Genomic DNA, 66,076 nt, shown 5'->3' with positions numbered 1-66,076 from the left:
ATGGAGGTAGTGACAGATTTTATTTTCCTGGCTGCAGTCCCCGTCTGTGGTGATCTTGGAGCCCAGGAAAATAAAATCTGTCACTACCTCCATTTCTTCCCCATCTATTTGCCGGGAAGTGAGAGGACCGGATGCCATGATCTTAGTTTTCTTAATGTTGAGTTTCAAGCCAACTTTTGCACTCTCCTCCTTCACCCGCATCAAGAGGCTCTTTAGTTCCTCTTCACTTTCTTCTATTAGAGAAAGTGGCCTGCTAGTGAGCACCAAAGGAGGCACCTAAGGGCTGAGGGAGATGCTTTATCCCAAAAGACCAATGGTCCCACTGGTGCAGTACTCTCAGTACTGACTGACAGCAGTTCTCCAAGGTTTCGGGACAGAGCTCAGCCTATCCCAGCCTTGCTTTGAGATGCTGGAACCATCAACATGCCATGTCTCTGCTCTCCTGCTGGGCTGGCTGCAGCCGGGCAGAAAAGGCCGGCTTCCTTGCACCTTTGGCTTGACCCAGCAAGCCCATTCTCAGCTCCTCCTTGGTGTCAAGCTCCAGCAGGGACTCTGCTGCTCCCAGCCCTACCCATCCCCGAAGCAGGTGCCTGGCCAGCTGTCATGCTGCGGATGAGAAGCCCCAGGCACACTGCAGGGAGCACAGTGTCTGCTGCAGTGACACCCCCCCCCCCCCGCTCCATGCTTGGCTCAAGCTGCAGCTGTCCATTCCTATCTTTAGCAGGCCTGGTGTCCCCTTACAACCCCACACATCTGTGCTTCCCCCAAATGCTGGCAGCCTGCCTGCTGGGCAGCTCTGGCCTCCCTCTCCTCAATCCCAAACCTTCCTGGGAAACCACAGGAGCCACGTCGCATGCCCCTGGCCTCGGAGCACCTAGGCACGCCCCTCACCAAGGGCAGGGGGCTTCTTGCGCTTGGCTACTCTGATTGAGAAGAGTAACTCAAGAGAGCTGAGTGGAAGGAAAAGGGGTCTTACAGTCTGGTTGTTGACCTGCAAAAACTGGGTGTCCTTGGTGTGAGAGATCTCTGCAACCTTCTCTGGCTGCCCAAAGAAAAGGCAGGTTCTGAACCCAAGATGGACTGCATTGGCAGAGGGGCGGGGAGAAAACACAAGTGCATGTGGAAGACCCATTGCAAAATCAAATGCAACACTGAGCCACTTCCTCTTCCCAAATGCACTATGCCCAAGCCTTCCCAGCCCCCAGGGGGGAGCGAAATCCCAGGAGTCATACATATGCACATGGAAGTAAGGAATGTGGGCTGCCCACTCCTTTATTAAGCAGATTACTGGGTAGGAGTCCAAAATAATGGGCTGATGTTTTATCAATGGGTGTTAATGATTGATTAGGAGATGGCCTTCTGATAGTGTGTGTAGGAGGGGACCCTCTTTGTACCCTTGATGAGATACCCATCAAGGTATACCCAACTAAGAGGGGAGGGGAACAGGTTGTGAATGGGTGAGAAACAATTAGCAGGTTGGGGGGAAGAGGAGGAAGAGGAGGAGGAGGAGAAAGGGGGAGCTGTTTCTATGACATGGCAGCTCACAGTGGATCATTTAACCCATGAGGAAACTGTGGGGTGTGCAGAGCAGGTGTAGCCACTGTTTTGAAAATCCAGCCCTGCTCAGAGGTTGTCATGTCATGCAAACCAAGTGAGCTTGGGTTATGTGAGGGTTAAATAGCCCACAAGGAGCCATGACATTTTATTTATTTATTATTTATTAAAACATTTCTATGCCGAAGCCTCGGGGCGGCTCACAACATAAAGTGTAAAGTCTATGTCCTTTTTTTGAGTCTCTTTAGCACAGTCTCAAGAAGAAAATGTTTGGGTTGCTGAAATCAATCCAACCAATGCAAAAATGCACACAAAATAAATCCTTTGTTGACATGTCACCCAAACCTGGTCAGTGATTTGCAGCTGAAGTTAGCTGAAACTGGGGATTGCCCAAGTTGCTCTCTGACAAATCTACACCTCCACTGTGTTCTCATTCAGAAGACACGGAAACCCGGTGCTGCTGCTTCTCACTGCTCAGAGGAAGTGTAGTGTGGTTGCTTACTGCTTGTCAAAGGGGCAGCGAGAGGGTGAGGGAGAAAATGCCTCACCAAAAAAGAGGGCAAAAGCTGGCACTAATTTGCAGAACGTCTGCACAAATGAATACGCATGGAAACTGAGAAATAATAACTAGAATTTAAATGGAATTGCAGTACATTTCTTATAAGCACTCCTTCACACCACATATACTGTAGTTAAACTATGGAATTTGCTCCCAAGTGAAGCTGTGACGGCCACCAATCTAGGTGGCTTTAAAAAGGGATTGCAAAGATTAATGGAAGAAGAGACTATCAGTTGCTGGCCAGCTGCTTCCTCCTTCACCAGAGGTGACACACCTGCACACAACAGTTGCTGTGGAGCCTGGGCAGGAGGAGGTCTTGCACCCATCCTGCTCGAGGGATCCTGTGGACAGCTGGTTTGCCACTGTCTGTTTGGAGTGCTGGACTGGATGGACCTTTGGCCTGATCCAGTGGCGCTGTTCTTATGTTCTTGCATCAGGGAATACTGGTACTGGTGAACTTGTGGGCCTGCTCAGCCTGCAACCCAGGGACTAACTGTTGATAAGCAGCTTCCCAATCTCCCACAGCTCTGCTCTGCCTTCTTCAGGTTAAACCAGAATTGGATAGGGCAGCCCCTCAAAGAATGGGCCTCTTCAAATAAATGACTGCCCCCCCACCCATAATTCTTGTAATGGAGGACTGCCCTTCACAAAATACAACACCTGGCCAAAATAATCTAGACCACACTTACACTTTCAGGGATCATCCTCGGAAGCATGCAAATGTACAAAGAACTCATCCACCCCATCACATGCACGCATGCCCAGGGGCTTTCCTGAGCCCTTTGCCAGTTGAAAATCCAGCAGTGCCACATGTCAGGTAAGAGGACCTCTGAGATCTCCCCTAGAGATAGGAGGCATCGCACTCTGGGCTGACCCGGACAGAGGGGCTCGCTCTTCCCCGCCTTCCTTTCCCTTCAAATGTCGCCCGGCCTCCATGCCAGCTGCAGCTTTGGGCTGGACTCTACTCCAGAAATGTCTGCTTGGCATTTCAATGGCATCTTCCTTCCAGCTATTTGATCCAATAAGAGATGGACGGGGAGGCGGGAGGGGGGAGAAATCTGTTAGAATGGAAGGCCGGGGCCGGTAAGGCCGATGACTGGGAATGCACTGGGTGAGCAGGGCTGGGGGGAGTGACGGGGGCCGTGGCTCCACCGCTGCCTCCCCCTCCCCGCAGCCGCTCTGGTTCCATTTTTATCCTCAGGGCCTGGCCCAGTGAGCCTCACCTACCACCTTGTTCTCTGCATGCTCAGCTATAATCCAGCACCCCCACCTTCTTCAGATGCTGCTGACATCGCAAGCGCCTCAGCTGGGACTCTCATGCTGGCCTCTAGTCCGCGGGGGTCTTCTGGGGAACAGAGCGGGGAGGGGTGCAGGAGGGGATGTGCCTTTCCTTCTCGTTGGGTTGTCACCTGCTGCTGCGCAGAGAAACAGAATTGCCCAACCAAGGAAGGGAGCTGGTTGCCTGCAGGGAGAAGTGTGAAGGAAAGCTTTGCCCTGAGCTCCTAGGACGGATTTTGCGAGCAACCAAACCCTGCAACTCCCCCCAGTAAATTAGTCCACCTTCCCAGGAATAGGCATGTTCACCTGTTGCTAACAGGTAGGGGTGTGGACTGGGGGCCCTTTCACTTGGCTGTTGCTGAGCTGTGCCATCACCTCATTAAATAAAACCATTTCATTAAACTTGAAAGCGTTTGCACTGGAGTAAAGTCAATAGTTGGGAAGCAAATAGTGTAGTACTCTGTGGTTGCTTGCTGGATGACCTGGGCACATGTCCCAGAGTGCCACAAACAGGCTCCTGCGTCTGCCTGAGGGTGCTTCTGGGCCAGGCCTTTTGCCTGCAACTTTACAGGGTATTCTAGCTAACTCTGTATCAAGGTCAAGCAATCAGAGCCCTTCATTATCCACAGTACTTTTCGCTTCTGTGTCACTTGTTATTATCAAAAAACAAAACAAAACAGATGTAAGATCCGATAATGTCATCGCTGATGATCCCCATGCTGATGATCCCCAGCTCTACCTCTCGTTTTCCACCAATCCAGGTGAGGCAGTGGCTATGCTGAACCGGTGCCTGGCCAAGGTAATGGGCAGGATGAGGGCCAATAAACTGAAGCTCAATCCAGACAAGACAGAGGTCCTGTTGGTTGGCGGATCAGGCTTCGGTGAGGGTGAAGTGAACCTGGTCCTGAATGGGGTTGCACTTCCTCTTAGGGACAAGGTCCACAGCTTGGGAGTGCTCCTCGACCCAGAGCTTTCACTGGAAGCTCAGGTGACAGCGGTGGCGAGCAGCACTTTCTTTCAGCTTTGGCTGATCCATCAGCTGCGTCCCTACCTGGAGTACGACTGCCTCGCAACAGTGACTCATGCACTGGTGACTTCCTGCCTTGACTTCTGCAATGCGCTCTACGTGGGGCTGCCCTTGAAGACAGTCCGGATACTTCAATTGGTTCAAAATAGAGCTGCCAGGCTGCTGACGGGGACTGGGCGTTATGTTCACATGACTCCGGTCCTCCGTCAGCTTCACTGGCTTTCCATTGAAGTCTGGGCCCAATTCAAGGTGTTGGTGATGACCTATAAAGCCCTAAACGGCTTGGGTTCTGGTTACCTGAAGGAGCGCTTACGTCCATATATGCCCGCCCGCCCCCTGAGATCAGTGGGAGAGGCCCTTCTCCGGGAACCCTCCGTGAAGGAAATTAGGAGGGTGAGTACTTGGAGGAGGGCTTTCTCTGCGGTGGCACCCAATCGATGGAATGCGCTCCCCAGAGAGGTCCGCCTGGCGCCGTCGTTATTTGTTTTTCGGCACCAGGTGAAGACCTTTTTATTCAAACATCATTTTAACTGTTGATAGTGTTTATTTATTTTATTCTTTGGCCAGGGCGACTTATTTTATATTGTTAACTTGTTTTATATTGTTAATCTATAGTATTTTAATTGATTTACTTGTGAGCCGCCCCGAGGCTTCGGCGAATGGGGCGGCATAGAAATTTTCTAAAGAAAGAAAGAAAGAAAGAAAGAAAGAAAGAAAGAAAGAAAGAAAGAAAGAAAGAAAGATATTGGATTCAAGACAGATAAATTCGTAAGTCACATACATATCATACATCATAGTATCATAGAATAGTAGAATTGGAAGGGGCCATGAAGGCCATCGGGTCCAACCCCCTGCTGTTGCAGGACACCAGTTTGCACCTTCCCACTCAGATGACTGTCCAGTTTCACCTTGAATGCCTCTGTTGTGGGAGAGCCCACCACCTCTCTTGGCAACTGGTTCCACTGTTGTATTGCTCTGACAGTGAGGAAGCTTTTCCTGATATCTTGAAAATGGGCTGTCGCAAATTTAATTGATTATTCCATGACCTACACTCTGGTATCAGTGAGAAGAGATCTTGACCTTCCTCTTTGTGACAGCATTAGAGGCACTTATAGGGTGTTATCATGTCCCCTCTCAGTCTTCTCTTCCCAAACCTGAACATGCTCAATTCTTTCAGTCTCTCCTCATGGGCAGTGTTTCCAAACCCTGGATCATTTCTGTTGCCCTCCTCTGGACCCTTTCTAATTTTTCTGCATCGTTCTTAAATCTTGGTGCCTCGAACTGCACACAGTATTCCAGATGAGGTCTGACTAGTGAGGAGTATAGGGCAACTCCTACTTCCCATTTTGGAAGTAATATTTCTATTAATGCATTTATTAATAGCATTTGCCTTTTTTGCAGCTGCGTCACATTGTTGGCTCATATTTAGCTTGTAACTTACCACAACCCCAAGATCCTTCTCATTTGCAGTATTGCTGAGCCGAGAGTTTCCCATGCTGTAGCAGTACATTTGGTTTCTTGTTCCTAAGCAGAGAACTTGGCATTTGTCCCTACTGAATCTCAATCTGTGGCTTTCAGCCCAGCACTCATGTTTATCAAAATCACCTTGGATCTTCAATCTTTTTTCTATGGCGTTCACTATTCAACCCAGTTTTGTATCATCTGCAAAACTGACTATCTTTCCTTGTACTTCCTCATATAGCTCATTGATGAAGATGTTCAAGAGCACTGGGCCTAGCACTGAACTCCACCTCCGGTTTGAGAAGGTGCCACTGATGAGCACTCTTTGTGTCCCATTTAACAACCAATTTTGGATGCTAATAGTTTTTCTATCTAGTCCACTTTTTGCTAATTTGCTTATCAGAATGTCATGGGGCACTATACTAAAAGCTTTGCTTTCATAATCACACCTTTTATTCCAGATTAATCTTCATGGAAGAATTATCATCCATTAAGGCCATACTAGGACCACTCTAATTCAAATCAGAGTTTTATCCAGAGTCATGAAATGGAAAACTATTGGAATGGACAATTACCCTTTTTAATCAGATCGATTGTGAGTGCAGAACATACAAAAGTGTAGCTAAGTAGTGTTAAGGGGTGACATTTAGGGAGCTGCTGTATCTCCCCCACCATCTTGTAGCTTTCTCCACACACACAATAGGAATTGGGATAGGGAGGAGGATTAGAAAACAACATTGGTCAAAGTTCACATCCTGCTGATGTCAATGGCAAAATCCCTATTGATTTTATTGGCTTTCTGTTGCCTCTTTTACTTGTTTGCCTGGTTGGTCATGGAAGAACTTTCCTGATATCCTTTTGACCTCGCCCAACATAAAGATTCAGTAGTAAACATCACTTCTCACTTAACCAGTGCTGTGATAAACAAGGCGCTTCAAAGTACATTTCTCACTCTGTTCACATAAATGTCAGCATACACGCGTTTGCCTGCACATCTGCCTACGAATTGTATGTATGTTGTGCATTTGTGTGTGTGTGTGTGTGTGTGTGTGTGTGTGTGTGTGTGTGTGTGTGAGAGAGAGAGAGAGAGAGAGAGAGAGAGAGAGAGAGAGAGAGAGAGAGAGAGAGAGAGAGAGAGCGCATACAGAGAGGCAGCAGGAGATGTTCACAGCATTTGGGGACTAGCAACTCCCTGCAGAGCAGCCATTTTATGGTCATGGCCACAATTCTTTAAAAAAAAATCTCAATTTACCCACTGGCCTAAAAAGGTCAGGGACGTAGCCACTGTATGTGCAGAAGGTGGCTACCCAGCAGCCTTATCTGCATGTAAATGGGACAGCAGGGAGAGAATTATAAGAATGTAACCCAGCATTGGCATTCGGGCATGAAGTACACTTTGATCATTAAAAGCTGAAACAGAAATGCCATGAGAACTTGTTGCTTCTCACTCATTTTGAAGACACTCAAGCAAGAATGGGCCACTTGTGGCCTGCAGAGCTTCTGACAGGCTCTCTCTCTCCAGCGGAGCAGGAAAAGAAGAGCCCTTGGCATGTGATTGTTCTGTAGGCAGAAACCCAATCATAGGAGGAGGGATTGTTAAACAACCCTCAAATAGGATGTGTAAGGTTAACCCTGAAACAACCCCTGCCACCTACGCTTGCACAGCATGGGCTGAGTATTCAAAATGGCCAGCCACACTCGCCACGGTCCGCAATGGCTTAAATAAACTATGCTGGGCTGCAGTGATCATGTGAACCAGGCTAGAGAGAAATGACCACGAGAACATCTTTCCACAGTGTCTCTCAAGACTGTCATCTCCCCATATTATTTCTTTCTTAAGATTTTTTCATCCGTTTTCATCACACAGCATGATGCAGCTAGAAAATGTTTCTGATCAAGTACAGAATGGTTTTCTGTTACCACTGAACATGGACTACCCACCTACTTCTGGGAACAGGGAGCAGGGTTTGGGGTTACTCTCTGGTTTTCATTAGGCTTTCCCCCCTAAACATAAGCCTCTTTTCTGAACTTTTTAAGGAAGAAAGAGCAAACATTATTCCCCCCATTTTATAGGCAGGAACCAAAGATGGCCATGACTTTTCTGGCACGTCCGTGTAGGTCTGTTCTAAGCCGATGGGATGCTCCTGGCAAGGCTAGGATAACCAGAGTGCCTCGGGAGAGTGCCAAGCGAGGACTTCTGAGCTCCAGCCCAAGGGACTTATTACGTGCTGTACCTAGTGGTGGCCTAGCCAGGAAAATACCGTCCCTGATTTAGAGAAGAAGGAATCTGTCTGTGGAACGCCTTCCTGGCACACATGTGTCACCCCCTGCTTGTCCTCTGGGCTCTAGGATCATCAGACCGTTGCTTGCCAGCCAGCATTTTGCTCAGGTATCTCATGATTCAAGAGAAGACTTCATTTCCACTGCAGTCGTTGCAGTTGCTCCCGAGTTGCTGGCAGAAAGATGCAGGCTGGCGGAGAAGTGCCTTCCTCTGGTGCAAGGATGGAGGCCCTGCATTCCCCAACAAATGCCATTGTTTATCTCAGACCCAGATAAGGGCCAGGCAGCCTTGTAGTTTTGCCTGTTGTTGTGCTGGGTGAGTGACTCACTCAGTGTTAAGTAAGCCCGTGCCAGGCTAGAGCCCCTTGTCTATAAATACTTGACCTTTCCTCCTCTCCAGCCCCAGCTGGGACAAAATCCAGGAAGGAGTGTGCTTCACAGAAAAGAGTGTGCTGTTGTCTGTACCCTCATTAGCACTGAGTTTAATTTGAGCAGGGATTTGCTAGGGCTTGGCCCCGGTACTTGGTTGCAATGCCAAGGCTCGGTTATTGCAAGCTATAAAGCATTTCTGGCAATGGTTGAGCCCACAGCATGAAACGGGGCCAATGTGGTGCACATGGCAAGCCACACCGCATGCCTTGGTGGTACAGCTTTGCCTGTGAATCAGGAGGAGTGTGGTGTGGGGGACACACAAGCAGGAATGCTAGCCGGACCTTGCCATAGCCAGGTCCATGGGGCCCTTCACCCCCCCCGGGAGTGCCACCAGCCCCTGGTGCCTGTGCCAGCCGGGACACCCATGCTGCAGCTTGGGCAAGCATGATGCACAGTGAGCATGTGCATTTCTGCATATACCCCTCACTATGTGCAGCTTGCCTTTTCTCACAACTAGTCCTCCTCTGGCTTGGCAATTCCAGAGGCCATGGGAATGGAAGAGGCAGTTATTCTTGGCATGCTATGCAGGGCCTCTGGAAGTGTCAGGGTGGCACTGACATTTCAGATAAGGTTGGCAAGGCCTGGGAAATGAGGTCCACAAACAGGGCGGTGGTGGAGGAGGAAGAGTTTATCTTAAGGCCTTTATCTCCAGGTGTTCAGGCAGACTCTGAACCGACAGTTTGGAAATGCCAGGAAGGGACATGGAAGAAGCTTGGCCCAATCCTTGACCCCATCATGCAGCATCAGGAGAGAAAGACATACATACCTGCCCGCCCCCTAAGATCTGGGGCAGAGGTCCTTCTTCAGGAGCCCTCTTTGAGGGAGATCAGAAGAGTGGCCACCTGGCTATGGAACATGCTCCCCAGAGAGGTGTGTCTGGGACTAAGACTTTTTTCATTTCAGTGCCAGGCCAAAACTTTTTTATTTTCCTGATATTTTAAATGTTAATGTCGTTTTCAAGATGGGGTTTTATTTGCTGTAATTTGGCTGATGCTGTACTTTTATTTTATTGCATTACTGTCTGAAAGGCGGTATATAAAAACTTTAAATAAATACACATGGGCCAACTAGATGGTCTGCGTAGACCTAGGAGCCTTGCCCAACTCCACAGAGGGATCAGGCCCAGGTTACTGAAAAGGAGGATTCTTGGAAATAGTCTCTAGTTTAGGTTCAACAAACCATTCTGTGTATGCTCAGAGACTCGTCCTTTGCTAGGCTAATAGCTTGTTGGATGTACACTGGAAATAAAGAGGTTTTGCCAAAGAGCTCTCTGTTGTCTGAAAAAGAGCAGGCGGGAACCCAGCTCTCAACAGCAACTGGGTGCCACCACCCAGCAGACTCTCATCTTTCCTATTCACGCAGGAGGGGCAGCAAGAGAATCAACTGAGCGGTGCTGCTCCCTTCCCAGCACTGACTGGCTGCACCCACTCCTGCCAAAGATGTTTAGGACAGGAGGTGAATGGTGCAGAGGTGCCTCTGAAGGTGGCACAAAATGGCGGCTGCCAGTCACACTTTCTGGCTAGCAGCTGGGCAAAAGTGGCTATAGAACTCTCTCTCCAAGCAGCCTTATGGTGCTGGCCTTGGTACCATGGTGAGTTATATTCCTGGGTTCAGATGACACAACAGGCCATCATGGCACCAAGAAACCTTAAAGCAGGCTGTTCTCTTTGTTTTTTCCCAAAAGCTGAACATATCATGATGAAACACCATGATGAGGTTTGGACAACGTGACAGACCAACAAAGGTAAAAAAACATCACAGCTTGCTGTGTTGTGCAAACCTATCCAATGACAAGCATGCAGGGGGTTGTTGCATTGTTTGAACCCAGCCATACAATATCTGTATCAACCTGCTGAAAAAAGATTCTCAGCATAGGGGAAAGTGTGGCAGGAATTTGCAGAAGCAAGAGGGTGCAATCAAAGCTTTCACCACAGCCTAGCAGCTCACTATGTGCCTGCCTAATATTTTCAATTTAAGGTAGAGCTATCTATTGTTATTTGTAAAATATAAAGCCATTTGTTGATAGTGGCTAAAGCAGCTTTCCCCAGGCTTGTGCCTTCCAGTCACATTTGGACTGTAACACCCAAAATCCCAGTCAATGGCCCTGCTGGATAGGAATTCTGGGAGTTGCAGTCCAAATGCCTCTAAAGGCCACCAGGTTGGGGAAGGCTGGGCTAAAGCATTGTACAAGGACATGCTTTAGAAAAACATGGGGGGACATCTAGATATTGAAAGTTATACAAGGGGAGCCAGATACATTATATATTGACCTCATATGCATGTAGGGAACTTCTGCTATTGGGCTGTGTAGACATGAAATGAAATTATAATTATAAAAATATTAGATGAAATAGATTGTAATAATAGACAAAAATACTAACATCATTAACAACAACAACAAAAGAGTAAGTGGATAAACAACCGATATTAGAAGCACGGTTCATAATGATTCTCACTACCCTGAAAAAAAATATCTGGCAACATAACATGTGATCAAGTGCTGGAATTTCATTTTTTCAAGCTAATGGCATATCACATGTGTAAAGAACTGATTACAGTCCTCAGTTTTATGGGTGTGAATTCTAAACATTTGTCAGTGTCCATGGTTTGACATGGCACATCAGGTCTGAATTATCCTTAGTTAAATGATCTTGTAGAAAATTGGTTCAGGGTACTAAAAATATTCGAGAGCTGGTATACATCTGGCAGTGCTAAACTCTGGGCCATTGCCTTTCCAACATAAAAAGTTTTCAGATGAAATATTGTTCCACAGAATCTGAGGATAAGGTTCCAAACTTATCAGATAAGACAGAAAGACAAAGAGATGTGGATACATATAAAAGAAAGAAGGGGGAAATAAGGAAATTACCATACCAGAGATTCACAGAAAGTGCAGTCATCAAAAGCCAGCAACTGGGGGAGATTGTTGGTGGCTCAGCAGCAGAGCATGCGCTTGCGGAGTTCATTCTCTGCCATCCCACATTTTCCTGCCGGAAATCCTGGAGCTTCTCTCAGCCAGGTGCCAGTTCAGACCCCAGCAGAGCAGGCCATGGCAAATATGAGGGCTGTCTACCCCACCAGGTTCACATAGCATGACAAGCCATTATAACGTGAAATGGCCTCCCCACAGGGAGCAAGGGAAGGGTTAACTCCATAGCAAATTAAATGTTTTAAGTCCAGGTGCCAGCACAGCAGGAATGTGGCACCCAAGGTCTTGGGAGGCATCCTCCTCCTTCTGTGATGTATTCTGGGAGTTAGAAATTATGGTTTCAAGGACTCCGAAGAGAGCAGCAATGACTGGTTAAGGACTGACACCTGGGGAAAGGGTTGGCCCCAAGGATTGGGAGATGGGCCACTGCCCCTTGGTCAGCTGAGCGGCATTGTCCGGGGTGTGCGGGGAGGCCAGCTTGCTCCTCTCTGGGGAGGTTCCACTCTGCTGCCTATTCCCGGTGACAAAGAATAATGCGAAGCCCTGTGCATCTTGACCCTGCCGAAAGTAGACCTTTGGTATTTAGCTAAGGTTCGGGCTAGCTTTGTTGTTTTCTAGTCCAAGTGGGCCAACAAGGCCCTGGGAGTTGGTGTTTCTTGGCTGGCTGTAAACTGTGTTGTTGCTGCTGTCCAACTTCCCTTTCCCCTGTTTTCCCCTGCTTTTGTCCTTTTGATCTATATGTTTTAATACCTTCCACCCCTATAGTTTATCCTTTTAAATAAACTTGTTTGCTCACCAAGCCTGGGCTGGCATGTGCTGAAACCAGTGACTGGTCTGGAGATTGAGGACCAAGGAAATATTGGATGGAATTTTGTCCAGTTGGCTGGGGAATAGGAATCCCCGACGGCTTTCTGTTACCACCAGGGCAACCCCTGGCTGTGGGTTGCTTGTTCATAATGGCAGGTAACTGTTACTCAACCAGGAACAGTCGTGGTACCCAGATCTCACTGTAGACAATACAAAGGCCTGACTCAGTATAAGGAGCATCCAATGTTTCTGATGAAGGCAAAAGTGACTAGCAAAGTTGTACCACATTCAGGTGAAAGGATGAAGATAATAAAGATTGGGTTTTGTTTTGTTTTTGCAATGCGATAGGAGATAGAGTCAACATGCTTCATAAAGGGCAAGACCATAATTGCCAAGGGTGTGGGGCTATCAGAGGACAATTAAGCAATCTGCCAGCCAGACGTGTTCCACTGTCAGCAGAGGGAGAGACTGAGACAGGGATACATGGAGCTGCAAACATGAATATAAAATGTTCTATGTGGATATATAGATTCAACTAGTTTTCACAATGAGATGCAATAGTTAAGCAATTTGTTTGCATGGGATCTGTTGGAAAACAAGGCTACCCATTGCAGCTGATGCAGCGGTTAGCAAGACAACTGAGAGTAGGCAGAAGGCAAGGGGCCACAGAAGGTAGAGCCCTGAGGTATCGCTTTCTTCCCATCCTCTTCCCTTTTCCTTTCACACAAAGGCAAACAGTCAAGTCACTGGACATGGATCATAAGTGCAAAGCAGAATTTGAGCCTGATTCTACAGAACTGCTTTCAGCTCACATTTATTTCCTCCACAACAGAAACCCATTACACAGAAGGGCAAACTGGGGCAACTTGATTTAAAGATAATAGTTTTAAAAATGCTCTTCCCCCACTGGCAATGCAGCTACCACCAGCTGCTGTTTCCCTTCAACGTGGACTTGATGAGCTCAGCTGGCTAATCGGCAGGCCTGTCTGACACGTAGGGTGCCATCCTATCGGCCCTGCCCTTGACTCACACAGGTCTCTGAACCTGGAGGCTGACGTGCAACTTACACCTGGACAAGGTATGGCAGCAACCTCTTCTGCCACTGTGCTTTCCATCCTGATTTTTATCTAAATTACCATTTTCAGGGGAGGGAATGAAGGTGTGGGAGCCAATAGGAATCAGCTCCAGCCTCCTTCCCATCCCCAGCATCTTTCTTCTCCTCCCTTTGGGGTGCATTTGCAGCCTCAGGGAATTAACAGTTTTTCTCCTGTTCTCTTTGCTTAATAGACTTTTGGCAAACCTAAACTCTGCCCACCCAAGATATAAAGGATTTTGGAAACATGTTTGCACTTTCACTGCGAATGTCCAAATCTGCTCACTTTATTGAAAACTGGTGCTCCAGCCATACCTCTTCTCCTTGAAGCTCTCAGCCATGTCCGTCTTTGCCAAAATATATATTGAACAAAATCTCAAACTAAAGTCTGTTTTAATGGTACAGATTAGTTAAATGTACATAATATTAGGATAAATTATTCTTTCTGCAGAACAAACTTGAAATACTGTGTTCAGTTCTCGTAAGCTTAGCAGAAAAAAGACCTGATTGAGTTGGAAAAAGTACACAGAAGGGCAACAAAAATTATCAGGGGTCTAGAGCAGCTCCCCTGTGAGGAGTAGCTACAACAACTGGAACTTTCCAGCTTAGGAAAAAGGCGAATAAGGAGAGAGATGGTGGAGTTGTTTAAAGTAATACATGTTTGGAAAGGAAGAAATTTTTATCCCTCTCCCATAAGACTTGAACCCAGTTCAGCCATGAAGCTGATAACTGGGAGGTTTTAGACAGATAAAAGAAAAGACTTGCTTGGGAAGTAGTGATGGCCATCAATCTGGATTGGACAGATTCACAAGAGAGGAGGCTATCAGTGGCTACTATCCTTGCTGGCTATGTGCTTCCTCCTTTACCAGAGGTGGCAAACCTGCACAAAACAGCTGGAGCTGGGCAGAAGAAGTTCTTGTACCCATCCTGCTTGAGGGATCTGCCTGTTTGGTGTCTGGTTGACATCTGGTTGGGAGCCTGGTTTGGCCTAAGCTGTTTTGATCATTAGGTGTGTTGAGCAGTTTACTGGACAAACTTATGGGTTTGGAAAGGGAAGTGGAGCTGAGGAGTGCAGCCACTGAAGTTGTGTTGGGTAGGGGGAGATATGGCAGTGGAGAATTAATTTTCCTGTGTAGTTGCTGCAACCCAATGATGTGGAAGGGGCAGACCATCCTAATAGGTCCCCCACCCTTGTGAAAGGGGAAAGGGGCCAATAGTCTAAACCTTACCAGGAAATGGTCCCTCTATGACCATGGGATTAATGTTATTCTCTCCATATCTGAACCACCATCCCCCTGTCCCATCAAAAAGACCAGGTAAAAGTCCTTGGTTTGGTTTGCCCTTCCACCTGCCTGCTTGATTCTTGCCCATCATGGCTGATGGAAAATTGAGGGAACAGGTTCATGCCTGGGTCCAGGAGGCTGTCAACGCCTCTTTAAGTGGGGGAGTAGACCCAGCTTCTCTAAAGGAGGCTGAGATAGGGCCAAACCTGGACCCAGGGATAGTAACCACAGCCCCTTCTTGAGCAAAGTGTTGGAGCAGGTGGTAGCTAGGCAAAGGCACTCTTGTATTCATTTCAGTTAGACTTCAGGCTGGGGTTCAGGACAGAGAGTGCCTTGATCACCCTGTATGATGATCTTTGCCAGAAGAGAGACAGGGGAATTGTGACCCTGTTGGTTCTCCTGGGCCTCTCAGTGGCTTTCGACACCATCAGCCATGATGCCCTTCTGGGCAGGTTGGCTAGCTTAGGAGCTGGGGACACTGCTCTGCAGTGGTTCCACTGTTATCTGGCCAACTGTGTCCAGAAGGTGGTGCTGGGGGATAGTTGCTCTGCCCCAGGGCGTTTACACTATGGGGTCCCACAGAGCTCCATACTGTTCAACATGCTGTTCAACATTTACATGAAACCACTGAGAAAGGTCATCTGGAGGTTTGGGCTTGAGGTATCAGCAATATGCTGATGACACCCAGTTCCACCTTACATCTGATCCAGGTGAAGTGGTCTTTGTCCTGAACCAGTGTCTGGGCTTGATAATGGACAGGATGGGGGTCAATAAACTGAAACTCAGTCCAGACAAGATGGAAGTGCTGTTGGTAGGTGGCCTGCCAACCAGGTTGGGTGGCCATTACCCTTTCCTGGATGGGGTCACACTCCCCCTAAGGGTTTGCAGGTTGCAGGTTCTCCTGGATCCAGCATTATCCCTAGAGGCTCAAGTGGACTTGGTGGCCAGGAGTGCCTTCCTTCAGCTACAGTGAATATACCATCCCTACCTGGATAGACAGAGCCTGGCCTCAGTTACTCATGCACTGGTGACACCCAGGTTAGATTGCTCTAACATGCCCTATGTGGGGCTGCCTTTGAGGACAGTTCAGAAACTTCAACTGGTTCAAAAAAGGGAAGCATTATTAGTATCTGGTGCCAGCTTGTGGGCCCATATAACACTGATCTTGTATAAACTACACTGACTACCAGTTGAATCCTGGACTTAATTTAAAATGCTCGTTTTAACATATAAAGCCCTTAATAGCTGAGAACCTGGTTACCTGAAGGACCACCTTCTGCTACATACACCTGTCCACCCATTAAGATCTGGGCAACAGACTTTTCTGAAAGAGCCATTTCCCAAGCAGGTAAGAGGGATGGTGAATGAAAGAAGGGCCTGCTTAGTGCCTGCCCCCACTTATGGGTCAGGCTCCAAGGCAGACTCGCCCGGCCCCAGCTCTGCTCTCAATTCAGGTGACTTCACCTCTCAATTCACCTCTCTCCAGGTGAAAACATTTATCTTCTCCACTCATTTTAACAATTAATTTTAAGATTATTTTATCAATTTTAAGGAGTTTAGTAGATCATTAATGGTTGTCCATCTCACTTAGACATGGTTTTGGATTATCATTGTTAAATTATTACGATTGTTATTCATATTTTTATTGATGATTTTTAGTGCTTGTATTGATGTTAATATACTGAAATTATTAATTTTTTTGTATCCTGGCTTTATCGATTGATGAGTGCCACCTAAAGAGCTCTCTGGACTGCTTGGCAGCAAATAAATATAGCTATAAATAAATAAATAAATTCTGTGGGCAGCTGGTTTGCCACTGTGTGTACAGAGCGCTGGACCTTTGGTCTGATCCATGTGGATTCAGCACATTTTTCAGCACAACAAAGAACATTTTTAGAACAGAATGCAGAATCCTGCCTGTGGCAAAATCCCCGCCCTCAGGGCCTCATCCAACCCCCAAAATAAAGAGCAGGTGTCACTATGGAAAGAACCCTGCACGGGGCTAATGCTGGAGGTTCCCCAAGCACGAGACTGGCCTGGCTTGTTAGCCATGCAGAGGCTGGGATGTCTCCGGACAGATTCTTTCCAGTCCAAAGCACAGAAAGCAGCTGTCAGCACAGCAGCGTCTGCTCAGACAGCCATGTAAACATTGGCAGACTCATCTTTTCCATCAAGCGCTGGGCTACCTGCGCACAACTGCACAGAGGCTATTTTTAGCCTGCTCTTTCCAGCACCAGTACCATCCACCCCACTTTAGCATCATCCCACTGCTAAACGGCAGCCATCAACCTGCATAACACTTGTGGGGCTGGAGGCTTCAGGAGGCTTAGAAGCTGGTCTTCCTGTTGCCATCCCTTCCATGCTGGGGCAGGTGTGGTGTTGTAGGTGGGCCAGCTTTGTTCCTGGAGATGGAAGGTAACCATTGAAAGGTCTGCGCTGCCTCTTCTTGGGAGGCTGAACTGTCCCTTCCGCTGCTTCTCCCCATTGCCATTGCCGAAACCAAATTTGTCCCATTTATTCTTTGGTGTAGATCAAACATAAGGAGGAAGCCAGTCTCTGCAAAATCTGACATCAGGGATGGCAATTTTTAGAAACCAGTGTGTGTGGAGGGCAAGGGTATGGGAGCCTGCCAGGCCTCCATGACCTTAAGATGATCTTTCTCAAACAAAAGAATTTCAGAGAAAGTCATCAACATGATATTGTAGAGATAGGATTCACAGGGAGCCAAAGCTTTTTCCTGTGGTTTGAATGAAAACAAAGGTGTTAAGAAATCACACTGCAAAGGCTAATCAGCTCAATATTCTGAGGATATCTGTGTCATCACTCAACTAAGCTTTGTGAATGGCAACTGTTAAAGTAATCATCCTTATCTGCACTTTTTGAATTTTAGTGCCAACAACACAGCTTACACCCAGGTCCTATCATGGGAGTGGGGGGATAGGAGGGTCATTTGGCCCAGACCTCACATTCATGGAGGGCCTCAAGTTTCAATGTGCTGAAGCAGATCAAGAATAACTACCACTCAAGAATGGGACAAACGAGATGATTGGAATGGGCTTGGTATGCTTAACATAAACTGTGACATTGTACAAAAACTAATGTTTTCCCAGAATAATTGGTGCATTTGCACAGAGAAATAATAGAAAAGCCCTTGTTATATTAAAAAGGAACATTTATAACAAATTATAGCATTGAATCTTTATGTCCAATTATATTCAATAGGGCTTACTTCTAGATATGTGCACACAGGAATTTTACCTAACTATATCTATTTTCTGCTGCTATCCTAAACTCATTGACTAAGTCCCACAGAACTTACAGAAACTTTGAGTCAGCATGCATGGTTTTGCACTGTGCTTCACTTTCATGAATTTGTTGACTAATCAAACCTGGATAATCAAACCTTTTCATTTTCAGATGAAAAAAGATGTTATAAAGAAAAGGCACTCTTTTGCTGATTTAAACTGATGTACACAGCAGCACCATCTTGGAAAAGGCAGTTGACCTGCTCTCTGACATTGGAGGAAATTCACCTAGTAAAATAACATAGCATAAAAGTCACGCTTTATCTGACTATTTAGTCCCACATTCTGTTCACACAGTGACCAACCAGCTACCCACAGGAAACTCACAAATATGAGTGCAACGCTCCCACCCATATTTCCTGACAACTTCTACTGGTAGCAGCATATAGTCATCCTAGGATAGCAGCCATTGAGGAGTAGCCTTCATGATTTTGTCCAATCACCTTTTAAAACCATCCAGATGGCCTGCTCTCTCTCTTATCTTGTGGAAGTGAATTCCATAGTTTGACTATGTGCTGTATGAAGAAGTACTTCCTTTCATCTGGCCTGAAACTCCCACCAGCTTCATGGGATCACCATAGATTCCAGCATCACGAGCAAGAGAGAAAAATACCTCCCTATCCACTCTCTGGGCACTATGTAGAAGTGTGTACACCTCTGTCATGTCTCCCCCTACTCCCCTTTTTCCTTAGCTAGACATTCCCAGCAGTTGTAACCTTCCTTAGAGGAGATTGGCTGCAACCTCATTTTAGTTGCACATGTCCAAACTCCACAATATTGTGTTTTAAGCATGGTGACCAGAACTGTACACGGTAGTCCTAGTGTGGATGCACCACAGGTTTGTATAAGGGAAATATCATCTTGGCAGTCAATTGTGTTCATAATTATGCCTAACATGGTGTTTGCCATTTTCATGGCAGTGGCCCACCGGGTTGGCATTTCATCAAGCTATCCATTACAACCCTGGGGCTTTTTCCCTTTGCCACTGCTAGAACAGATCCCATCAGCCTATATGTGAAGATGGGATTTTTTTTGCCCCAGCATGTGTCATGTTACATTTGCTTACAGTGAAATGATCTTGCCATTTTGGTGCCACTGTCCCAGTTTGGAGCTCCTCACAGACACTTTTTGTTTTAAACACTCTAAATAATGTGGTGTCACCAGCAAACTTGGCCACTTTATTGCTCACTCTTAATTCCAGATAACGTAAGAAAAAGCTGAAAAGCATTGTTCCTAATACAGTGCAAAACCCCACTATTCACATCCCTCCATTGTGAGAATTTACCATCTATTCCTACTCTCTGCTTTCTGTTTTTCAACCAGGTACTGATCCATAAGAAGACCTCACCTCTTATTCCATGACTGCTAAGTTTGCTCAGGAGTCTTTGGTGAGGGACTTTGTCAAAAGTCATTTGGAAGCCCTAGTAAACAATGTCTGCCAGATCACTCTGATTCACATGTTTTCTGACATTCCTAAAGAACTCAAAAAGGCTAGTAAAACATTACTTACCTTCACAGAAGCCATGTTGATTATTTTTCAGGGCTGTCTTTATATGTGCTTATTTTACCTCTATCTTTAATAATGCTTTCAACCAATTTTCCTGGAGGGGACATTAAGCTAACAAATTTCCAGGATTTCATGAGCAGAGCCAACTGGAGCCAGGGGTCCCTTCTGACTTACTCTGTTTCTACATTTCTATGCTTCTATACCTTTCACCCCCAGCATAAACCATCGGGTATACTATCAGTGATCTACAACTCACCCTGGATGGTGACACTGTCCTCTCACAGGACGCAGAAGGTAGACCCGCCCTTGCTTCTACCTGCTACCCATCCTAAGAAGGATAATTACCAGCAACAGCAGGCTTCCCAGTGGAGGTACAGGGACAGGTACACAGATCCAAATGTCAACTGTCCTTATATGTATTCTGGTGATGGCACTGTTAATAGACCATCCACGGCATCCTGGCTCAGCTTTCAATAGGATGCACTCCATCATTTGCCACCGATGCCCAATGCAGTCTACACAGGAAAACAGGCTTGTCTTAGCACAAAAGACGGAAGGGCACAAATCTGACATATGGAACAGCGATGACCAGAAATGGGGAAGCAGGACGAGGGGGCATTGCATGCTCCAAGGATACTCTGTCCATAAGGGGGCCATTCTTGAGCAAAGCCATTTCAAAGACAGACACCAACCAGAGATTCAACTCTAATTTCTCCATGGTTGGAATAAAGAGCAAAAGTGAGTTGTTTTTGATTATACTGCATATATTAATCAGATCACTTCTGTAAAGATATCTGTTGTCACCCAAATTTTTTTTTTTTTGTAAATGGCAACTGTTAAGGTAAGGATCCCTGCCTGTACTTTTTGTATTTCACCTCCCCCTGACAAGGCAGTCTGCATCAAGCTCAACCCAGCTTCAGCCTGCATATGTGGCTGTGTGTGCATGTGCACACACATGTTTGCGTGTGCCAATTTGATGTGAACTCTTCGTGCATCTGCTGAAGTTGACAGTATCTGTGAAAGCTTCTTCTGGAATAAATTTGTTTGCCTTTAAGATGCCAGAAGACTCTTTGTTGTCCTTGTTGTAATGGACTAAAATGGCTACCCCCTATGGTAATCTTACATACTTTCAGCTCTAGCATATTACATGCAACAAGTTATAGGGAAGAGTGCCATATTCCTATATCTAGAAATATTGCTTGCATGCAATTCTAAAGCACTGTTCCAAATGTCCAGATAAAATCTTAATGGCTTATCTTCATATATTGCCTTTGTTCCATTATGAAACTCATGCAAAGGAATCCAACAGAGTTCCCATATCCACACCTACTTAGCAGTGGCAAGAATGGTACATCACGCACCACCAGCCAGAGTCCCCAGACTCATGGAAATGTCTCCATTAAAACAGCCATTCTACATGGAAGGCTTTCTTGTTTCAGCCAGGGGTAAAATTGGGAAAGCTCACTGTCACATGCATTAACCCAAATGCCTCAACTGCAACGGTGGTGTTAGGGGAAGTCCTACTAGAACCTGAACCCTGAAATCTTCCTTTGGAGTCCTAAATCGCTGGGAGGTTATCTGCCCCACGGCCCTGCTGCCCTTGGCTATTTGCTGAAGAAAAGGAACAGGGGCTGTGATGATGGGCATTGCATCTGATCCCTCTATATTCACTGGCTTTTTGGTAACACGTGGATGGACCCACCCCCTCCTTGAATCTTCCTGCCTGAGGTTTCTTTTCTGTAATTTAATGCCCCCCTCTTCTCTTTCTTTACATCCCTTTTTACAAATAGGGATCTCTTTAGAAGACAAAGGCCTTTACAGACTTTAGGACATATGTAAATCAACATATGCAAATTTGAGATCCCCTGCCCCCCCCCCCGGGGGGGTAGGGAGAGGTATCTTTTCAGTACCTAGTACTGCCACCACTGGACAACACAGCAATGGCTAGTTGTGTTGTCCAAGCCCAGCCTGTAACACAGCTGGAACTGTAGAGCTGGTTCATGTTCTCCAGAAACTGCTATTGAGATGATATATAGTTATCAGTATATATCATCATCATATCATCAAAATGCAGTTTAAGGGATTGTAAACATATTTTTCCCATGAAGGCTGGCTGGCTGGCTGCAGTCTGCAGAAGGAAATGTTTTAGGGCTACTCAAGTGGCCTTTGGACGTGAGCTGCTTATAAGGCATTTTACTGAGCCACAGCCAGGCTACAGAGTAGAGAAAGAGAAGCAAAATGTAGAGAATGGAATGACTCAGAGTCATTTGAATGGGTGGCGCGTGGCATGTCAGCTTTCTGAGATTAAAGCCAGGGCTAGTTTTCTTATAACAGGCAGCTCTGGTAAGCTCTCTTCTCTTCCTGAGAAACATTCTTTTCACCACCACATGCTTCTTTGCAGCAGCTTGTCTAAGAGGCACTTCAGGTGAGTGTCACTGTGTTTCTGGCTCCCCAGTCCAGCCTGAGGTCAGCTAGTTAAAATTTAAAGACTCTCACTCCTCCCCACATGCAGAGTGAATTTTGCCCCAGAAGAAGTGTGGCTACAAGAGGACATCCCTTTCGCCTTCTTGCTCGGAGATATGATGCTCATGAAGCTGCAATTTCTACTGGTACACATAGAGGCCAGAACCTCAATTCCAATACACGGCTCCAGTTCATACAACACAATGGCTTATTGTGGGTTATTTAATTCCAGTGAGACATGGCACATGCCAATCATGATTCTGAATATGCAATCCCTAATCAGGACTTGCTCTGTTATCTGAATCTCACCACAGGAGGCATAGAATTCACACAATTCATCAATGCATCGATAGGGGGCTGCATATGCAGTTGCATCTGACATGTAGCTTAAATAACTTATGTAATAACTTAGTATTGCTGTGTTTTCTTTAGGTACAGTGAATTAACTGGGCACATCCAGCAAAAAACCACACACTGTGGAAAGTATGCACGGTCGCTTGTTATGATGGGTAAGCCCAGCCATTCTCTTTTCATGTAGCCTAGGTGGAGAAATGCTACCATATCCCTGTGTTAGGAGGCATGCCAAGCCTAGGAAGAAATTTGCTGCTATCACATGAACCCACTTGACCATTTTCAGCTGCCGTCTCTTGCATTCCCCCAACCCACTAGGTTAAATTACCAAGGATGGTGGAGCTGCAAATTCATCCGCACTGTGGGAGCACAGTTTGACTGCCAACTTGGTTGTCTTCTGTGTGAGGTACAGAGGGTGGAGTGGCACTTTGCTCTTCATCTCAAGGAGTAAAGGGTCATGCTAGCCCCCTGCAAGGTTACACTGCCCAATGAAATAAAGTGAAAGAGCGTTGTAAATGCGACAAGCACTTCCTAAGACATGCAGGGCAAAAACCTGTGCATGCTTAGAAGAAAAAAGTCCCACAACTCCTGGGTTCTCCCCAGTCAAGGATGCCATGGTATATTTTGAAGTGCAAGCACTCATTCTGAGGATGCTGTAGCCATACTCACAGGAGAAAGCAACAATACGGGCAGCTGTGTTGATCCATACTCACTAACCATTTCTATCAGGAGTAGACTTTTTGTAAAGGGAATGAACTGGCCACCACAGAAGGCCTTGCATTATAACAGGGATACCTGTTGATAGGTGATGCGAGCCCTGCAGGTAGTCTATAATATATAGTTCAAGAATATATATTTGACATGCACATGGTGGGCATGTCGTGAGCGGAGCCGGCTGGAGCCGGGGGTCAGACTAGATGGCCCGGGAGACCCCTTCTGACTTGCTCTGTTTCTATGTTTCTAATATAGTGAGAATAGGACTACCACCTCACTAGTGAGAACAAGACTGGAACCAATCCATTTCTTTGAAACACAGAGAAACAAGTTCCCTTGTCTTCATTCAAATCTTGCCCGGTGACTTGTGCAGGCCCATGCTAAATAGTCAACAAGCCCTGACCTAAAAGGAAAGAGCCCAGTTCTATTTCTGGCTTTGCTACTGATATGCTGGGAGATCTTGGAAAGGTCACCTTAAAATTGATCAGAGGAAAAGTTCTGTGTCTTTCTTGGCATGAGTACTTTGTGATTAGAGATTGAGCATATATAAAAGTGTGTGTGCATTTATTTCTAGATGATACAGTCACACCCTGCCTATTTTGTATTAGAGTGGTAGGTGCAGGGTGAATTAACACACAACTAAACCAGAGGCCGTTTTGTTTACCTGGTGTCTCTTCATTGGTGTTACCGGGAACTCTCCCTTTCACTCCATTAGGCTAACCCAGGGAAGACCACTTGGCTAGAGAGCAGCAGCCATGTTGTATTTCCTGTCCAGGAGGGAGGAGGGGCGAACAGAGAGTAGTGAACCCTGCGTGAACTCCTGGGACAGGCCAACTGGATGTCAAAGGGGGCCAGTGGGGGGAACCTTTGGCCTGGGACCCTTGGAATCTCAATAAAAGTAGCAAAATACATTATAAATTGCAAGTAGGTGAGAGACATAAAGTGGGTGTGAATAGTTTGGAGATAATTAGCAGACACTGTTTGTGAAGGGGAGTCCTTGGAAGAATAAAGAGTTTTTCTGTAAACTAACAAACAGAACAAAGAATAAAAGGTCAATGTATTAACTTTGTGACCTTGGGTATATAATGTATGCTCTCTGTACCTCTTGCAAGATGCTGATTTGGGAAGCATCTCCCCTCTGTCTCCGTTTATCCTAAAAGTGCACTAGAATAAAACTGCTTTCAGCTCAAAGTCTTGTCTCAGGCTCTGTTTGGCTTGGGGTCTGGGGTCCACCCAGGTTGTGCCAGTTGGTGACCGGCTGAGTTTGGTAACACTGAATAAGGCAGGGAACCCAAGAAATGAGGATTGCATCCCCGAAATGCAAAGTTATGTATATATATTGAAGGAAGGAACTCAGTGATTGAGAAACAGTGAGACAAACAACCAAGCCATGAAGCCTGTCTGAAGGAATGTGGAGGGGAGAAAAAGATAATTGGCTTGAAAGAAAGTATGCTACTTCCTATCTCATCCTCCCAGTAGTTTTATGAGACGGGGTCGTAGGGCAAGGTGAAGTGAGAGAGGGGGGACTAGTGAACTTGTAATTATAAGCACTCAGGTGTAACAGGTTGATGAATATTAACTCACACACCTTGAATAGACAATAGGCTAATTATAATGCACATGTGATGTATGTAGATGTATGTAGTGGGATGAGGTGGGAGATAGGAAGTAGGTGGACAGAAAGACTGTAATCTCCTAGTACCTTATCCAAGGAGGGAAAAGGGGAGGATTGTGGCAGATGGACTGAGGAGTAAAAGGAGCTGCTTTGTGAGTTTGTACTTTGGAGAGATTCTGATAGAGCAGGTTCTCCCAGTCTATTGCAATAAATGAAGGAATCGCCTCACTCTGTTGGTAGTCTTGGTTATTTCACTTCAGGAGAAGTATTTTTGCAGCTTTTTGCATAACACACACACACACACACACACACACACACACACACACACACACACCATTTTAGCTTCCAACCTTGCAACTTGGCTCTGTTGCTCACTTTCAAATGTGATCCCATCCCATGCCTTATTTATCATTGATCCATCACTGCATTGACATGACTGCCACTGCCATTTTGTCATCATAGGTTTTATTTCCTGCTTGTTTTGCATATGACCTTTGTGGTACTTTTGTTACTGTCTGCATTTATGATAAATTTGTTGGTTTCAAAAAGTATATGTGAAACATAGAAACAGAGCGAGTCAGAAGGGTCCTCCCGGGCCATCTAGTCTGACCTCCGGCACCAGCCGGCTCCGCTCACGACATGCGAAAAATTACCCCAAACAATTACAAAAAAAAAATAAAAATAAAATATAAGAGAGGGCAACTACATTGGCTTTTCAAGCATCTGTAGAAAGGACAAAGGAGAACTTCCATGTCACTAAATTTATGTATGTTAATATAAAAATACACAAATAGGTAGGCGAAATGCTAAATGTTGACGGGCAAATTCAAGGCCCTTGTTCTTCCTTCCTATGGTTCCTTATTATTCATCCAGACTTGGGTCAGACAGCTCTTCAAATAAAGGAGGATATCTTCAAATAGAGGGGTGCCCTCTGTAACTAAATGACCACCCTGAGCAGGACAGGGGTGGAGCAAAAGAGAAAGAAATGCAGTGGAGAGAGACAGTGGCTGGTCCTTTGTATGCCTAAAAGTACCATACCCTTGCTTTAATTAAGTTGGAACTTGGAAGAGCCATAATTGTGGTTCCATACCCATAAATGCCAGCATGGATTAGAACTACATTCGACTCACGGGTATATGCATGCTTTTTGTCTTTCTCCTGGTTAATATGAAAAGTTAATTATAGTGGCTTGGATCCCAAGAGCCAAGGGCAAAAGGAGAAAAGAATTAGCTTCCTGTTTCATGGATTCTTGCGCAATTGCCAGTGGAAGATTTCTTGCATACAACTCCACAGTGATTTACAGTATGAGAAACATAGCGAATCCAGAAAATACAGGCTCTACATTCTACTGCAGCCTTCCTCATCCTGGTCTCTTCCAAATGTGTTAGATTAGAACTCCCAGCATTGTTGACTGGGGATGCTGGGCACCCCGGTTGGGGCAGACTGTTCCACTGTGTCCAAAAGGGTCTGGAAAAGAACTTGTACACATTCTTGTATCGGAAGTTGCATAAATGGGAGAAAATCTCTGGATATGGCCTGATTTTCCTCACATGGTGCTTTTCCAATAAACCAGAAATGGTCTTTCTATGAGCAGCAGAGGGACTTTCATATCCAAGCCACTGTAATAGTACTTAATCTGTATAAAATTATCTTGAGTATGCACAAGGCTTAATTTGAGCCATTGCTCATCCCCGGAAACCAGTTTCATTGCCATGGTTAAATCCAGGAGTATAAGGTATTGAGAAAAGAATGCCTCTGAACATAGCGCATTAAGTGCACACACAAAGGATTGGAGACAAGGGTTCTAGGTAGGGACAAACCCATGACAACCAACATCTGTCTTTAAAAAAAACAACAACAGTGTGAGTTACAATATTTTGCCCAGTTGTTCCGGTGCCCATTTCACCCAAGTGTGTGTGTGTGTGTGTGTGTGTGTATTATTCACTCAAAAGATTTCTCACCCAACTTTCAAAGCCCATCCAAGATGGTTTATATCTTTTAAAATCACAGGATCCCATAAAATGAAAGCAACAATAATCTAAAACCATTCTTCTCTCAGGCCCCTAGTACAAAACAGCCGGAGCAGGAGGGGCAATCTTTATCTGCACGTCCTCTTGCTCTGCTTTTTCACTAGCAGGCTTCCTCTCCAGTCTAGCTGGAGTATGTCAGAGGTGGAGGAAAGGAAGCTGGAGAGGTGTCTGCATACCTCATGCCCTGGTCTCCTCCCTTCCCTTCCCCTCCCCTCCTCACTCCCTTGCACCCTCCTCTGAGACCGCTTTCCCACCCTAAGAGGGTAGCCATAGTCAGCACTGATGTTTCTGCACTGGCTGCAAGGGAGGATGAAGCGCCAGTGCCCAGCTCCCAGGCTGGAACGCAGTCTCTGACCTTGGAGCTGGGAGTCTGAAAAATCCCGGAGCTCCTCAGATGCTGTCTAGTGCCATAACATCACTCTGTCTGAAGGCTTTAAAATAGGGTTCAATAAATTAATAGAGGAGAAGGCTGTCATTCACTTCTGGTCCCAATGTTTCTGTGTTTGCTCCCTTTAGGATCAGAAGCTCTATGCCTCTGAACATCCGTCACTGGACCTGGTTGACCACTGCAGGAAACAGGGTTCAAGGCTTTTCCGATGGAGAGGTACCGCCTTTAAAAGTGGTCTAATAATAATTCAAAATAAATCAATGAATCATGTTATTTATTATTTATTTGTTTACTGGATGTTAGAGGTGGTATTCAGGAAAACAGCAGCAATAAAGAGAATAAAATGAATACATTATTGTTTTCTTTTATTTAAAATATTTCTTGAGTACCTCTACAAGGCAGTGTACAATAGTAAAACACATAATAAAAATCAGCACAGTAACAGAAGCATTAAAAACACAATAAAATAATGGAAAAGCAACAGCAGCAAACAGTTTAAAAACAAGATACACCAGCATAAAATAAAACTTGAAACAGATAAGTGCAGTTACAACTCACAGTTCAATAAAAGATATTTGGGAATGATCAAAGTAACAAAAACAAAACACACCTCAAGCCAGAATATTAATTCAAATCAAAGTGCAGCATTAAAAACTATTAAAACCTCAGGGGAATGATATAGTATTCAGGGTAGTTCCATTAAAAGAAGGTAAATGTTTTTAAAAACTTAAATGCTCTGTTTCTTAATTGCATGTATTACCTGATTTGACATGAGGACTTCCACCTTACTGCAAATATCTTTAAAAATGTAACTTCCGAATAAGGGTGGGTTTGACTTTCAAGGTCATGCTTTCAATAATTTGGGGCTATTCGTTGATGTATACTAACGCTTCACCTTTTCCATTTAGCTTAGATATTCTACCTGGGTCACGTCTGGAATTCTCCTGCCTGAAGTATCCCTGCAGGTGGATGCAGGCAACAGGATACCAGCATACTAACATGGACTGGGACCTTTTCACAATTACTGCACTTAGAGATGTCTGAAATATCACATCATGTTAGTTATAATTCAATCCATTTTTCCATGCTAAATTGATTCTGCTGAGAAATCCAGATAAATGAATTGGTGAGAAAATATTTTGTGGCAGACTTGACGGAACAATTCGATTTCACCTTGGATTAGTTAGTAGATGCATGTTACCACCGAATGGCAAGACTGGCATTTGCAGTCTAGGTCTGGTCCTGCCACTGTTGAAGTGTCTGAGTCTCCTCCACTATTGGTGGTACTAAGAGAGGCTGATCAAATATATCACATGACCCACAATCCATGTTTATAAATAATTGTTATCCGTGACTAGATATGATTTACTGTCCTATTTTGCCTAAGCAATGGATTGCCATGAATAGATGCATATATGAATATTTTCTTGCTTTTGCTGAATTTAATATAGAACTTTTTAGAAAGTTGTATTTTCATATATACGTGTGTGTGTGTGTGTGTGTGTGTGTGTTGGAATGTGTATTTGTTTCTCTGTACATACATACATACACGAAAAGCCATTCATCAAACTAGCCAATCTAGATTAATGAGGGGTGTATCAACAGGGCTGGTAATCATGATCATAAATTACAGGCCAGTTGATATGGGAAGGAAGGAATCCTTCAGAGATGCAGCTCCTTGAATTGGGCTTGGAAATAAATCGGGAGCAAATTACGCTGAACTGGTGTGAAATGTTCTGTAAAATCAGTCTGTTGACCTCTGTGCTTTAGAAATTTAGGTGTAATTTGAACACTTTTCAAGCAGAGTCTGCTACAGTAATCCAAGTGAGATGTTATTGAGGCATGGACCACTGTGGCCAGATCTTCTTTCCCCAGGATGGCTTTTTCAGCCCCCACCCCAAGGCTGGAGTTGTCCCACCCATTCTGTGCAACTTTCATAAGGGAACATTATTTATTTTTCAATTTATATCCTGCCTTTTTCCTACAAAGGGCTCAAGGCAGCTTACATCATTCTCCTCCTCCATCTTATCCCCACAACAACAACGCTGTGAGGTAGGTTGGGCTGAGAGTCTGTGACTGGCCCAAAGTCACCCAGTTGGCTCTATGGCTGAGCAGGGACTAGAACCCAGGTTGTCTGAGTCCCAGTCCCGTGCTCTTAACCACTACACCACACTGGCTCTCTACTTGTACCCTTCTGGATACCTGAGCTACAACCAGGCACTCCAAGCCCATAAACAAACTTTCTGGAGCCACAATTGGCTCAATTTCCTTCGTCAAAGAGTAAGCACACCAGGAGGGATACATCCCTTTGGAATTCAACTCAGTAACACAGTTTCCCCAGAAATATTTAGCAACTGTTGACTCTGTGGAGTCATTGAACCCACATCATCAAGGTGATGTCACAATAAACTCTCACTGGGTCCCTTTGAAAAGAACAGAGATCAACACATCACAAGTAAAGAGAGTTCAAGAGTGTTTTTATATCGATCGTATTTATACCCTGCCTTGCCACTAAGGACTCAAAGCAGCATAAACAACCCTCCCTCCCACAACCATTTTAACTTCACAACCCTGTGAGGTTGTACTCAGTTGTGAAATTGCAACCGTCCCAAGACCACCCAGGGAGCTTCATGGCTGGATCCCACCGACTGGGGCTGCACCCTGATTTTCCCACCCAAGTCCATCACTCCAGTCACACTAGGGTTCTGCAACCTGGTTTCTGCCAGAGGGTTTCAACCTCAACTCTTATCAGCCCCAGCCAGTACAGCCAATGCACAGGGATGAATTATAGGAATTGTAGTCCAAAGCATCTGAAAGACATAAGATTGCTTACCCCTACAGTGCAGGACACCATCCTGGGCAGCTGGCAAAATGCCACTTTGGATGCTTCAAGCAAGACATGATAGAGATGGCTGATACTTGAGTCTGGCTCCTAGGACAACTGCTCTTGAATATGGATGTTCCATTGTTAGCTGCTTCACAGTGGTGCTGCTTGGGCTGAGCTTTGGGACCTCAGTCCAGGAGTTCCTACACAGCCACCCAGTGAGAGTTGATGCAGAAGTAAACTATTTTAATCCAGTGGTTAGTTGAACCTAAGTGCATTTAAAATGCCAAAGTGCATGTGCTCAGAGCATGTGTTTTCATTTGGGGCAGCAAACAGTGTTGATGTTCCAATGTACCAGGAATCAGAAGCAGTTCTGAAGCATGAGATGGCAGTTCAAGAGAGAAAGCGAAATGTCGCAACTGTTTTTCACCACTGAAAAAATACACAGGGCCATCTAAAGGGGAAAGCCATTAAGTCCCAGGTCCTGGGTGTGCTGTTCCGGCCATCAGGGGCACGGTCGGTCCTGCGCTTGTTTAGGAAGAAGAAAGCCCTGCAACTCCATGGGGCACACTGCGAGTTGCAGGACTTTTTTCTGTTTAAATGTATATAGAATTGCATCCTAAGTGGTCATTCCTCCAAGTCCTAATCATCTTTAAAATCATCATACATTAGAGCCTTCTTTCTTGAAACTCTTCCTAAGCTGTGCCTTCCAGATGTTTTGAAAGCTATTCTCACATTCCGGGCCACTGGGCAATGGGAACTGGGAGTAATGGGAACTGGAGTCCAACACCTGAGCACACCAGGCTGGGAATGGTTGCTCCAAAGCATCCACCTGGGGGTAGTTTCAGTCATGGTTTAATGCCACTAAGGAGAAAGCAAGCAGTCAGAGAAAATAATGCAGAGGATACTCACTGCAGGTTGTGGGCCCAGGAGCAACCAAGTCCTGCTTAAGAACCTAGTATGCTGCTATAAATAAAAAGAAGAGGCTGTTTGCCCTAAGCCACCACCTTAGCTACTCTGAGCTGTTGCCATGGGATGAGTAGAAGCTCCGGCTAGGGCCAAGTAAACAGAATCTTAGGCTAGTGTAACATCAGCAGCTGATGCATAATGCTAATTATTAACCAAATTGTATTCACCATCTATTTTTGAGGGCTTGGGGTTGGAGTGCCCTTTTACTTTCTGCATTTAATTATAAATATGTATAACACAGAACAGCCTTTGTGTGTCTGCATGTGTATCATTTGAAGTCCATCCATTTCAGAGGCTCATGTCTAGTAAAATTAATTAGCTAAGTGCTATAAAAATCAATCTGTTAAAACTAAGGGAAACAATATACAACCGAACAATTTAGTTCTATACACCAAAGTCAGTTCTTGTGGCAAAGATTTGCAGTGGCTCCACCAGGTTGCCAGGCAGGGCTGTTCACACATAATGACAACCCATCAGTTTTCTGGCCCAAGCCAGAAGACTGTGCTTGAAAACAAGCCATGGATTAACCATGGGTCTGGGTTCTCATGTTACGCTGCACAGTCTACAAATGGTGGGTTGTGTGAAGTGAAAGAGGCAATAGGGCTGCAGGCAGCATGGCCACTTGTGCATTATAATCCAACTTGTGTTTTTCAAATGATAGTTATTCTATGTGGATAAGATCATAACCTTTGATGAGCAACAAGAGAATGGAGTTCCATCACAGCAGAGCAGCCACTGTGAATTCTGATTTCTTGTGCAAACTGTTGCATGTCTCTTTTTCCTACTTCACAGGGCCAATATGAGGGCAAGCAGCCAAAAGAAATGCTTTGTATTTGGAAAAAACCTGCTACTAAAGCAAATTTCCTAAGGATGATGGCACCTGGAAGTAATTTTAGGTGTTAGAATTCAGCACTGTCACTTGATAAATAGTAATAAAGAAGGACATGGTTTTTAAGTTGCATTTAAATAATTGCTCTTTTTGTTTTTTGGTAAGTCATCTTAGGAGGGGTTTTGCTTTGAAAGAAGGGGTACAAATCTGATGGTACTTGGATTGTATCATCATCTGGATGGCCACATATTCTCCATCCCCATCCTAAGCATCTGCCTTTAGGGCAAAACTGTGTGCCAGTACCTCTTTTCTTAAAAAATTAAGCTCTCTCAAATTATTTAACATACAAAGTTATCCAGCTGTCCTAACCTGAAGGCTGTTTGCAAGACAACAAAAGAGAATTTGACTGTCTTGAGGTATTTGCATGAATGTTCTTAATGTATCATAAATAAGAAATATTAGCAACATCATTATATGTAGGATATTTTCTATCAGTTTGTTATAATACCAGCATTGAGAAGAATGCTTCTGTTCTTTCAAACATTAATAATCACAGCTGTAACTGAGGGAACATCCTATGCAAGTTTAGGGGAAAAAGGCCTACAACTCCCAGCATGTGCCAGTATTTCTTTTCTTTCTAAACGAGCACAGGAAATGAGCCTTAAGAAGTTCTCATACTGTTGGCAATGGAGATGATTAGCAAAACAATGTCCCATGTCAACCTAAGGCACATTTTGCATTTATATTTGGCAGAAGTCAACTGAAAGTGAAGCTGATTTGAACTGAGCTGACTGCATATGAAAACACACTTTGCAGACATGCTCTAATATAAGCTGTTTACCTTTTGAGTGGTTGTTTAGGAGGGCCCAAAAATGGATTGCACCCAAACGGAAAGTAGATTGCTCCAGTGACATCCATGTCAGCTTGGTTTGGTTTGGTTTGGGTCCTTTCTTCAAAAATGAATCAGAAAGAAATGAGTAGATTTGTTGTGAAGGATGCTGGTGCTCCTTTGCCATTAATATTTATGGCACGTGCCAGCTACAGCATGTTAAACAAGTTGAGATAAGCTTCACTGATTCTGTATCTGTTCTAGCCCTCCCTTCTCTTCCATCTGATCACTCTTAGAAAAAGAAGGAAGACTGTCACATATATGGAATTGCAAAATTAAAAGTCATTCTGATGTTGCAAACTAGATGGAGCCTGAATTAGTTCTAACTAATTTCCAGCAGGGTAGCCATATCAGTCTTGGGACAGCTTATGAACAAACAAATTTGTTTATTTCATTAATACTGCCCAATAGCCAAAGCTCTGTGTTTATGTTAGTTATGGCTTTTGTGGGCTGGAGTGCACTTTGCCAGAAGCATCTGATGAAATGGACTCTAGACTATGGATGTTTACATTGCCATAATGTGTGTGTTAGGCTTTAAGGTGCCACGAGAACCATTGCTATTTTTGTTCTAACTAACAAAAGCCTTATAGGACAAACCAAAGTAAAGCAAAATGTGATTTCAGAGTCACGTGTGAAAACACCCTTAGTAGATGACTGACAAAGCAGCAGTTCATCCAAAAGTAAACATATAAATAATATATAAGTGTATGTATATAGTTTACCTAGTTTCTCACTGTCTAGTTTCTCACAGTTATCCAATGGCAAAATGGGCCATTGTATTTGCCCAGAATGGAAAAATGTCTGAATCACAGCTAGATTTTATATTTCCAAAATGGAGATCCAACATTTTTGCCCTTCTGGTTCCTAACCGTCCTAAGGGTAGTTGCAGGCCCAAACATCACATATTTGTATTTTTATCCTGCCTTTTTTCCTTCCAAGAAACTCAAGGCAGCTTACATAGTTCCCCTTCCCTCAATCTTATCTGTATTTTATTTGTGTAAGCCATCCTGAGGCTCTTGCAAAGGACGGCATACAAATATCCTAAATAAATAAATAAATATTTTAATTTTGGTCATACACCCTCACAACAACCCTGTGAGGTAGGCTGGGCTGAGAGTCTGTGACGGGTCACCAAGTGACTTCCATGGCTGAGTGGGGACTGCAGCTCAGATCACCTAAGCCTCAGACCTGCACTCTGAGCCTCTACATCACACTGGCTTGCCACAGGATCTGCAGAGCCTAATTTGAATGCCTATTGAGTCCTCTCCCCCCATAGGAGACTAACTCCAATTGTTTGCCCTCACTTATTCCCCCACCCGTATCAAACTGCTTTCTCTCAACAACTCACCCAATGAATAGATCTGAAGATTGCAGAAAATACACAATTTTGTGGCCTTTTGGTGAACGTAATAAAGGAATGGCACTAATACAGCTTTCACAAGTATATGGTTTCCCTTTGCCTGTAACATACACAAGAGAACACAGATCTGTACAGTATTTATATCTGCTAAACTAAATCCCAGATTCATATCAACATATATGGGATCCCAGCATATGGACTGAAGGTATAGGAGGCAGTCACCATGCTGACGCTAAGTAGGTCTGGACTTGGCCAGTACTTGCAAGGGAGCCCACATGGAAACAGGAAGTCACCTCAAGTTCTGTAATGGAAAAAGGTGGGATGTAAATGAAATAAAGAAATAAAGTGGAATAGACTGCTTCCACAAGCAGCACAGAGTAAGCGTTAAAGTGTCGGACAGGGTCTTGGGAGATCAGGGTTCTAAGTCCCCATTCAGCCATGAAGCTCACCAGGTGACTTTGGACTAGTCACTAACTCGCAGCCTAAGCTACCATACAGAGTTGTTGTGAAGAGAAAACAGAGAGGATTATGAACCACCTTACAGGAAATGAGGGGGAGAATATAAATATAAACAAACAAATGTAGTAGGACACAACAGGGACCAGGGTATTGTGAGACTTTAGGTAGCTGGATGGGGATACTGGTATTTGTAGTCCAACAAACCGAAGGGCACAAGGTTAAAGAGGACTGACTGACCTACACGCCTTCATCAAGGTGTCATTCAAAGACATCGCTAATCCTCGGTGAGATTATGACACGCTGCCTTTCATAAGCAAGACACCCTTACAATGCAAGTTACATCAGCGTAAAGAGGGCTTGCTCTCAGGCTGCTCCCAGTGCTTTGAAAGGCTAGCACTGGCCGCTGCTCCTTTTTGGAGAAATCCGTTTCCACTAGCACAGAGGTCACTCACTGATTTGAACTTCGGGCGCAGCCGTCTCATGTTGCAAAGAGGAGAGCGACCTACAGGGGGAAACACGCCAAAGAGGGCGGAGCGCGGGGAACCGGGGAGGGGAGCGGGGGACGGAGCAGCAAAGGGCGCAGCCCAGCCTGGAGCAGCGCCGGGCGTGGCCCGTCATAGTGGGCGTGGCCGTGTCACTTTCCCGACCCCGTGAGGCTTGCCTGGGATTCAGGTTGCTGCTCCGGGGTCGCGGGAGTTCTGTTTCTGCTGCTTTGATTCTGCTTCGGAACTTTCCTTGCTGGGCGATTACGAATTGGGGCCGAAGCGGCCGCGATGTCCTCCGTGCAGGTGCTTTATCCTCCGAAGATCCACCACAGCATGCTTAGCCCGGGGTTCCCCAAGGATGAGCCGACTCAGGGTAAGTGTCTAGGAGGCACCGGAGGAAAGACGGAGACTCAGCTGGGGCTGAGAGTTGGGTTCAAAGGTTCCTAACTCTGGGGAGAGATCTGGGGATCAGAGGTGGAGGAAGGAAATGGATGCATCAGCGGGCTGCAAGGAGATGGTTTATGCTTTGCAGAAAGTGCAGTGTGGGAGGCCGCTGGAAAAGGAAGAATTGTGTTTTAGGGTTGGGGTCAGATATTGACCCCCCCCTTCATAGTGCTGCAGGCTGGGCATTCACTTGTCTTTTCAGAACTATTGCCCACGACCCTGGAGCCCCTCAGCTGTCCTTTGGGTCATGGGCTTCCTGTCTGATGTCCAAAGCTTCTGAGAAGCCGTAGAGGACACATCTCGTCAAGACTACCACTTTATATTGGCTTTCTATCAGTTCAGCTGGCATGACTTTCCTCACGGAATCTTGGGAGTTGTAGTTTGCTGGAGGATGATAAGATTTATTTTTATTATATTATTTTACACAGGTTTCCCTAGCACTCTCTCACCCACTTTTGGACTACAGTTCCCAAGGTTCCATGGGGGGCGGGGGAGAGATGCAATGAATATTAAACCTGTGCATATTTGCTTATGGGAGCTAACTGCCCTTTACTGAGGCACGATGACACTGCTGAAGCTGTAGCAGGAGGCAGATAAATGTCAGAGCGGATGCGGGAAGACTGGGCTGCTTCTATCATTCTGTTTTTCTCCCCAAATGGCTTAGATCCGAGCGGGAGCCCGTGGAAGCCCACTGCCTTTGATGTTTTTGCTAAGGGAAAGAGAGAACATTGCAGAGAAAACATTGCAAACCATGCCTTTGCCCGTGTGTCGTACATTTCTAGAGGCTTGAGCGGTTCTTTTCTTGACTGGGGGAGGGGACACTGCTCTCGTCTTGACAAAGTTTGAGAAACCCAGCTCTGGGATATTTCCATCACATTGCTGGTTGCCAAGTGTAAGGAGGGCGGCAGAGTTCCAGCAATAAGACTTGATAGGTGTAACTGAAACTTGGTGGGATGACTCCCATGACTGGAATTCAGCAATGGAAGGATATAACTTGTTCAAGAATAACAGAAGGAACAGAAAGGAAGGCGGAGTCTATATGTTAAACATACATATCTCTGCACAGAAAAAAGCAGGATGAGCTAACACTAGCCAATCGAGAGCGGCAGGCTTAAAATAAATAGAGCAAGGAATAAAAATGGAACATGGAGGTTATTACTGACCATCCAGTCAAAGAGAAGATGAGGATGCAACTTTTCAAAAGCAAATTGCCAATGATGATGCATGATGTAGTAGTAATGGGGGATTTACATTTTCCTGATATCAGTTGGAAGGCAATTCTGCCAAAAAACTGCTGACTTGTCTGGCTGATAACTCCTCCAGAAAGTGGAGGAAAGAACTGGGGGAGCTAAGAAACAGGGATTACCTAGCGGTTAAGTGGTGGTTACAGGAACTCTGGGGGAAAGTGCCCTGTCATATTTGAATTCTTGATTCTAAAGGAAGCAAAAGTTGACTGCAGCCAAACACATACCCTAGATTTTTGGAAAGCCAATTTTAATAAAACAGAACAATGATAAGTATGGTCCCATGGTAAATAACTAATGAGAAAAAAGGTTCAGAATGGGTGGACATTTTTTAAAAAAATTAAATTGTATTCGTAAAGGTACAATTGGAAAACAATTCCACCAAGAAAAAGAGGTAGAGGACAACAAAAGAAGTCAATGGATGCACAGAAAGCTTAAAAGAGTATCTGAAAACAAAAAAGACACAGATAGGGAAGGAAGGCCAGGCTACAAAGGAAGTGTACAGGCAGATAGGATGGAAATGCAGGGCTGAGATCAGGAAGGCTAAAGCTGAGAAGGAGCTGAGGCTAGCAAGTGATGCTAAAGGTAGCAAAACAACATCTCTAGATATGCGCATTGTAAGAGAGGAAAGAAATGATGGTTCAACTACTCAATAAGGATAGCAAAATTATAACAAAGAAAAGGAAGAAGTGCTCAATTTCTAGTTTAGCTAAATCTCCTTCCAGAAAAGAATCTATGGCAAAGGTGGAACGCAAGCAGAAGGGGCAGGGTTGCAGCTTGAGACTGATGGGCAAAGGAACACCTTGCTTTGAATAGATTCAAACCACTAGTACCCAGTCGACAGCATCTTGTCATAATAAAGGGAAGTGGCAGAAGAACTTCCAGAACCACTGTCTATTATCTTTGAGAAATCATGGAGGACAGGTGAAGAGCCAGATGGCTGCAGGAGGGTTAATGTTTCCCTATTTTAATATTGTTCCTATCCCTGCTTTACCTTGGAGTTCTGCATTGATCAGGGGTTATTGGCTCCTTCCAATTCTACTTACTATATCATGACCAGCTGCTGTTGACTTTGCAAAAGTGTCTTGCACCTGTGTTTAAACTAGCTGTTGCTAGTTTTCTTCGTCAGCCTGCTTCCCCTTCTTCAGATTAGGGTTGGAATTGCTTTTAAGTGGGTGTCAATACTGGGTGTTAGGTGACTGGGCTGGGCAGTAAGGAAGAGACCGTGTATTCTCCTAGCACTTGGCCTTAAAGCCCTTCCTGCTTCCACAGTCAGTGTGGAGTCATTTGTGGCCAACAGCTGTGAAAAGGATGAGCAGTCTCCTGAGAGGACTAGGCAGAATTTTTTGTACTTGCCAATCATTAGGAACTGATGTTCCTAAACTGTGCCACATTTCTTTTAAAAAAAAAAATCCTTCTTACCCCTATTTGTCTCTCACACCTTATTTCTGCCTTCTCAGTAATCCTCAGAACAAACCTATAAAGCAGAGCAGTATCACTGTCCTTATACTCAAAGGAGCTGTAGGGATGAGTGCTTTGCCAAAATCTCTCCAGTAAGTTTATAGTAGAACGTAAGGGAGGAAATATTATATTTTGGATTTCAGTTTCCAGTGATTCCAACCACTAGCTAGACTGGCAGGGGCTTCTGGGAGTTGAAGTCCAAAAGTTTGGAGATCAGTCCTCTACCTACTCTTGCTTCAGCCCATGTGACACCCCCAGCACAGATGTGTTTTGTCTTTTGGTTACAGCAAATGGAGTTTTCTGTGTGAGGAATTCCTTTTTTATGGACGTTATGAAGTTGCAATCCTATGCCTACTTGATCCTAGAAGTAAGACTCATTCAACAGGAGGGAGTGTCTCTCTGGGTAGATGACATGCATTGAGTCGCACTGTAAAACTGCAATCACTGTACCTACTTTCGGGAAGTAACTCCCATTGAACACAGGAGGACTTACCGCTGAGTAGACACGTGTAAGATTTCACAGTAAAGTTAGTCAAGAATGTTGGCTACATTTAAGGTGCAATCCTGTACCTGCTTAAATAGTAGTCCTACAACTCTCAGCACGTCCCAGGCAGCTCTTTGCAAACACACACACGGGAGGAAATGGTGCTGGATCCAATAGTAGGACTACTTGGAGTAGACCCACTGAAATGCCCAGGACTAGTGGCTACGGCCAATTACTATTCTCCCCCGCTAAATAATTGTACCTGAGGAAGGAAACAAGTTTCTCCGCCCAATTCATGCCACCCTCTAGCCCTTGCGACTGCTTCGCCGCCCCCCCCCCCCCCCGTTGACATGCTTCTGAAATGGCCCGCATCCCTGCCACGGTGCAGAGCTGGCCAGAACTTTGGCCCCGCGGTGCGCTCTCACGTGACGGGGCTTCTTTACCCCCCTCCGCGCCCCTTCCTGGCACCCACAAAGTACACAACAAACAAAGGCGTCTGTTCTCCTGCCCGGCGGCGGGGGAAAAGACTACCTGATGTGGCAGACCGCTGTCCTGCCCACGCCGGCCTCCCCCACCGAGCGCAAGAAGTTCTCTCCTGGGCTGAGCAAACAAGCCCGCCGCATCTTCGCTGCCGTATTATCAAAGCGTTTATGGCCGGAGCTCCCCGACTCAGGGGCATTTCTCGCATTCCAAGGGAGCTTAAGGCAGAGATACGCAAGCAGTTTACGGCTCTCTCGGCTTATCGTTTCCTAAAGCTTGCATTGCGGGAAAGTGAAATTTAAGTTAGCGGGCTCGGCCGAGAGAGATGGAAAAGATGACGTAGTCATCTGGCGTCTAGATGGAGGCTGATCTGGAGACGTCTGGTTTGCCTGCAAAGGGCTTTGAAATCCAGAGTCTCACTTCATTTAATCAACGCAGTTGTTATTAGTCATTTCCCCGGCTGGTTTGTTCAGATCCCCCGCATTAAAGATAAGGGACTGAGGCTGAGCTTGTGTGGCCTCCCGAGCTATTTTATGCACTAGGGCAGACCTCTAATAAGGTCTAAGTCTGGCCTTTAGACTGAGCTCTGGCTAAGGCTGAATTTTAAATGATGAGCATAGGAGTGACGGGAAACGTTGGAGAGGTGGTAAACTTCTCTTTGGTGGTGTGCAATATCTGCGTAAAATCCTACTATTCTACTTCGAGTGGACCCATCGAAAGAACTGAATTTAAGTTATTAAAATGAATGAAATTTAATTCAGACATAACTAAGTCCACCCTAAGTAGAACTTAAGTTGCAGCCGACTCAAGGTATTATGTAGGCACACCTATAGTGCCCCCACCCCTAAGTATGGCTGCTGGTGGAATTTAGTTTTCTTTGACTTTGTGCCGTTAGGAAATCAGAATGATCAAACCTAGGAGAATAGCGTTTGCTGCTGTTAGCCAAACCGAAGTGTTTAGCGCACCCAGTTTGCAAAGTAATACTCTGTCCCATCGGATGATTGAGCCATTGTCTTTCAATGAATACCTTCTTTCGGGTTGGCTATGTTGACAGTCTTCCTAGACAAAGATTAAACAGAACAGAATAGGCTATCTAGTAACAGCAGCGGGTCCCAACACCGCGATGGGGGAGCCGGTCCTTCTCGAGATTCAACGGAGCGATAAGATAACCTGGCGATGGTGCACACTCCTTCAGACGATGCCTATCTGTAGTCTGCATTTGCAATAACGATAATAATAACGTTGGGAGTTGTTGCGTAGCTCAAGTGACTTGTTAGATAATCTGCCTCTCCTAAGCACGCCCGCCTGAGGGTCTGGAAGGAATACCCTCTGTAAACCAAAGCCGGTTGGCTGCTGCTTTTAAACCGTCAATTATTGCAACTCAGCCCCTTTCTGGAAAAGATCGAGAGCTTTAATGTCGGGTACAAAAGCGCTCCAATAGAAGATAAGCTCATAGGCACAAATCGTGCGGTTTGAGAACAGATTCCCTGTAAAGTGCAAACCCGCCTTGCCGGTGCATCACACGTGGGTAAACAAGCTTCGGGAGTGGGGAGGGCAAAGTTATCGCGCGCCTTTCCTCGATTGGCTGCTGCCGCGCGCCGCTGCCCTTGTCATTCGTTGCAGATTCTAGTATCGCCGCCCCCATTGATGCGATTTCTTCCCCGCCCGCTGAGGCTCGCTGACTGTTTCATCCCCAGGCGGTTTAGCCCCGCCCTGCTGGCGGGCGAGCGAACTCCTGCCTTCTCTCGGATTGGCCGAGCCTTTCCCCCGCTTCTTGTGGCTCGCCTTCCCATTAGCCAGGGGCGGCGTGGGGTTGGAATCCTGGTAACAGAGAAGGAATTTCCAGGCGCACGCGGCCGCCACAATATTGGCGAGGCCAGGCGAGGGCAGGGCAGGGCGGGGCTCTGGAGGAGGAGGGTTTTAAACCGGCTGCTCGGCGTGGCCGCTCGCTGTCCGGCTGGCCATGCTGTTGGCTAAGGGTCCCGCTCACCACTCAGCTCCTGCAGGGCCGCTGGCGCCCGATGCCGCTCAAGAGGAGCCTTGCTACGTGGGTAAGCGGCGCGCCCGCGCAGCACGTGGGGCGGTGTGTGGGTGTCTTTGTGAATGGGAGCCCAGGTAGCGGGCAGGGGCGGGGAAGAGGGATTTGCAGGCGCCTTTGCGCAGACTGGCTCCGACACAGCACGCCGACCCTCTGCTTTATCCCTCTCTCTCGTAGGAAAGACCACCTTGGAGACGCGCTACCGTCTGGGAGCGTTGATCGGGAGCGGCGGCTTCGGCACGGTCTACGCAGGGACGCGGCTCAGTGATTCCCAACCTGTGAGTGAACGAGCGGCGACTTTTAACATTATTCCTAGAAGCTTGGGATGGGGGGAAGAAACGGAATTTCAGCTTTCCCTGCCCTAGTGCCCTCCAGTTGGACTGCAGCTTCCATCATTCTGCCTAACAGGTAGGAGATTTGCAGTCCAAGACAAGCGGAGGGTGCCAAGATAGGGAAGGCTCGTGTATAGCATGAGAGAGCAGTGGTGGCTTCTAGCACAATGGTGCAGGGTGGGCGTTTCTGTGCCTTATGCTTACCTCGCCCTGCTTGCAAGCTCTTATGCATCCTCAAAGAGAAACGAACGAACTTGGCTTGTGGGGGAGTGGCTGCAGGGAGACACGTGTCACTCTTTTGGTAAAAAGTCCATAGGATTTGCTTAGGATGCATCCAGATAAAGATTTCTGGTCCAGACTTAAGCTTTAAGGCCTCCTGTGTTTTCCCAGTGCTTTCATTCCTTTTTTAAATCCAAAAAGAAATTAGTTACTGAGGATAAGACACACTGTCTTTCAATCTTAGTTGTAGCTGTGGTTGTCTTCCCTTGGCCCTCATGTTTCTCCCCGTTTATTAAAGAGTCTTGTTTAGGATGGCCGGTGTCGCAGGGGTGCATTCCTCTTAGCTGGAGGACTGGATTCCATTGCACAGACCTTCCTGAGGCTGGATTCCAGTGGTGGGTGGGGCTGAAGGCAAAGGGGGCGGGACCAACATTCCAGCTCTTTTTTGCTCAAAGCATTTACTGTCATGCAAAAGCGGGGGGGGGGGCAGGGGCTATCAAGGGCACAGGGTTTGACTGGAGGGAGGGGCTACAGGGGCCCCCAGAGGACAGGTTAAGAATCTCAGGAGGGTTGAATCCAGTCCTTGAGATGTGCTGCATCCTTCACAAATTATGCCTTAGACTCCTTCCTGTGCTGGGCAGCTTGTGAAGTTTTTGCCTTCTTCACTTGGAATGGCTCATCGACGGAGTTTCCTGGGATCTGACTAGTTAATCATAGAACAGTAGAGTAGGTGGAACAGGCTATAAAGCCATCAAGACCAATTCCCTGACCAACCCACTTTTCATTCACTCCAAGTGAAAAGCATCCCTGATAAGATGACTATCCAACTGCCTCAGTTACTCCATGTCCTTGGCTTTGGAATGATAGAGCAGAGATCTTGGTTCTCTTCTGTGTAACAGCCTTTCAAGTATTTAAAAAGTTTTTCAAGCCTGAACATGCCCAGTTCTTTCCATCTCTTCCCATTAGACATTGTTTCCAGACCCCTGATCATCTGCATTGCTTTTTTTCTCTGAACCTTTTCCAGTTTGTCTGCATCATTCTTAAAGTATGGTGTCCAGAATTGGATACACAAGATGTGGCCTACCTAGTGCCGAATAGGGGGAACCAGTACCATGCGTGATCTGGAAGCTATATTTCTATTAATGTAGCCCAATATGGCATTTGCTTTATTTGCAGCTACTCGTGCATCACACTATTGACTCATTCTTAATACTGACTTATTTTCTATTCCTTTTAAAATGATTTTAAATAACAATAAAGCATCTATGAAAATTATAGCTCACTAATGGCATTTTTACAAGCTCTGTTTAGTAAATTGTATATAATTAGCTTTCAATTTATCATTAAACTCTTCAGTCGGTCTGCTGTTTATGTAAATAGTTTTGCCATTACTGCATATTCAGCTAGTTTATTTTTCCAATCTTCTTTACTTGGGTGTCTTCTGCTTTCCATTTTGATGCTATTATAACTCTAGCTGCTGTTATCATATTTAAATTATTCTACCATATTCCTTGGCACAGTGTCTGGTATAATACCCAGTAGCATATTCTTAATGTTTATATGAAAGTTAGTTTTCAAATTTTTATGTATTGCTGCTTGTATTTCTTTCAAAAATTTAAACTTTCTTACATGTCCACCAAATAGGGTAAAAGTCCATGCATTTCCTTACATTTCTGGCACTTTCCATCATAATTCTTATCCATTTTCTCAATGACTTTTGGTGTAATATACCAATGAAAAAACATCTTGTGCCAATGTTATCTTAGTGAATGACTAGCTGTGAATATTAAATCATCCACAAAGTCTCCCATTGGCCAAAATATGTTTCTCAAAATTTGCCTCCAACTTATATATTTTAATTTGTTCCGTTTCAGTGCTATATTGCTTATAAATTGCTTATAAATTCATCCCAATAGGTGATCTTTTTGCTGTGTAATCAAATTTTTAAATTATGCCAGGTCTCGTATGCTACCTTTTCCTTTATGAATTTCCCTTTTCAATCTTGAATTCAATTCATAGTAAAGAAGCCATTCTATCTTTTCCTTCAGCTTTTAGTTTTTGCCAAGGCTTGATTTCTCCTGGTTGATTGATCATATTTCCATATATTATAAAGCGTCATTGGCTTTCCTTACATGCTTCTCATAATATGCATCTATTAGAGACATCAGAGGAGAAATTGGAGGTTTAATTCTCCTTCTTATAGAATACTAAGTTCTTATTAAACCATCTCTAAGTGCATGGCAAATGTTTTATGTTAAAGCTTTTTTGATTGGTTCCTTACTCCACAGATAATTATGTACTCCTTCCAAATCTGTTTTCAATTTCACTAATCTTTAATTAGGATTTATAATCTAATTTTAATATTTTTGTTTTCTTCTTACTGATTTTATAGCCAGAGAAATATCCAAATTTTTCAATCTATTATATACTGTATGGATTTAAGATCATCAACACTATATCATTGACATAATTTTTCATTTTATATTCTCCATTTACATTCAGGCCTTTTATTTTTGGGTCTTTTTTACCTAAAACTTCCAAAATAAAGATAAATAAAAGTGGTGATAATGAGCATCCTTGATGTGGTTTTTTTCCATCGGAAAACTATTGGTTAGTACTCCATTTATTTAAGTCTTTTTGTGTTGCTTTGTATGAATTGTTTGTATCCAGTTCATAAATCTTTGTTTACAGAAAGGACCAAGACACATTATCAAATGCCTTTTCTCTTACTGGCAGTATTGAGCCAGGTATCTCCCACATTCTAATTATGCCTTTGGTTTCCTCTTCCTAGGTGCAGAACTTTTCATACTGAATTTCATTCAATTGCTTTCAGTCCAGTGCTCCAGCCTATCAAGATCACTTTGAATGTTGTTTCTGTCTTCCAGGGTATTACCTATTCCACCCAGTTTTGTGTCTTCTGCAAATCTGATAAGCATTCCTTCTACTACTTTGTCCAAGTCCTTAATAAAAATGTTGAGGAGCACTGTTCCCTCTTCTCAATCTGTAGCCAATTGAAGAGCTACCTAATAGTTGTTCCATCTGGAGCACTTTTAGCCAATTTTCTGATCAGAATGTCACAGGATACTTTGTCAAAAGCTTTGCTGAAATCAAGATGTATTAAGTGTACAGCATTCCCACAGTCCACAAAGAAGCCTACCTTATTAAAAAAGAGAGAGAGATCAGATTAGTCAGGCAAGACCTGTTCTTGAGAAATACGTGCTGGCTTCTCTTAGTTAGAAAAATACACCTAGCAGAATTCACTCTTTGATGAGGATCAAACTTTTTTAATAGTGTATATAGTGTCTACATTGGGCATGTTAAGTTGCTGTATAATATATTTATAGGATGCGGTTGCTCTCCACCCTTTTTTATGCTGTGGCTTGTCTTTCATGTTCCATTTTTGTATTTGAGTAGAAATAGTTGGTTACAAAATGATGCATGTTCATTTGTTGCTAATGGCTGGCAGATGCTTAAATTACTACGCCCATTGTGGACAAAACTTTAAATTGCGAAAGCAGAGGATGAGGAGGTGTAGCAGCCCATCTCGCCCACAGATTTGTCCTGTGCGGACACTGCAGAGTTGAGCATCCATGTTGGCTGTCGTTGTGGAGGATAGAACACTGCTTTGATAGCACATCCTTTGAATATGTCAGAAATTTTAAGGTGAGCTCTGTAACAGGTTCTGATGGCTTTCTTTTCAAAAGAGTCAAATTCCGTTTGTACGGTCTTTAAACTGACTCCTTTTTCAAAGGGCAGAACATGCCCCGTTAAGAGTTCTAGATTAGGGACTGTCAGTTGTCTTTAAAAAAAATATATTTATCAACCAACTTCATGCACATTGAATCATTTTTGGTGCATTTTTGCAGCTGTAAATCCAAAAGAAGCCACTAGTTAAAACATTTTTCTCTCAAGCGGATAAGAGAAAATTTAAACTTTTGTTTTTCTTGGGGGCTGGGTTAAGTAGATTTTTCCAGTGAGGAGACATTCCTTTTGTAATAATAAATCGCCAGTAACCCTCTTTTTGCAGGATCTTAAATTGTAAGGAATATTTCAGTGAAAGTCATGTCAAACCCAAGATGGCATCTGCTCAGATATCAGGAGAACTAATGCTCTTTTAACTGGGTATTCGATAAGACTTGATAAAGAACTCCCATAATCCATGGGAAAAATTAGATCAGAACATACCACAGGGCACTCCTAACATTATTGAGTGTATTCAATACAGTTCACATAATATCTTTTTGCCTTTTTGAAAACAATCAGCTTTTGCTGGTTCTATATTTAAAAAATCTACAACATTGAATTAGATGAACCGTTCTCTGATACTAAATGACTATCCTTTCAATATTCTTTTGACATATTTCTTAAAGACAAAGCTTTATCAAGCTTTGGAAGAGTTTGGTTGTTTGCAGAAGCCAACTTCTCTTCTTCCCCCATTTAGATAGACAAAAAATGCAGTGGTGCCAGGGCTTTCAGGGCTCGTTCGTAGCAGGGATGCTAACACCATTCTCTTCTCCCCCACCACCAACTTCAGTTTCCTCTACAATAGCACAGTAGCTGGGTAAAATAAATTCCTCTGTTTTGGTGAATAGTGTTTGTGGTGGCCTGATCTTGAATGGGCAATTCAGACCCATTAATTTTGCAAAACAGTGGCTCCTGCTGGAGATGAAAACTGCTAGTATTGATTTGTTTATCTGGATCGACATAGGTGCATCATTTTTGGAGTATCCTTGGGGACATGGCCGTAGGGTTCAGAGTGTTGGAGTGGGACTCCAGGCATCTGGGTTCAACGCTCCATTCAGGAAACCACTCAGTGACTTTGGGCCAGTTGCTGCCTCTCAGCCTATCCTACCTCACAGGATGGATGAAGATAAAAATAGAAATAACTTTGTAAGGCACCATGGATCTTTTGTGAGAAGAAGAAAGGTGGGATATAAATGAAATTTGATGGTGGTGGTGGTGATGGTGATGCATTCCACAATTTACCACTACACCACAAAGGGACTTGGGCTTGGAGTTCCCACTGAACTTCACCTGCTGGGTCAGGTCTGACTACAGCGTTGCTACAAAGCTAGCTTCAGGTCTAAAAGGGTTGATGACTGTGGTAGTGCATGTTGCTTCTTGACGTTATACTTGTATTATCTTTTCAGGTGGCCATTAAATATGTTTCCAAGGAGCGTGTCTTGCAATTCCAGCACTTGGTGAGTTCTGCAGATGATCCTTCCCTTCGACTATTGCAATGACTCCTCTACTGCTTGGGCTGCAGGCAGTGCCAAGCACCGAACCAACCTAGCTCTGTTTTGTCTCCAGAATGGTACCCTTGTTCCTTTGGAAGTCGTTTTGCTGAAGAAGGTGTCCTCCCCAGGTTGTCGAGGTGTCGTCCACCTCCTGGATTGGTTTGAGCAGCCCGACTCGTACTTCATCGTTATGGAGCGCCCCCTTGTGTCTCAGGACCTGTTCGATGTCATCACAGACCGGGGTCCGCTCCCGGAGAGCTTGGCTGCCAGTTACTTCCGGCAGGTGGTAGAGGCAGTGCGCCATTGCCACTTGTGCGGTGTCTTGCACCGGGACATAAAGGATGAAAACATCTTGGTAGATCTCCTGCAAGGTGACCTTAAGCTCATAGACTTTGGCTCAGGTGCATTGCTTCGGGATTCTCCATACACAGATTTTGATGGTGAGCATGCTGTGTGTGATGGAGAGGGAGGGAACAACTCTCAGTGTGACTTCAGGAAAGACCCTGGGCTAAAACCCAGGGGAGGTGCTGCTCATCAGTGCAGACAAAACTGCGGTAGAGTGACTAAGGGGACCTGACTTGGTCTAGGCAGCTTTCCCCTGGAAGTGAGCAGGATATGGGAAGAAAACACAGCCACAGTCTCTGAACGAAGCAAGCTCGCATGTATTGAGTCAGACCATTGGCCCATGTAGTCCAGTGCTGTTGGCACTGGCTGGCAATGGCTCTTTGTGAGTTTCAGGCAGAAGTTTTTTTTCTCTGTTTCCAGGAGAAACCAAGGATTGAACCTGGGGGCTTCTGTATGTAAAACAGGCACTCCGCCACTGAGCTGTGGCTCATCTGAGGAAAGCAGGACCCTAATGCAAGACAACCGTCACAAGCTTGGCTTAAAATGCACTAACCACCCCAAACAGAGAAATGATTCTGCTGTCAAGGCCTTCAGGTTGCAAGGCAGCTTCCTTATGGAAGTAGACAAGGCTGATTCGGACGGGTGTGAAGCCTTCTATATAGGCCTTTTCTGGGCCTGCCAGGAGTGCAAAGCCCAGGCTGCAGCTAAAATGAGTCCCTGTTGGAAAGTTCACAGGAAGCTCTCTGCCCATTCAAGGAATGGGCTGAAGGGCTTTCAGGGCTGTGTTGGGGACCTTTGACACTGTGCATCACCTCCTCTGAGGAGCATCCGGCAGATTCCAGTGGAGAAGAATTCTGTGTATGTGCACAAGGAGAGCTCCTAGACGCAAACTTCCACCCTGAGTATAGTGATATGTGCAGAGAGCTCTTTCTTTGAACATCTTATAGATGGTAGCTAGTAGGGATAAGGGAAGGTGTGGGGTTACTTCAGGTGCTCCTGAGAGGCCTTATGCATGTTAATTGAACACATGGAGAGGTTTGTTGTGTGAGCCCAATTTTGTGTCTCCACTATACGAATTTGACTAACCCACAAGTTGATGAAAGAGCCTTTATGCTGTTCATTGGATCTCCTCCTTTGAAAGTAGTTTGAAGGCCTAAGCAGTCTTCTTTTTCTTACACTGACCTGTTTCTTTTCAGTTAAGAACTGTCATTTCTTGTCATCTAAACAAGATCAGATTGCTAGATAAGTCTTCTGACAGCAGCTCCATTCCTGCTTTGACGTGCTTGACCGCAGTAATGTGGAGCAGTTGCCCCTTTTCATCCTCCAAGCTTACAAATATTGTCAATATGTGTGTGGAGGAGAAATTCCAGTTGGTCATTGGTAACTGTTGGTTGAGCTGTGTATACACAGAATGAGGAGATGGGATTGGAGTGCACTTTGGTGTATGTATCCTAAGTCACTGGCCTGGACTGGGCAACTTCAGCATTGTAATCAATATTAGAATATAGCTAGTTCCTTTCATTGCTGCGGGTCTGCTCTGCAGGACTGACGTTGGATGTGACTTAGACTGTAGATGAAGGCTCACATGGTGAATTCTGTTTGATCAACATGATTACTTGAGAGGGAATTTTTCCTTTTGCATAGAGGAGCCTTAATGATGTTCACTGAAGATTGCAGTAGGCATGCAGATAGAATCTCATTTTGTGGCTGGGGAAAACTGATATACCTGTGGCCATCCCTTGCATCTACTAACCGTCTGAATATACTGTTCTGTCTAACTTTTGCTGTCTGGGTAGGACCACCCTTTGCCTCACAAGGACAGTGAAGACTTTGGCTGTAGCCGTTTAGTTTACTGTTTTACTTTGTTTTATTGTAAGACCATTCTGAGACTTTTGGTAATGAGGATGGTATAGGGAAAACTTTAGATAGATAGATAGATAGATAGATAGATAGATAGATAGATAGATAGATAGATCCCGTGGAGACTCCAGGCTTGGCCTCACCTTTTCTTTTCTGTCCCTGCAGGCACGCGGGTGTACAGCCCCCCTGAATGGATAAAATATCACTGCTACCATGGCTTGCCGGCCACGGTGTGGTCACTGGGAGTGCTGCTCTATGATATGGTGTGTGGGGACATCCCTTTTGAAAGCGATGAGGAGATCCTCCTTGGGAAGCTCCACTACCACTGCACAGTATCCTCAGGTAAAAGTTCAGCTGTTGGCCACAGGCAGGCAAGGTTAGGCTGTGGAACATGTGCCAGAGACTGGGGAGATTCAGACTCCAGTCCCGGTGCCTCAGTGCTTTCACACACCTCTCCAAGTTCCTTCTCTATGTGATATTTTCTAGAGGTGTAACCGCAAGAGGAATATCTGGGCAAGATTTTCTGGCCCCTCTGTATACAGCAGCTTTCCGGTGCGCTCCAGATTTGTTGGTCTTCAACTCCCTTCAGCAGGAATTGAAGGGCACCAGGACGCAGAAGGCTGGCATTGCGGCCCCCAGCATGACTGACGAATATTGCCGCATGCACACTGCTGACTGCTAACACAATCCATGTGGTTAAGGGAAGAAGGGCAGAGTAGTGTGTCCCCATCCTTCTCTGTTGCCACCAGGTGGAAATATTCCCCCTGCCCTCAGATGCCTCCACCGTGCCTGTCTTTAAAACTCTTCAGGTCTCCAGTATCTGCATTAGGTGGTGATGTTTGCAGAATGGAGGGGTTTAGTTATTAGATGGATGGGTAATCACAGTTTCAAATAATGAAGTTTTAACATTTTTCTAAGAAAATTATGACTAGGAAGAAGTTCTACTATTGGTATTACAAAAGCGTGTGCAGTTTTACATATGGCAAAATAATATAACCAACAGGGAGATAAAACACCAGGATAAACACATCCAGTTCACCTAGCCAGACAGGTTGTGTCCTTATTTTATGTAGGCCCATTTCCCAAGCAATATTACTTATTGCCATAGATGGCAGTACTCTGCGTGAATTCTCCAATCTTTAATTTCCTGGCTTTCTTTTTAAAATTTCAGTGTTCTGTTAAATATGTTTACATGGCAAACTGCATATTGCTAGGAGATACGCAGTACGCATTGCTTAATCCTTTAAGGAGTTTTGTGTATGTCATCCAGACTCAGTGATTGACCTACTTCTAATTTGTCAGTTAGCCCTGGGATGTCACAGTGATTGGGACTTAAGAAGAGTTAGTGACAGTCTGTTGCCCTTTCGATGGGCCAGCCTCCCTCTTAAGTAGATGAATTGTTCTCGGTGTGAATGACTCTCCTTGATTTTTTTCAACTGGGTTGAGCATTAACTCACAGACTGGCTCTAATATAACACAGTCCTGAGTCACCTTGGGCAAGGTAATTATCCTCCAACCTCAGTTCCCTGTCTCTGAAATAGGGATAGTTGTGGCCTGCTTCTCTGCGCTTTAAAGAAGAGAAGGCACTTGATCTGCTAGCTGGCACAGCACTAACGGCTGCCTCCTTCCTTGACAGACTGCCGTCACTTGATCGAGTGGTGCCTTTCGCTGGCCCCGGAGAAGCGACCTTCCTTGGAGCAGATCCTGGCCCACCCCTGGCTTCTGGCTTTCCTGGAGCAGAGTGGCCGTAAAGTGCAGCAGCCCACAGTCCCTAAAGCCAGCACCAGCCTGTGACTGTAGCGGCCACCGGACAGTGCTGGAGATGCCCTGTCATGGAGGGGACAGTTGCATCTTGGTTTCTCCCATGAGAACAGGCTGGTGTAACCCTACCACTTATTCCTGCTGATTCGCTGAGCGGCTGCCCTGGCAGAGATGTTATCACTGGGGTGATGTGTGGCAGTCGCCCTGTCCACCCAGTTAGACAATGGGGCTGACACGTGGCCCCTACACGCAACAGTCGAGACCAATGGGCACTGTTCTGTTTACACAAAGACTCTGGCTGCCCCAGGCATAAGGGGCAGAAGACTGGCGCCAGGCAAGCAGTGTCGAAAGGCTTCTGTGCAGGCTTGCTGCTGTGCGCACCTTGATCGGCATTGACCCTCCACAGGACCTCCTCCACGGGAGGTAGCGGGACTGGACGAACCTTTTAATGCACCACGGCTCTGGCAATGTCTCTGCATGGGCCGCATTCGTTCTTATTTATTTAGCGTGACGTTCCTTTGGGAGCCTGTGCCATTCCCTCCTCTGTTAATACCAAGAGTCTATCTGCTGCCACACTTTTGGATGTAGAAATGTTCTCTTCAGTCCAGCCAGGAAGTAATATGGATACCATAACATCTCACCTCCTCACCCCAAGTTTCCATTCCTGTCCAGCCATTCCAAGTTTGAACCCAGTTTCCAGTGCCTGATCTGCTTTCTCTCTCTCTCTTTCCCCCTCTCGTTCTGCTTTTTAGGTTGAGGGCCCAAGCTCATGAAAAAGTGCGCACACAATGGGAAAGTCAATCTATAAGTACAAGATCTTATTTGATTGAACTTCTTGAAAATAAAAAGTCCTCGGCTCCAAGCTTCAGAACCTCAGTTGCTTGTAAGCTACAGCTAGGGCTGGATGCACTCAAAAGCTTCTGGAAGTTTATTAAGTGCTACTTTAATAGTCTGATTTTATGGCTAGCAACAGTTTGAAGAATCCCCCGTTTCTGCTTTTGAACTGTCTCTGGAAGCCCTGCCCCTGTTCCTTGCTCCTCATCCTGGGAGAGCTTGAAGCTGAATTCAGCCACCACTTGTGAATGTTCCAGATTGTCCCCTCCACCCCTTTGACTGCAAATCAGTTTTGGAAGCGCAGGTCATGTTTAGTTAGTGCAGGCTTTGCGATGCAGATATATTTTTTTTTCTTTGAAGCTGAATATAGGAGTTTCTTTCATCTCCTGATAGTCTTCCAGCACCACCCAACTTCTTTTGTGTGTGCTTTAGAAGTTCATAGGACGATAGGAGCCCATGGCCTGGAGCCCTTGAGTCATGTGAGAGCGGCGGGCCAGTCCTGCTCTTTTAATGGAAAACTGAGCTTTGCAGGGCAGTAACAGCCTTTTCAGATTTGTGAATCTGCCCTAGAAAGGGGGTTAGGGTACTTTGGGTTGTACTTCTAAAGATTCTTGGGGCCTTCCAAGCTGGGTGGGGAGGTCAGCACATCTGTTGCTCAGGCCTGCTTCTTCTGTCGCAGTGCTCCTTTCTGCCATTTAGAGGAGGAGAAGCCCCACAACTTCCTGGTAGCTCCATGGACAGTTACTTTCAACAGTGGTGAAATGCAGTGCAGAGCCACTGTTCAGGCAGGCTTTAAGTTAGGCCACCTATGCAGGAGTCCACAGCTTTTGGCCAGCCTGTTTACCGGCCACAAGGCTGCCTACCCTGGAGTAGGAGAGTCTTGCTTGATGTTGCACTCTGTTAAAAAGCCAGTGGGGAGAACACCCAGTACTTGAGCTGGAAAGGGGAGTGCTATCTCGGCTCTGCCTGGCTCCAGAGGGACTTGGAAATAAGACAACTTCCTGAGCCATTTTCTGAGGCTCAAGAGTGGCATCGGGAAGAGCGCCTCATCAGAAATCCGGCTCTCCCTGATGCTACTGGGTAAAGCATGCATTCCCCAAGGGTCACCCGGTGGGTGCATTTGTGGGTCCTGACGCCCGCACCAAGCGGAGAGCCTGGTGGGTTGAGCAGTCTTAAAATCCCCGTCTGCTTAACATCAGCTTTCTGGTATTGCCTGTCCTCATTAAGACATATTCCCACAAGTGGCAGCTGGGGCAGAGTGCTTGCCAGGAGAGGGTTGGGTGGGCAGCAAGGACACGCACCCAACATAGGGAAGTGCCAGTTTTCATTTCCGAGTCTACTGCCTCTGACAATGTAGCTACAGAGTATTTATATGCCAGTTCAGGGTTTGATTTTGTACTTGTGAATTTGTGTGTGTGTTTTGCTTTGTTACTGCCTCCCATGCACATCTGTGCATCCACATAATGCAGTGCCTCGTCCATTTTTGGACTCCAGTATCTACGAAGACCGTTCTGGGATTAAATAAATTTTTATAAGAAGAAAATGACTCCTCATCTGTAGTTGCATTATTAAAATTTGTATAATTTGCAGTATTTGTATATCTACACAGAATATATTTTAATACAGTCACAAATGTGTTTATTCCATTTATAGTCCCTCTTTTTTCTGCAGGAAGCCCAGGTGGCTTAAATGATTCACTCCATTACATCCTCACAACAACCTTATGGGGTAGATTAGGCTGAGAATCAGTGACTGGCCCTAAGTCACCCAGTGAGTTTCAGGGCTGTGTGGGGACTAGAACCTACATAGACTTCTAGTTTATATACAACCACTAGTGAAATACATCTGTCATATAACTTAACAGATAATGCCAGTTTCCATTTGTTAGCCAGGGTAAACTGGTGAAGCATGCATGCTTTCCAAAGGCATTAAGAACTGGCTGCATACTGTTGCCTTGAGCCACATTACGGCTGGTTCTGCTAGCAGAAACTCTGGGGATACACTGGCAGTTGTCTAGATCTCCTGGCCTTGAGTTTTGTCAGCAACAAAACCTGCCTGGCTTGATGGTTAATGGGCAGCTTGTATAGCCCCTGCCCCGCCAAATACACCAGCTATTGCCTTCTGCACTTGGCCAAAGGGCACTGCCCCACAGGACACCTTAATGTAATCCAGTTTGAGGTTACTAGTGTATGAACCTCTTTCGAGGCTTTGCTGCTCTGGAATGGCTGCAATTGACACTAACCGATGTTGGCAGCTGGTGCTCCCAAGTTGTTGATCACCTGACAAAGATCCAGTGACAAAGATGGATCCAGGAATATCCACAAACTTTGGACCTGTTCTTCAGAGGGTGTGCAGCTCCATCCAGAACGGGTAAACAAGCCATTTCATGGACCTGGAAGGCAGCAACTTCTAAGGTCCTTTATCAAGATGCAGCCTTGGCTTACTGGCTTTCCTCCGAACCACTGTTGTATCCAGACACTGATCCAGAATGTCATGGCCTTTCCTGACATGTTACAAAGAAATAGGGTGTTGTCAGCATATTGATGAAACCCTGCCTATAATCTACTGACCTGTCCCAATGGCTCCATATAGAGGTTGAACAGAACTGGGGCCAAAATTGTGTCCCATGGCATCCCACAACCCGCTAAAGCATGCAGCTCTGGTTTGAGCAACAACAAAACAAACTTTCATAAATGCTACTTTTTATCATTTGTGCACAGTTTATTTTATGGTACTTTTTAAAATGCAAATATTACATGGCTTTTAGGGCTGCGTGTAAAAACAGTCCTTGACCATAAAGTCTGCATGCCACAAAATAGATAGCAGCCAATAATGTGCACACCTGAGCTGTTGTGATCACTCCCACTCCTCGTAGGGATGTGGATGAAACATTTCCTGTTAGTTTTGGGTGATGGAGCTGCCTCTCAGGGTGTGAAGCTGAACCAGCTGGATGTGTTGCAACATGGGAAGGCACATGAACTGAGTTGCAGAGCGGTGTGACTGATTCAACCTGTTCTTCCACACCTCTGGTTGCAGCACCCAGCCTTTCTAAATCTAAAATTCCTTCTGTGCCGCCTAAGGGTGGAACCCACAAGATTAAGAAATGGAAGGAGTTATCCTTGAAACGCATCATCAGAGCAGCTTCTAGGAGAAATAAGGAAGAAATCAGGCTAGGGCAAGAATCTAACCCATCCACCACAACACATTATGGAAGTCATCAGTGGAGATCAGCAAGATGTACGGCAGGAGTATGGAGGGAGGTACCAGCTCTCTGAGACATTTGGCTGGGTGTGCCGCTTCATGATGCAGGTAAAACTTCTTGTTTTCTGTTCAGGTCTGGACAAGATCAAAGCTAGCCTTGCACCCCATAAAAAGGGGTGTGTTCATGACACTGGAATATAAGCACCTCTTGTGTTGGGGCAATTTGTATTCAGACACACAAGCTGGTGTTGCCAATCTTCTAGGGTAAGCAATATTTACCTAAATGGGCTTGGTAGACGGGTGGGTTGGGAGAGAGGTCCTCTTGCAACAGGAGCTGGTGCTGTGCTGGTACCTCCATGATCAGCGGTAGCAAGCCTGTGAGGGGCTCGGGCAGGCAAAACTTGTGCTCGCCCTGTTGAAGGAGCCTGTGGGGAGCTGGGTTGCCACCATGAGAATGGACTAGAGTCCATGTAGCGTGATCTAGTCCATCCATTGGTCTGATCTAGCATCGCTACTAGGCTGGCTAACTAGCTAGTCATTTTCAGGCAGCATCAACTTAATTTGGTGGCAAAAGAATCTAAGAATCCATCAAAATTTGAGTGAAATAATGTTTTTTATAATTTTCCAGCTTCTTAAAGCCTTGTGCACACTATTATAGTAATCTTGTTTAAGCCTTTGAACAAAGATATTACTATTCTTATTTAGGGACTGTAGAATTAGAGTGCTGAGACCGCATCTTACATACCTCTTCCCTTATTTCAGTGACTGAAATTTGGACCTGGAACTTCCGGTTCATAGATGATAAACTTGATTGTCATTTTATGTCAGTTTGCACACTTGTTTTTACATTTTCCTTCTTGCAGATAAACCCGGCTTGTGTGCCGTAGCATTGAGGCTGAAATGTGTTGCATAAGGAATTGTCAGAGGGAGGTGAGAAGTGGATCCTAGGAGAAAGGAAAGGGGCTGGTAGGAGAATGTTCTCCCTTTCCAGATTCTAGCCAGGGAGCCATTCCAGGATCTGATATCCTATTCCAACCCCTACCCTGTTTCCTCTCTTTCTGCTCTCAATGTCCTGTGGCTATTGAGATGCTCCAGTTCTCAATGGGTTAGCTTTGTGTGTGGATCAGGGGACATGGGTGACCCTTAATGTTCCCCCATGCACACTCAGATTTACTTTCGTATTTATACACCACAAACTGCATAGATACACAGGGACAGCTGGGCTGGGAACGACTGTAAACCTATTACAAGTCTGGCTTTCACTGTATTTATCCATTACTATGGCCACTTAAAAGAAGGGAAACACTTCAACAAGGATTCATCTACAAGAATTCCAAACCAACATGTGTCTGGAGAGCCAGTGTGGCGTAGTGGTTAAGAGCCTGGGACTGGGACTCAGGCGATCTGGGCTCTAGTCCCCGCTCAGCCATGGAGCCAACTGGGTGACTTTGGGCCAGTCACAGACTCTCAGCCCAACCTACCTCACAGGGTTGTGAAGGATAAGATGGAGGAGGAGAATGATGTAAGCTGCCTTGAGCCCTTTGTAGGAAAAAGGCAGGATACAAATCGCAATATAAATAAATAAAGCCTTCAGCAAGAAAATGCAAGAGCAAATCCACTGAGGTCCAATCTGGCAGTGATCCACAGCAGCCACTAGCATGCTGTTTATTAGAAAGTGCCTTAAAGAAATATGGCTGCTATTGCACAGGAACATGGTCCTTAAATTGAAGTGCCTTTTGCTTTTAATGTCAGGCCAGAAGGGACTGAGGGATGCTTGCCAAGTTACTGCCTTAAAGATGCCAGGTTCCATAGGTAAAGAAAGGTACCATCGCTGCTGATACACACGCTTCCCAATGCATTTTGTTTTTTTTAACAGAAAATCTGTTGTTAGATGGTGAGTCTTGGGACAGGGGAGCAGTAGGAAATTATGCATATTAATCCTTTAGTGATTAGGGTTATTGTTGCTAACCTGTTTGAAGCTGTCATCAGTCATTGTGGTGCTTTCTTGGCACCCTCAGGCAAGTATCAGCCAAGCTGGCAGGGCTGGGGAGAGACAATGGCCTGGCCAAGTGACTCAGCCGAACTGGCATCTTGGGAAACTTGGTACAGTGAGGAATCCCTAGTTTAGGCAGGGATGGTCACCTGCCATTGCTCAGGAATGCCCATTTTGTGGGCAGACAAGTCTCCTCTCTTACTGCGGACAGTTCTATAGGTTGCCAGAGCACCATCTGTTTGAAAGTGCCCTCTATTTGAAGGACTCTTCGCAAGGCTAAGGCTGATTACGAGCTGAGACTTGCCAAGAATATCAAGAGCAACAAAAAGGGCTTCTTTCAGCATGTAAATAGGAAGAGGAAGGGGAGACAAGTGGTGGGACCACTAAATAAGGAAGGAAGGAGATCCAGTGACTGATATGAGGGAACAGGCACAGAAGCTAAATGACTATCGTGCCTCTGTGTCCTCCCCAAAGCAGGACAGGGGATATCCGCATAGGAGATTAGATGAGGCTGAGGACTTAGGGGCACAGATTAGAGTCACCCCCCCTTGAAGTCAAGGGGCTCCTCAGGGCATTGGACATTACAAAGGCGCCAGGCCCTGACGGGTTACACCCGAGAGTACTTAGAGAGTTGGCAGGGGTTCTCTCACGCCCGCTGGCCTCCATTTTTGAGGCCTCGTGGAGAACGGGTGAAGTTCCAGAGGACTGGAGGGTGGCATCAGTGGTCCCAATTTTCAAAAAGGGTAATAGAAAGGACATGGGGAATTATAGACCAGTTAGCCTTACGTCCATTGTAGGAAAAACAATGGAAAGGCTCATAATAGAGAGAGATCTAGTGATGCTAGATAGGGAAGGGAGGCTGACAGCCACACAACACGGCTTCCGCAAAAACAGGTCCTGCCAGACAAACCTTGTGGAATTCTGTGACAAGGTTTCGAGATGGCTAGATGGAGGGGATGCAGTGGATGTGGTATACCTGGATTTCAGCAAGGCCTTTGACAAAGAGCCCCATGATATCCTGGTGGAGAAACTGAGGAGTTTTGGGATACACCAAAGCACTGTCTGGTGGATTAGGGCATGGTTAACTGACCGAAAGCAGAAGGTAACCATTAGCGGGGAATCATCGGGATGGCGGCCAGTGACAAGCGGGGTACCCCAGGGCTCTGTCCTGGGGCTGATCCTGTTTAATCTTTTCATTAACGACATGGAAGAAGGGGTGAACAGTCTGCTGATCAAATTCGCAGACAACACTAAAACTGGAGCAGTGGTCACAACTGAGGAGCAGGTACTTCAGATCCAAAAGGATCTGGACAGACTATGGAAGTGGGCAGGAGACAACAGGATGGCGTTCAATGTGGATAAGTGCAAGATCTTGCACTTGGGGCATAGGAATAGCTGTCATAAGTACAGGTTAGGTGACAAGTGGCTGGAGAGCAGCACTTGTGAAAGTGACCTCGGGGTACTGCTTGACTGCAGCCTAAACATGAGTCAGCAGTGTGATGCGGTGGTCAAGAGGGCAAACACCACCCTTGGTTGCATAGCCAGAAGTGTGGCTTCTAGATCAAGAGAGGTATTACTACCACTCTACACAACTCTGGTGCACCCGCAACTGGAGTATTGTGCTCTGTTTTGGGCCCCTCATTACAGAAAGGATATAGCCAGGTTAGAGTCAGTGCAGCGTAGGGCCACAAGGTTGGTGGCCGGTTTGCAGGGGATGCCGTATGAGGCGAGACTGAGGGAACTGGGTCTCTTCAGCCTGGAGAACAGGAGACTCAGAGGGGATATGTTGGCGACATACAGGTATGTGAGGGGATGTCACACGGAGGTGGGTAGAGACCTGTTCTGCCCTGCAGAGGAAGGCAGGACACGCTCCAATGGAGCAAAGTTCAGAGAACCCAGGTTCCATTTGGATGCCAGGAAGCACTTCCTGACAGTTAAAACCCCGAGGGTGTGGAATGGGCTTCCATGAGAGGTCGCTGAGGCCCCATTGGTGCGGGTGTTCAGGGATAGGCTGCACATGCACAAGGTGGGCATGTCATGAGTGGAGACGGCTGGTGCCGGAGGTCAGACTAGATGGCCCAGGAGGTCCCTTCTGACTCACTCTGTTTCTATGTTTCTATGATTATCCATTCTAATCTAATATAAAGATTAAAAGCCATAAAAAAGAGATCAGTAAAGACTCTGAAACAATTAATAGCTGGGCAGCAGCCTGAACAGATGGGAAAAAAGGTCACCGGGTCATATTCTTCTCTGCTTTGAAATTGCATTTTTGTTTAAAATATAAAAACTAGTTCAAAATCTTCAATTACACAAGTACTATTTTTTAAAAATCCTTTCAAAGTGATGAGAATGCCTTTCAAATTTGCTTTTAATGTAAACAGCACTCTCTCTTGTGAAGTTGCATGCACTCTCTTTTGCCCGTGTGTAAGTGGTCACTGTAAGTTTAACTACATTTCCTGAGCCAGCGAAAAGCTATCCAACCTAAAAAGCATTTGTACTGTCAATATCATCTGAATCTGAGCTGAATGTGTGATTCGGCAAACCACAGAACCATATAACCACATGCTGGATTCTGCTTGAATCTCCCCTTAACTTTCCTTCCCTGTGGTCATGAGGATGAGTCTCACAATTATTTAACTTGGTATTTTGTACTGTTTACACTGATAACGTGGATTCTATCATGAAAAGGCATATGCCAGGATAACCCTTTGAGGGAGAGAGAATGCAAACCACTGTCTGCCCAGAAGAAGAAAACCACAAATAATATATTCACTCATCCTACCAAAAAATAATCACGGTCTAGAGTTTGAGGCTTAGCCTATGAAGAAGGAGTGGGTTCTCCTGCAGGGACAGAGGAACAGTTTGTGAGCCTGTGGCACAGCAGCCGAAATCTATCCTTCAATCATCCAAGCATTGCAACATAGGGCAAATGGGTTTACATCTGTCATGAGGGTTAGATCACCTTTCTCCCTCTTGTGATGTATATTAAATTACAAGACAGCTATGGGGTTACGCTGGAGGAAATTCCATTAGTGAACAGGGGGAGAAAAATACTTCAAGCCAAGAATGCGCTGAGTTCAGCTTTTGGGGGCCTCCAAAATGGGCTAGCCAAATGTCCCAGGAAACTTGCAAGAAGGATGTGACTTGCTTCACATTGCCACAAAACAAAACAAAACAAAACAAAACAAAAGCCCCAGAGGCAATTACAAAGAAAGGTGATTAAAATTTTCATTAAATGTATGCATGCTACTTTATATGTATGGGTGTAAATGTTGAATTAAATAGAAAAAGAAATACAAGACTGTGTGAACTGTCAGCCCGTTTAGGCTGCTGTCCACATGATAGCTACTGATGAGTAGCAGAAAGCAGGACTTGAGAATGTATGGCCATCCAAATGTTGTTGGACTGTAATTCCCACCAGCCCCAGCCAGCTTAGCCAATAGTGATGGGAATTGCAGTCCAAACACAGCCCCTGGGTGATTTACATCAGAAAAACTGCACGTGGGGTGTCATATGTACTTGTTTAAGGAAGACAGTCCTCTGTTTGAAGTGATGCCCAGTGCAAGTTCAGTCTAAAGAAGGCAGAGCCAGTCTCTGAAGTTGCCCATCGGTCACTAGCAGGCTGAATGGGCAGGCACACGTAGGCCACCTCCACATGTAACAGTCCTCCACACCGTAGTGAGATGGACTGCATTATAATATCTGTACTGTAATGTAATACCTGAATTTGCATGTGCACATATAAACTGGCATGCACACATTTTATGCAGATTGATGCTACCTTTTAGGTTCTTTTTCAGTGATACATTCCCTTTTTTGGGCATTCATAAGGGGCCACCCTAGCATGGCAGAAAAGGTGAACAGCAGCCTCCCACATCCAGATTAGACCTTCCTTCCACGCCATACCCAAATTTCCCAGTTTAAAAGCTCCAAGAAGTTCTAGCCAGCATCTTATCTATTTGGCCCTGAGGACTGGGCACAGGGCCTCAGGCAAGTTTCAGCAGCCCTGCTGGGAGGCCATACTGGCAGAGGCCTAGAGTTCCCTGGACTTGCTCCTGCACTTCACCCTTGCGATCTGCTTGTTCTTCAGCCTCCTGCTCGGGTCTGGACAAAGTTGGTGGTGAGAAAGAAGAGCAGAAGGTGCTGCTGTTGATCTGCTCCCTGGCTCTTTGCTGAGAAAGGGAGGAGGTGCAAGAAAGCTGGTGAGAAATTGGTGCCACTGTGGAAGGAGGCCCATCTTGCCCGAAGGTTCTCCCAGCTATGGAGCCAGTACTGACGAGGCCCATCCTCGCCAGCATCTTCTTGGCTGCATTTAAGCCTGCCGTTCTTCTTGAGAAGCTGGTTGTTTACATGCTCACATGCTTTCCCATCAGCTGAGCCAATTCATCTGTATCATGTAGGCCTAGCTTCATGTTATCACTTTACATACCATCTTCTCTTAAAGAAGGAAGGCTGACTGACCACTTTTTAAGACCACAAAAACTATTTGGATCTGCTTTGTTGGCAGAAGAAAGTTTTATGGATGAACAGAACTGCCTGAAATGTAATCTTTCTGTATGGTGCAATATGGCCCAAATACTGATGCTACACCATAAAATCTCGACTCCTTTCTACCTACTCTTGGCAAAAGAAACAGTGGCAGGGATGGGGGAATAGAGGCAAAGGTAAAAAGAGACAAGTGTGGGCTTTGTCTCAGTCTTCACTTACTCTTTCAATAGAGAGGGAGGACTGAGACACTTAATTTCTGGTGGGCAACCTGTGCCCCTCAGCCTAATTTCAAAAGCTGTTTGCAAGGGATCAGTTTAGGCCTCTGGCATGCGTGAATGAAGTCTCTTTCCCCTGAAAGCCAGCTGGGTAGGAAAGAAGATTGGGGAGAGAAGGGGATTTTGCAAAGAGCAAAGAAAGGTGGTGCTGGAGAGAGAGGGTAGGGGGGTGACTGTGAGGGAAAGACAATGAGGAGAGAAATGAGAAGGTGGCAGTAAAACACAGAGAATACAGTAGGCATGCGCATTTCTGATTCTGGCCTCATTGATCACTGGCATGTGGCCCCTAACCTTTGAGGGAACACAACCCTCAGTGGGGAGGGGGGACATTTCCCACCCATGCATTAAGTCATAAGTTTCATGGAAAATATGGATACTGGAGAATTTGAAAGGAGAGAGAAATAGCACCACAGAAGTACATTCATATGAAATTGACTTAACCATTCTTTCCAGCAGCTCCAACTTAGGACAAGACAAACTTGCCTTGGAAGAAGCTCTTGAAGAGGTCTAAATGTCCCACAAAGAGTCCAGCATGAATAAGATAATTGTGTATGACAAGCCTAATTTTGAAGGGCTGAGCAAAGAGTTTGTCAGTGACATCCCTGATCTACATGAGCTGGATTTTGGTGACTGCATCTCTTCTCTGAAGGTGATTGGGCAGCCCTGGGTGGCCTACAAAGCCCCCAGGTTTGAAGGAGATGGTTTTGCTTTTGAGGAAGGTGATTATGGAAAGATCAACAATAACAACAACATCTCTTCCCTCCGGTTGGTTCACCACGATCTCTCAGATCCTAAGATCACACTGTACGAGCACCCAAATTTTGAAGGGCAACACAAGGTGGTGAAGGAAGAGACCAACCTCACCTATGGCTACTTCAATGACCGTGTCTCCTCCCATGTGGTTCAGAGAGGAGTGTGGCTGTTGTACAAGCACCCAAACCGCGGCGGATGGCACCATATTGCCTGGCCTGGGGAGTGCATACAGGACTACAAAACAGAGATTGATTTTGATGACAGTGTATCTCACCTGCGCCCCCTGCGGCCTGGCCGCCCCATCATCACTGCAAAAGTACTGTGGGACCAGAAGAAAGTGGAGGCTGAGAAGGAAATTCTAATCGATGAGATTGTGGGAACCAACTGCACAGAATACGAGCAAGCCTTCACTGCCAACACCTCCCGGGAATATACCGCCATGGTGTTCCAGAACTTCCACTTCAGCAATGCCACATCTCTAGAATTGGGCTTCTCTTTCCAAGTCACTTTGGGAGGTGCCAACATCTTTACAGTGGAGAAAGGGAAGCATGAGTCCACCACCACCAGTGAGAAAGTGGAAGTTCTGCTGCCAGCCAAGATCCCCCCATGCACCCAGCTCTCCATTCAGGTGGTCAAGAAAGAGACCACCACCACAGTGCCAGTGGAGCTCACTATCTGTCAGAATGGGAAAGAAAAGAAAGAGCTTGCCGAATATCAGTGTGTGTCAGGCCGTACCATCAGCACCAGGTATACCATGACACCTGCCTCAGCATCCCGGGGGGCTTCCCAAGCTCACCCGGCACCTGAAACTGTGTAGGGGGACGTGCTGCCATGCCTCACATGAGGAGCAAGAGGAGCATTTCCAAGCACAACCCAGGCCAGTGACAGCAGGAGGGACGATCCTAAGCCATGCTCCTGAATACGTTACACTGATGTGGAGCACTGCAGGAGTTGTGGTCACTTGCAGTTGGTGTCGATATGAGGAAGAAGAAAGCTATGCTCAGTTACATCTGGTCATGGTGATGGCTTCTGGGTTTGGAGGAGTACATCATAGATAGTTTGGGGATGGCAGTGTAAGTTATTAAGACAGTTTTAGTGTGAAGAATTCAAGACTTCTCTTGAGGATGTGCCAGTCTCAGCAGACCAACAGCAAAACTAAGAACAGGTCTTTTGATCCACCCTAGTCAAATGTCTCCCACGCTCCTGTCCTTACCTAGCAGGAGATAGCTAATCAATGGCCTGCCTTCAAGGATTATCATCATTACATTCATATCCCAGCTTTCTTCTTCTTTCAAGAAACCAAAGTGGCTTACAAGGTTCTGTTCCTCTCCATTTTATCTCAGAACATCAACATTTTATCTCAGCCCCTTCTATGGAATGCGCTCCCCAGAGAGGTCCGCCTGGCACTGTCATTATTTGTTTTTCGGTGCCAGGCGAAGACCTTTTTATTTAAACGATATTTTAACAACTCTTAATAATACTTATAGGTTTTAATTTTGCAGCCAGGGTGATTCTGGGTTTTTAATTGTATTATTTTTTATGTATTATGTTTATTTATTTATGTGAGCCATCCCGAGGCTATAAGCGATGGGACGGCATACAAAAATTCTAAATAAATAAATAAATAAATAAACCTCGTGTGGTGGGTTTGTCAGTCAATAGTGAGTGACTGGCCCAAAGTCACCCAGTGAGTTTCATGACTGAGTGGGGACTGGAACCAGGATCTCTCAAGTCACAGTCCAGCACTGACCGCTATGCCACTCTGGCTCTTTAGCCCAGGCATACTTTTAATCCTGGCTTTTTTAAAATTTATTTTGCTACCACCTATCATAGAGCAGCAGAAGTAGAGCAGGAAGACTATTGAGGTAAAATTTTGAAGAATCTGTGCTTTCTGTCAGGAAATGCTGGTTTAAAATGGGTAAATAAGTTAGTTAATTTGATTTACATACAACACCAAACCGTACTTTATGGGTTTTGATTGAGGTAGTCCAGCTGTTGCTTCTCATTAAAGGTGTATCTCCAATCTCTGTTGCTAATGTTGTACTTGTTTAACCAGGATTCTGAATCTATTTCAAAATATACCTTGTTTTTCATGGGGAAGGCATAGTACCAGGCATGGGGAAATAGCCGTCATCAAGTAAGAGAAGCTGTAGGTCGAATTGTAAGAGTGTCCCCTAGGCTAACCCTCCCTAAATTAGCATTCAACAAACAGTGCAAATGTACCATGAACTGAAAAGCAGCTGAGTCACAGCATTGTTGTCACCTAGGCTTAGGTAACCTGAGGGTTGGCACACAAATTGGGAAAGAAATGGGACAGGATGACAGGAAGGGATTCTCATATGGAGAATGTCTCTATTGCTGGGATTTGTTTAGCATAGGGAGTTTTGATTCCTCATAATTAGGCAGAACAACTCAGGCCATTAATTCCAATGTGTCATGAGTTTACCAAGTTTATCCTACTGTCAGCCACCCAAATGCATGTGTCACCCTGCGCCACCCTTCTCTTCGAGGCCCCCTTCCAGCCCTGACTCACACTCTCATACTGAAGCCATCTTCGCTGCTCAGCTCGGTGTCCCTAAGATGACTCTTTAGATGGGATGGGGAGACCTTCAGGAAAAGACAAGCAGCTTGTCTTGCAAGGAATGCTGTGCCAGTTGAAGTTTTAGCTGTCATGCTGCGGTGAAAGAAAGTCACAAGAGCCCAGCCATGAAAAAGATGGACACTCCATGTGTAGAGCTGCCTTCCCCAACCAGATGCCCTCCAGATGTGCTACATCACAATTCCCATAAGTAGAGGAGTTGTGCTCTCACACATCTAGAAGGTGCCAGGATGGGGAAGGCTGGTGCAGAGCCAGTGTCTAGGTGAGAGATGCACTTTTTTAGAATTCTCATTTGAAAAAATCAGTTGGGGTGTGTGTGTTTAACCAAAATGAACACTGGCAGGCACCCCCGGGCAATATCTCATCAGAAGAAGGGTTTTGGACCTTCAGAGCCAGGTGTCTCCAGAAACAGGTTCCAGGAGGGAGCGTCACCTTCAGATCTGCCTCCTTGACAGGCAGGGAGCTCAGCATCCGAGGCAGAAGGGGATGCCAAGCTGGTCGCCTGTCCCCTAAGAGCACAATTGCCTCAAGGGACAAGCCAGTTGGGCTTCTTTGAGAAGAAGTCCTGAATTGCAAAGCAGCACGCGAAAGGAAAGGACTCCTCAAGAGCAAGGTTTCCCCCTGAGTAGGAAACTTCTAGCAAAGGGCCTTTAATAAACTGCAGCTGAGCCCTAAGTGGGACACAGAAGACCTGGCTTTAAGGAGCCTTCTGTTTCAGACTTACTGTTGCTGGAACAACATTCTACCGGCTGCATGCTTTGGTGTCCTGTTTCCATGACCTTGCCTTGTGCCTGTTCACTGACTGCCCTCTGGACTCCTGCCCAAGTCTGCTTTTTGGACAGCATTTTGTCTGACCACATTTCCATGGTTTGACTTTGGCTGGACCTCACTCAGATCTCTCTTCTGGAAGCAACTTACTTGCCAATAACACTGTGCTTTGACCACTGCATGGATCTTGATCACTCCTGTGTTAGCCTGTTCCCATATTGGACCGAAACCTTTGTGCTTGACCATTTTCCTGCTCCACTGACTTAACCTACTGTATTTATCCTTCTATTTACCTAGCATGGAGACTTATCCAGCCATAGCAGGGCAAGCATAGCTATTACATATGGGCTGCGTTCATACAATACAATA

At 45.5% G+C, this 66,076-nt stretch overlaps 2 protein-coding genes and 2 long non-coding RNA genes across 4 annotated transcripts; 3 read left to right on the top strand and 1 right to left on the bottom strand.

Annotated features, from left to right (window-relative positions):
* The first annotated feature begins 21,836 nt into the window (after positions 1-21,836).
* Positions 21,837-27,357, top strand: LOC123034555. Its single transcript, XR_006416791.1, has 3 exons — positions 21,837-21,940; positions 22,411-22,487; positions 27,205-27,357. It is a non-coding gene; the product is annotated as an uncharacterized LOC123034555 (long non-coding RNA).
* A 67-nt stretch (positions 27,358-27,424) lies between these two features.
* Positions 27,425-35,055, bottom strand: LOC123034553. The gene is made up of 2 exons (XR_006416790.1): positions 33,936-35,055; positions 27,425-32,648 (listed from the first exon to the last, which is right to left on the bottom strand). It is a non-coding gene; the product is annotated as an uncharacterized LOC123034553 (long non-coding RNA).
* An 11-nt stretch (positions 35,056-35,066) lies between these two features.
* Positions 35,067-53,276, top strand: LOC123034552 (serine/threonine-protein kinase pim-3-like). Its single transcript, XM_044451980.1, has 6 exons — positions 35,067-35,264; positions 41,220-41,320; positions 46,744-46,794; positions 46,904-47,270; positions 49,201-49,377; positions 50,672-53,276. Exons 1-6 carry the CDS (start codon positions 35,180-35,182, stop codon positions 50,827-50,829), a joined length of 939 nt encoding a protein of 312 aa, XP_044307915.1. The 5' UTR covers positions 35,067-35,179; the 3' UTR covers positions 50,830-53,276.
* Positions 53,277-62,098: 8,822 nt separating this feature from the next.
* Positions 62,099-63,157, top strand: LOC123034380 (epidermal differentiation-specific protein-like). The gene has a single exon (XM_044451708.1). The coding sequence runs from the start codon at positions 62,099-62,101 to the stop codon at positions 63,155-63,157; it is 1,059 nt and encodes a 352-aa protein (XP_044307643.1).
* The last annotated feature ends 2,919 nt before the right edge of the window (positions 63,158-66,076 follow it).

The sequence above is a fragment of the Varanus komodoensis genome, unplaced genomic scaffold, assembly GCF_004798865.1.
Source record: "Varanus komodoensis strain SLA01 unplaced genomic scaffold, ASM479886v1 scaffold6_4, whole genome shotgun sequence".
Classification (NCBI taxonomy): Eukaryota; Metazoa; Chordata; class Lepidosauria; order Squamata; family Varanidae; genus Varanus; species Varanus komodoensis.
Note: the sequence above shows the minus strand (reverse complement) of the source record. Positions and strands in the feature narration are given on the sequence as shown.

What these genes read in the sequence shown, in the direction of transcription:
- LOC123034552 (XM_044451980.1), top strand. Translation starts at nt 35,180, where the DNA reads ATGTCCTCCGTGCAGGTGCTTTATCCTCCGAAGATCCACCACAGCATG. An exon ending in TCTTGCAATTCCAGCACTTG is followed by an intron (nt 46,795 to 46,903) that starts GTGAGTTCTGCA and finishes TTTTGTCTCCAG; the next exon opens with AATGGTACCCTTGTTCCTTT. An exon ending in TCCATACACAGATTTTGATG is followed by an intron (nt 47,271 to 49,200) that starts GTGAGCATGCTG and finishes CTGTCCCTGCAG; the next exon opens with GCACGCGGGTGTACAGCCCC.
- LOC123034380 (XM_044451708.1), top strand. Translation starts at nt 62,099, where the DNA reads ATGTCCCACAAAGAGTCCAGCATGAATAAGATAATTGTGTATGACAAG.